This window comes from Haliaeetus leucocephalus, unplaced genomic scaffold, assembly GCF_000737465.1.
Source record: "Haliaeetus leucocephalus isolate CR32 unplaced genomic scaffold, Haliaeetus_leucocephalus-4.0 Scaffold473, whole genome shotgun sequence".
NCBI lineage: Eukaryota > Metazoa > Chordata > Aves > Accipitriformes > Accipitridae > Haliaeetus > Haliaeetus leucocephalus.
This window is the reverse complement of record NW_010972909.1, coordinates 5,973,395-6,044,492: the sequence shown is the minus strand read 5'-3', so window position 1 is coordinate 6,044,492 and position 71,098 is coordinate 5,973,395. Positions and strand designations below refer to the sequence as shown.

General features: G+C 43.8%; 2 protein-coding genes across 2 annotated transcripts in view; both read right to left on the bottom strand.

The window, feature by feature from the left end:
• Nucleotides 1-21,421, bottom strand: part of A2M (alpha-2-macroglobulin) — a 40,901-nt gene extending 19,480 nt beyond the window's left edge. Inside the window, exons 1-17 of the mRNA XM_010575369.1 lie at nt 21,218-21,421; nt 16,113-16,296; nt 15,124-15,280; nt 14,511-14,563; nt 13,783-13,803; nt 10,692-10,860; nt 8,677-8,761; nt 7,842-7,965; nt 7,015-7,129; nt 6,770-6,879; nt 5,730-5,891; nt 5,225-5,452; nt 3,453-3,516; nt 2,066-2,208; nt 1,560-1,709; nt 1,175-1,345; nt 356-455 (exon numbers count right to left, since the gene is read on the bottom strand). Of these exons, the coding sequence (XP_010573671.1) occupies nt 356-455; nt 1,175-1,345; nt 1,560-1,709; nt 2,066-2,208; nt 3,453-3,516; nt 5,225-5,452; nt 5,730-5,891; nt 6,770-6,879; nt 7,015-7,129; nt 7,842-7,965; nt 8,677-8,761; nt 10,692-10,860; nt 13,783-13,803; nt 14,511-14,563; nt 15,124-15,280; nt 16,113-16,296; nt 21,218-21,306 (2,125 nt within the window). The 5' untranslated portion in view covers nt 21,307-21,421. The remainder of the gene's footprint in view (nt 1-355; nt 456-1,174; nt 1,346-1,559; nt 1,710-2,065; nt 2,209-3,452; nt 3,517-5,224; nt 5,453-5,729; nt 5,892-6,769; nt 6,880-7,014; nt 7,130-7,841; nt 7,966-8,676; nt 8,762-10,691; nt 10,861-13,782; nt 13,804-14,510; nt 14,564-15,123; nt 15,281-16,112; nt 16,297-21,217) is intronic.
• Nucleotides 21,422-33,577: 12,156 nt separating this feature from the next.
• Nucleotides 33,578-59,575, bottom strand: LOC104836729 (ovostatin-like). Its single transcript, XM_010575451.1, has 35 exons — nt 59,454-59,575; nt 58,743-58,926; nt 58,258-58,414; nt 56,726-56,778; nt 55,800-55,820; nt 54,575-54,743; nt 53,930-54,014; nt 53,005-53,116; nt 52,511-52,625; nt 52,184-52,293; nt 50,322-50,480; nt 49,733-49,960; nt 49,160-49,217; nt 48,513-48,658; nt 47,251-47,400; nt 46,525-46,695; nt 46,088-46,220; nt 45,381-45,477; nt 44,651-44,879; nt 43,268-43,391; nt 42,804-42,922; nt 42,299-42,350; nt 41,428-41,511; nt 40,352-40,528; nt 39,771-39,852; nt 39,149-39,305; nt 38,663-38,737; nt 37,453-37,618; nt 36,961-37,181; nt 36,142-36,357; nt 35,598-35,722; nt 35,175-35,265; nt 34,525-34,593; nt 33,991-34,096; nt 33,578-33,639 (listed from the first exon to the last, which is right to left on the bottom strand). The coding sequence occupies exons 1-35, from the start codon at nt 59,573-59,575 to the stop codon at nt 33,578-33,580; spliced, it is 4,425 nt and encodes a 1,474-aa protein (XP_010573753.1).
• Nucleotides 59,576-71,098: the final 11,523 nt, after the last annotated feature.

Here is a 71,098-nt window from a genome sequence, read left to right as displayed (position 1 = left end):
TGTGACTACCTAGAAGTAGAGACTCCTTTTTAAGGTTTCCATAGCTGGACTCAGATCTGATGATAGAAAAAAGCCACTGCTTTCTGCTGGCAGACTCTTTTAGTGCCTACAGGATCCCTGCTGCACAGATGGTTTTAGCCAGGCACATCCGACTAGCTGGGGATAAGCAGGCAGAGGTGGATCAATTTCATATTTCAGGACTGAGTCCAGAAGGGAGTGATCCTGAATTAGACCAGCATATCTGAACAGAATCTGCTCTGCCCAGTGTAATTAATATTCAAAGAAGTAGAGGGAAGGAAAGAAGCAGGGTGGTAAATTTTAGATAGTTGTGTGGGAGGTAAAATGAAGCAGGTACTAGAACCACTGTAACTCCTTTCCATCATGTGTCCTGGGTAATGCTGGCAGATTTCAGGCTTATGGATCTTGCTGCTAGTGAAGACTTTTAAGCCCAATTCCTAGTAAACAAAGAGAAAGAAGAACAAAAAATATGCAAACACACTTTTGAAAATAAACTATTTCTAGTATGTCAAGAATAGATGTACTCAAGTCTGGGATCAATCAGAATAACAAATATTGTATATAAATGCCAGATAGACTGGTTCAACCCAGATGTTGAGGCTTTATCATGTTATACTCTTCCTAAGGCTAAATCCTGGCATGACCAGATGGAAAGCTAAGGTCACAGATCTACCTTGGGGACATCTGCCTGGGTGAAAATGACATGTGTGAAAAGCATTGGATTGAGGGTACCCAAAAAGTCTTGTGCAGGACTCTTTAGATGGGTATAGGTGGGTTTGTGGGTTATGAAAGTAACTGGCACTTTATTAAAGACCTATCTACACCAGGCAGAGGGAGAATGTGCATGACTGAGGAAGAGTTTCTAATGTTATGGCACCAGAGGTCACTTCTCAGGACTGTTTCCTTGAGCCCATTCGCAGATTTCTCTACTAGCAAGTGAGGAGACCTTTCAAAGTCTTAATTGTTCAGAAAAGCACTCAGGTACCAATGATAGGCTGCATAGATGCAGGGCCTGGGCCTGGTTATTGTCTTGCGTACAAAAGTTAGCAAGCTCACAGCAAAGTTCACTAAAAAGCCCTTCAGGGCAGGTGAGAAGAGGAGAGGAGACTGAATTCTGAAAAGGAATAACAAATTAAAATGAGAGGCTGGCGCTTACTTTGAGAACGTCATAGGCATCACCTTCACCGTCAGGAGAAATGGGTATGTAGACAAATCCATTTAATAATATGTTGTCAAGTGACACACAAGGGTTTACGTTGTCTTCTTCCAGGTAGTAGTCCTTGAAGCTATAACCCCGGATCTCCCTCAGTGGGAGAAGATTATACACCTGGGGAAATGCAAACAACCAGGGAAAAATGTGGCAGGTCAGCACTTAGAGGGACACAGACACTACCTAGCAGTCCAATGATAAAAGCCAGCCTCTAAAAAACAAGTGTAGTGAATGCAACTATAAAAATACATGGCCCCATGTCTATAGCGGTGTTAATAGGTACTTAGTTGGTTCTTGTACTTGCTTATTACCAGAAATAGCCAAGACTTACAGAGCTGGGGGAGAGCTCATCTTCAGGCTTCATAAGGAGAACGCTCTTGTCCACAGCACGGAGGGCACACAAGGACCTGGGTGAGGTATGGAGCTGCAGGCGTGTGTTGGAGGCAGGAAGACCTTCCTTGGGTACAAAACTCAGTCTGACCTGCAACCCCAGGAGGAAGTTAAAGCAGCCACTTTTCCAGATGCTGTTACATGCTATTATACTGAAGCATCTAGTCTTGTGAACTGAGCTCTGCTAGTGCCTTGCAGTTCTTCTAATGTATATTCAGCTTTGACCAATGCAATTAATAATGATGAGTGATTCTCTTTCTTATTCTGTCTTGCTCCACTTTTTATAGTTATGGCTTTGTAACTTATTCTGGAGTTTCAGTCACTAATCCTCAGTCGACATCTGATCAGACCATTTCATGAAGCTGTTGTGAATTCTGCCTCCATTCTGGAACTCATAACTGAACTACAAGACAAACAAGGGTTGCATAAACCCTGACTTATACTCACTTTATTGGGGAGGCAACTTTCAACCTGGAAATCTGCTGAACTGGCAATGACTTCCCCACTGGGTGAAGTGGTATACACAAGCATCCGTGCCAGGGGAGCAATTTTCGCCTCAACAGGGAAGGTCAACTGAAATGTCCCATAAGCTAACAGAGAGAAAAAAGGCTAAGCAACATACAAGAAGTTCCACTATACACATTTGCCTTCCCCAGATAAAAAGGTCAAGTTCATTCATGCTGAACATTTTTAGTTAGCAGGGGCAGGAATACTGATACACGACTGAAGTCTATGGCTGTTCCTGAAGACACCTGCATTCAAACAGTGATCGTGTAATAGCCAAATGAGATTGGTTTGGTGGGCCTCAACATGCCTTCTAGATTCTCCCCAGTTAACAGCTGGCATAATTTCTTGATGTTCCCAACCCCCTTTTTCCTCAAGCTCCAAGATCTTCTGCAGTCTACAAAAAATAGATGAGGGAAAAAATGCAGAAATGAGGGACTGTTGTAATGGGTGGCGGCAGTCAAGGTTGCAGGGTGGCTGAAAGAATAACTTTGCGAAGTTATGCTGAGCAAGCATTTAACTAAAACACCAAACTGTTGCTCCAACAGCAGTGGAAAATGCCCCTCTATGTTGAAAGACTCTTTCTAGCGGGGCCTGAGCTTCATGTCACAATCTCAACAAGGTGATAGAACATCTCTTGACATGAGCCAGCATGTTAGTTTAGTCACTGCTACTAGTGAGGATGCAGAACTTTCTATGAACACACAGCACTCAAAATCTTTTACTTCCGTATACTGTTTTACCCACTGCAGTGCAACTCCTTCTCATAGACTTCCAAAATGTCTCCCTGGTCTCATTGTTGAAAGACTTTTAAAGATGCATCATAACCAGTCTCAGTTACTCACATGTGTAACCCTTGGACATTTATATGAATAAAATCAAATGTATTGGTTAGAATATAAGTATGCATGTGTTTGCATGCTTATAAGGGAGAAACAATACTCCAAAAATCAAGGGAAGTGAGAAGAAGAAAGAAAAGGAGACACGATCTTCTTCATGCTCACTGTACATGAGTCTCGCAACACTGGTAAGCATCCACAACCTGGATAGGGTAGAGTGGTCAGCAGAAAGTGTTGGTTTGAGGAGAACATGACCAAAACATTATGCATATTTTTTGTTGAATTTTCTAAAATTTTCTCATTAAAAAAAATAGCACCTGGCAGAACTCAGAAAAAACAAAACTAACCCAAGCCACTTCATTTAAAAAGATTACATTTTGAAAATGTATTTCAATTAAAACATTAAATGTTTGAATTGAAATAATTTCTCTACATCTCCCCCTTCCCCCAAATTATCATCAGAGATGCTAAAAATGCATAGTTCTGCTCACCATCTCCAGGATTCACAGTCAGATCATGGGTGTCTGCTAATATAATGCCTCCCTTGGCCATCACCTGTGTGACAGAGAAACCTTCCTGTAATTGTTGCTACCAGTGTTGAAGGGAAGGAGAATGAACATTCACTGGGTTAACTGCAGAATGTGAGTACGAATAGCACTGCCAAAGGTGAGCAAACCCAAGAAGATACTAAGCAAGTGCCAGACTGGAATTTACTGGGTCTTTGGAGACAGAAATATTCACCGCTAAGAGGACCAATGTTTCCTCATTGGTCAGACCTGGCTTCCCTTTTGTACATATTGCATGTATAGATCAGGTTCAGATGCACTTTGCCTCTGAGCACACATAAGTTTGGGTGCCATGTGCACATTTCTAACAATTTAGAACAGACTGGAGATCAAAAGTTATCCTCATTCCACTCTCAGTTGCATTGTGAAACAGTGTGGAGAAAAAATTAATCAGGATTAGTTTCATAATTCACACAGAGCTGGAATAGAAGAGCACAGGCTGTAAGTAATAAAAGCTTGAATAAGGTATCTGAAGTCAGGCAGTAAGCAACAGCCTGAATGCTACCTCTAATTTCCTCATTTCTAGAAAAAGTTTCCCTTTTCACAGTCAAACCCACCTTTTATACAATTACTTTCCATGTAGGAAAGTAGGATACTTTCCATGTATCTATTCCATAGCACCATATTTTAATTTCAAGGTGTGGGATCCACACCTATAAAAATGTAAGTTCCTCAGTGTTTGGTTACCTGCTGTGTGTATACACTTAAGACCAGCTTTCCCAGGCTACTGGGATAAACAGGAATCTTGTGCTTCAATTTATTGTTATTAGACCTGAAAGTAAGCACATGGACATCTCTATCACAGGTTTCTATTCTCTTTTTCGTAATCTCAGTCCAAGTCCCCCCCGATGTTCTGTACAATCCATCAGAACAGAAGTGTCTGTTCCACTGATTTCTTCTGGCTCTCCAAGGCTACTCTCATCTCTTCTGCTAGTGTCATTAAGTGGGATAACCAGAAAAATAAATTTAGGGGGAAAGAAGTTCTATTTGAATATTCATCTGATTCTTCCTGTTCTCCCAAGCAAAACTGGTAGGTCATTGTTCGGTCACAGCTGAATTAGTGTCTCTTCTCTGCCCCCGCCCCCAAATGAACCAATTCATGGTTCTCAATGCCAGCATGTTATAGTCTGTTCCAATTACTGTGATATCCCAAACTTTCCATCATTGCCTAATATATGACCTAAGATCTAAGCTTACTGGGCTTTTCCGGTACTGTAGTTAGAGGTGTTGCTTTAGTTTCACTGGCCAGGTGACTACCAAAGGACAAAACTGAGTAGGAGACAGCTTTCCTCCTGATCTTTCATCTTCTTGTAGGGTGCTGGTTTCTGAGCTGTGACCATATATTAACCAGAATTTGGAATTGGGGAAACTGGGAGCGGAGCATTATGAAATGAGAGTCTTGGATGGCTGTGCCCAAGACAATGCTCTCTCCATCAATATTTTGTCTCTCTTTTGTTCTTAATAAAACATGTACACCCTACCCAAGTCTGCACATGGAAGACAACATGAGAAACATTACGGAAATGTGTTTAAACCCCACTGTCACAGGCAACACTTTCCATTTCAATCTCTCCTTATCATTACTGGCTAAGGACTGACCATACAGCAGTGCTGTGGTTGCTCGTGATGGAACGTAGCTGTATGTGCCACAGTGCTCTCTGTGGCCATGGATCAAAGTAACCACAAATAATTCTTACCAAATAGTAAATGACAATTTTCTTCTGCTCTCCTATGGCCTCTGGTGTGAAGATATAGTGCACCTGGATCTCCGTGGGGGAGCCACAACTTAATGTCTCAGGCTTTGGTTCAATTTTGAGGAAGCTCTTACTGGGGGAGTAGAACCGACTTATTCTGCGCATGGCATGCTCATATGAAGGTGTGATCCAGTCGCTGTCATAACAGTTCAGCTCAGGTTTATGATCAGCCTGATAAAGAAGAATAAAAAGTTCATAGCTGACCAAAACCAGGTAACAAGTCACATGAAAGTCCACAGAAAAACTCTGGGTATGTTCTATATTTCCCATTCTTAGAATAAGGTAGAGAACATGCACAGGAGACACAGAGAAGAGAGGTGACCTGCCAAGAAACTTGCTTTATCTTCCAGTTGGCAGAAAGACTGATAACCCATGGATAGATATTTCCCCTACTGATCAGAAAGACAGAAGCTTACCCCAGTCCCTCTGCCCTGTCTCTGCCACTCACTCGGATTTCCAGGGAGGCTTGTGTGAAGGTGGTAGTGTCTATGGAAAACCAGGATTGTCCCTGCTCATCTGTAGTGTAATTCCCTTTGTATTTGTCTCCATCCACAGAAATCGTGATGGTTTCATTGGCAATCGGAACATCAGTGCCATCTACCAGCTTCACCTAACAGAGCAAAAACAAACTTCAAGTTTTAGACTAGAAACAGAAAACAATTCCCAAGTCCTAAAACCTCTTCCCTCTTTTCCTCCTTGCCAGGGAGGATGTTTCTTTATGGAGAAGAACAAAAGACATGAATGTGGGAATGTGTGAGGTGAGTCCTGAGTTGTCTGAGGCAGCAACTGAGAAAATTCTTAGCAAAGCAATTTGAACAGCCTGGGGAAATTATCTGTCAGGGCCCTAAGTTCCTCAGTAAGTTTTAACTTCCCTGGCCAGCCTCCTTTGGGACCTCCACCACATATCATCTGCTTCTTGGTTCAGGAACTCTAAGTTCAGGCTTGTGCCTTGCCCAGTCCTTGACTAAAGGAGGTAGACCTACACCCAGCTTTTTTCCCAGCTGTTCCCATCTGGTTAACTGGACTTCCTTGGTTGAGCTCAGCCCTGACTCATCACCTCACATTGTCTGGTGGTCACTGGACTGTTGGTGGAACCTGCTACTGTCACCACCCCTGCTCTGCTCAGTCTGGTTGGGTACTGTGGGACTGTGCCCTTGTTGATGAAGTCACTACGCCTACCTATGCTGTGGTCACCCTTTGCACACAGATAACATTCCCTTGTGGAATAGCCCGTGCTTGCTACTCCCTGGTATTATTCTCATGTGTCAGAACAACGGGCCTTCTATTCTGTACTGGGCTGACTGCCAGGAGGTTCAGGGCCATGTGTCTGTGCCATCTGTGCCCCAACTATCAGTAATTCATTTGCCTGTGCAAAGGCAGAGGAAGGTGGACCATGTCATCTGCACACACTGCTATTCTATCTGATGGGATTGTGCACTTGTGAGTTTGCTACGTCATTTATTGTCCAGGGTCTCAGAAGTTCCCTACCCTCCCAAAGAGTGGGATCCCTGGTCTGTACTGAGAGTCCAGCAGGTCAAAGCTGATTTTGCTCATGATGGATGTGATCCCACAGGAGCCAGTTCCAGTCATCTCTATTCCTGAGAGAGAGCACAGTAAAGAGGGATTATTAATGAATAGCAGCATTTCTAGACATGCTACTCCACCTTCCTCATCTTTGCCAGGCCCTCCTGTTATGGCCTGCTGTCACTGTGCCATCTCCATGTGATACATACCTGTGCCATCTTCTGTGATCTTGCCTTGTACCTCAATGCTCATCTCATATCCCCTGCGCTGGAGCTGGAAGATCTTGGTCTTTACTACACCAGAAACACACCCACAAGCATCTGCCTAAGCAGGGGATTGGAGAGAAAATTGGAATTTTGTGAACAAATTTGGTGCCTTGTGGGACAAGAATAGATACCCCAAACCCAACATGCTTCTGTTCATGAAATCCCAGCCTTATGTTCTAGGGTTGTCTCCAAGACCAGAACTTGATTACAGCCTGTTTCCTAGTGTTTCATCCACACATGTTCTGTGTTCTGTGAGGTACTTGACACTCAGTTCTCCAAGGCATGCACAGGTTTCCTTGTTAACTCCCTCCTACCTTGGTTCTGGTTTTCTACCTGTTTCTACTGTAGTCTTCAGTCTTTTCCTTGTTGCCCTTTCTAATGTGTTTGACCCATATACAATACTGCCTTCTTGTTTTCTCCTCATCTTCTTTGCTCCTTGCTCCCTTCCAGTCCCTCCCACAGTTACAAAGTTCTTTCACAGCTTCTTTTCTCAGTTTGGGGATCAATAGCAGGGACCTCACAGCTGCTAACTGGAGATTTGTCACTAGTTTCAATGGGGTCAGGATTTCAGCTTCATCAGTTCTGTTTCCAGTTTAATGACTCACCTCTTAAGAATGCCTTCCTCTGAGAAAATCTGCTTCCCCTCCACCCCAACAGAGTGCTATCTCTGATGTCTTACTATCTCCCAACAGTTACAGATTTGGCCTCCCTTAGACAACAATGCCTATTACCCGTAAGAAAGACCCCTACATTTTAATCTCGGGACTCACCTCCCTACTGAATTCTTCACACACAGCTTCTGCTTCTTTTCCATAACAATTTGAAGAAGAATGGGAAAATTTCCGGCACACTTGGACATTCACCAAACCAGGAACAGGCTTCCCATAGGTGTACCTATAATTGCAAAGTGTTAAACAATATATTAGATGATGAGACAATCAGTCAGAGTCACACTCAGACACATCTCCTTAAAGACCTCTGTGGATGCCTTGCTAATATTTCTTCTTAAAGGCTGACTAATCTGATATTTTAATGATTCTAGTGATTACATTTCCATCATTTCCGTGGTGAGATTCTTCCATCATCCACTAGAACCTGTTCTAGGTGGGAGGTCTCTGCAGGAATGCAGAAAAAGATTGTAGAAAATTATTTAAGCCAGGAGTATCACAAACTGCCAAAGGGTCAGTGAAGAAGTAGAAAGGCAACCAAGGGCTCAGGAGGAGCAATTTATGAATTAAAAATGAGAACATTGGGTTTGCACCACGTGTCAGATATCTGATCTGACATCTCTGAGTATTTGAGGGTTCAGGATTGGCAGAGAAGCTTTAACTGAGGAAATGTAAAGACAAAAAAAGAAAATGTACAGTAAACTGGGAGGAGAGAGCTGCAGATTGGTTTGGCATAATCTTTTAAGGAACATAGAGAAGTCCCTTCACTTTGACCGTTCAGGCCAAGTAGCAGGCTTAGAATTGATTGGGTGGAACAAGCCTGTACTAGGTGTCTGGGAAAAGTATGAAAAGCCTTCCCCAGCTCTTCTTTCAGTCCTCAGCAGAAAGGAGGAGTGAAGGATAAGCATAAGAGATTTGCTCCAGCTCTATGACTCACAGACCACAGACGGACACTGGAATCTCATCGTCGTTAATAGTGATCATCTTGGGCAGCTTCACCAGGACCTCGTACTTGGGCAGCACTAGATGGGAGAGAGAAAGTCTGATATGAGAAAAGTGAAGGAGAGCTGTGTACTAACTACACAGCAACCCAAACACAGAGCCGGGATCATCTTCATAGGAACTATCACCTCTCTGTTGTCTTCAGTACAGCTCTGCTACCCCTTCCCTGGATTTTCTCAGCCTTCGCCACTGTTTGGGTTTAAAGGGAATTAAGGAGGGTTGTAGCCCTTACCTTCCCTCATTTGCAGCACATGCTCATGTGATCCCATTAGCACCAGACAGCTGTGTAGATCCCTTATATATGCCCATTCAGAAGGACATGCTGGTCCTGTGTGTTGTGTTCCATGTTTCACAACGCATAATTTTCAACTAAGACTTGGAGCAGCAGCACATTCACTGCCTTTGTAATTTACCACATTGAAACGGCTTGAATCATTGATTCTCTTGGCTGTTTCTTACTGTTCTGGAGATCCTGAGTTGCTGTTAGGCTCACTGATGCGTAGCATGTGAAACTGTCCTGCATGTCCTGACAGTTCTATTGAATCTAGCCACGGACTCTCAGGTCTATATTTTGAAGGGGGCAAGGCAGCAATAAAGCCCAATATAAAGGGTGGCAAGTAAAAGGCATATTTTGGTCCTGAGTATTAAATTACATCCCTCTTCCCATATTGCATCCTGCAACCCTAAGCCCCTGATTAGTCAAGCCTGGGACTGGACTAAAGCACGGAATGGCCTGCTTCCAGGTGGTGCACCTGAAGTTTTTTTCACAGTGCAAGGAAATAAGAGCAGGGAAGGTGCACACCCAGGCCCAGGAACTGGAAAGCAACCCTGGGTTATAGTCTAGACATAAATTTGCCTCTAGGATGGGAGGCAAAGCTCAAAGTTTCAACCCTAGAGCACATTTCCTCAAAAGGCTGTAAGAGAATTAGCAACAGGGGAGATTCATGGGAACAAATAAAAGAAAAACCAGTTTAGTATGAGGCTAAGAAAGGGACATACATCTTTGATTTTGGGTGGCAATCAGAATGATCTTTGTGGGAGGAGGCACAGCCCGTCTGTCACCATGGCAGGCCAAAGCCTATAACCAAAGCCTATAAAATTATTCACCGTGTTCATACTAGCCACCATGCCTGACTTTGAACCAAATAACCCAGCTCTCATGAACTTCAGTGACAATCATCTTCTTTGGGTCGCACCCTGCGTATTCCAGAAACAGCAGGTTCTGAGCAATGCACTGGGTCATTTGGGCTCCATGTACAGCCAGGGGGGAGCCTGGGAGTGCAGAGCACAAGGTGAGCAGCCTCCTCAAGGAGGCACAGAGCCTAGCCAGGGTACACGTCTACAAACACCTGAGAAGTTTTATTACAGAACTAGGGGTTAGAACACTCCCTGGGACAGCACATTTCTCCTTACTCAGTCTCTGCTACCACAGTGTTTGCATTGCTTGTAGCATTTGTGGAGTGTTCTTCCTCAAACTGAAGTTTTCTACCGAACATGTTTTCTAAGCTTTTGCAGAAACAAGGAAAAAGAGGAAAAAGAGAGGACTACAAGTGGAGAAACAGGACTGATGCAGATGATGAGAGAGGCAAAACAGAGTCACCAAAATATTGTCATCTTTTACTCCGTATCTAGTGCTACTTGCAACAAGCTGCTAGACAAAAAGCAACTAAAAGTCAGCTGAAATTGGTGCCACAAGCCATGCATAGGAAGCCTGTCAGACCCTGTACTCCCAAGAGCACTATGAGCAAATACAAGCTCAGACAAGTTGCAGATAAAGTGAGGAACTACCTCTGAAACACAGCACCTTCGGGGTCAGCCCCTCTGAACCCCATTGCCTAGGTATTCAGTCCCTCCCTCCTCCATGCCATTCCCAGGAAATCCCAAATTGAGAGGTCACAGTAAAAGGCACTGCTGTCAGCCCCACTTGCAGCCCACACCTCCTCTCCTTACCGTACTCCTCCACGCTGAAGGAGTGCTCCACATGGGACGAGAAGCTCTTCTGCACAACTATTTTGTAGGAGCCTTGGATGGGGTCTGTGGTGAGGGGGAAGGAGAGCTGCGTAAGGCCGGTCTCTAGTTCCACCTCTTGCCACTGGTACACACGGTTCCTCTGGGGATCCTGCGGGTTGGGATAACTCAAGGTCACAAGACTGCAGGAGGCTCCCAGGGACAGAGCAGTGGAGTGCCCAGTACATATACATCCCAGCTGGGAAATGTCTAGTTGTAATTCTTCAATAATCTGTGAGGTTCTGTGAGCACTTACCTGTCAACTCTGCATAACTAGCATGCAAGAAAGCTTTTTAACCCCGGAGGTCCTGTGTTGTCTCCCCCTCAGCTGTACCCACCTGCACAGCTACAAAGGATGGGGCCAGGAAGCTGGGAAAGAAAGACTGGCAAGGTGACAAGACAAAGAGATGGATAGCAGGAGTAAGCAGGGAGAAAGGAGGGAAGTTTCAGTCTCCTTCACTTGCTATAGAGCCTGCTAAAAGATTTTTTTCCGTGCCTGGAATAGAGACTGTCTGAATACCAGTGCATAATCTGCTGAGGAACGAGACACATGTTCTATCCATGGGACTGAGAAATGTACATGTGTGAGTCCACAGCTTGTGGTGGGGCAGGGGAGTGGGGACAGGAACAGAGGAAAGTATATCCCACATATGTGCATCCAGCTAGGAGCTCTCCCTTCTTGTCCCTCCCTGTTCCTAATGCTGGAGCTGAATTCTCATCAGTACTACAGCTGAGTATTGCTCATTATGAACTGACTATGAATAGGCTGTGCTCCAAATTCATCAGCTCAGCCCTAAATTTCTTGTAGAAGTCACTGAAGCAGCACAGTGGTGCTGTGTAGTTTGATGCACCCCTTCCAGGCTCCTCAGCAGGGTGGTTAATGTTTCCAGTCTTTCATTTTCTGTCTGCTCTTTGCATTGTACCTTGGCTGTCACCAAAAGTCTATTTACTTTAGATAGGTATGTGACTTCAGCTATGTGACTGTGTGCATTTACTTCACTGAGATTTTATCTCAGGGCTTAGGGAAAAGGGGATGTGAATGACATCCCCCAGTTGGAGGTCACTGGTCAGGAGGCAGAAGAGGGGGCCTTCCTCCCAAGAAGCGTGGTGGGAGGAAGGCACAGTCAGTAAAACGCATCCCACGGCTCTGACCAAATCCTCTTCACCACCACGTTTCAACCCTGCTGAAAAGCTCACCACTTATTGTGAGAGACACCACCGGGCTTCCCTGGAAGAGGAATTCAAGAAAATGTTTACAGCTGGGCTTGTGAACTTGTTGCCATTTCTGTGACGTATTTATAGGGAAGGCCTGAAAGTCAGTTTGTTTGTTTTTCTTCAGAAATGTTTTGGGTTTTTTTAAATGACAGAAGCAATAGGTCAGGATAAGAGTTCAGAAATAATAGGCTCATGCTAACTTCTGTCTTTGTGGCTGACTATGATCAATTAGTGACATTAAAGTGTGGACTGATGAATATTTATTTCCTTGTCACTGCTGATTTTAAGCCATCACCTTTCTTCATTCCTGCCACCCTTTCCTTTGGGCCAGTCCAAATTTCGTGCAAGCATGTGGTAAATAAACTGCACTGGCAGATCTGATCTGGACGAGAAAAATATCCTAGAGAAAAATGGTGAATTTGCTGCCAGGTGAGTTTCCCACTTTACAAGACGGCCTCGTAGACCTCTGTGAAAGCCAAACAAAGGGCAGTGCTGGACTGAGAAGGACAACTGAGGAAGGGAGATGTGATGGTGGGGGCGGAGGACAAGGCCTATATAGACTGGCTTAAACAGCACAGACAAACACTGTGGCTCACAGGCTGGAGCTGAAAACGCAGGATGGCCTTCCTAGTGATTTAAAATTGAAGCCGTTCATGGTACTGACACACACAAAAAAAAGGTTATGAAATTATTCAGCTTGTTAGGCAAAGGCATATAGGATTTCTGGAGGCAGTGGGTAGGATTTCATGAAATCCTTTAATGAAATTCCTGTATTTGGTCAAGTATCACCTCCTTGAAAGGGAAGGGACCTGTTCTACAACCTCATGGGAGAGCCTCAGCAGGAGGTAGTTTGGAGATACTCTCCTCCACCTGCTATCCCATACCACACACTCTCTTACTCTTCTTTCTCCAAATATTCACAGACTGTCAGTGGCCCACCAGCTCTGCAGCTCTGTTCTGGAAGTTTGATGGGGGGGAAGAGAGAGTGACAGCATTCTGACAGGAGAATAGAAAAGAGGAGCAGAGTCTGTTTCTGGCCCACCTTCTGCCTCCCCTGTTGTGAGAAGACCCCCAGCTCTAGAGAGAGATGGTGCAGAATGGAGACAGCAACCCCAAGCAGCAAGGAGCAATGACAGGACTGACTACATGGGACCCATAACCATGCAAAATGGCTTAAGATTTGTGCACACTAATTTCAGCACTGTTTGTGCTGCTGTCATGGCTTCAGGGTCCATTGCTGGGTCCTTCCCATCAGTTTTCCACCAGAAGATGTCCCAGATAATAATTGTAAATTCTGGTTTCTCAGCTGAAAAGGTGAGTACTTGAATCATTGACAGAAACATCATTCCTATTAACTTTTGTCCATTGCTGAAGTTCAACCATTTTAAAAAAACAGACAAAAAGGGCACGTTTGGGAAGATAGGCGACATCTACTTACATGATTTTGTTTCTTTAGTTTTGCTGGTTTGTTTAATGCAGTTCTGTGGTTTCAACTACACTTAACAGACAGAAAATCTTAGTTCTGCTTCGGAAGAGGAATAAGCCATTCTGATATGACCTCTAGGCAAGTATAATTCTGTTCACATCATGGCTTACACTGATTAACTCTTTTGTTCCTACGGCACATTCCCCAATCAAAGAACCATTGTCAGAACTTATTTTGATGCCCAACTACTCAGCCTTCCTTTACACAAAGGAGAAAGGTCATGCACCCATGTTTTTCCTTTTGCACCTCAGCCTGAAAACACCACTGCTGGAGACTAGTACCTCTGGGCCTGCATATTCTGCTGAAATAATAGACACGTAGTTATCCACTCACCTGAACATAGACAAATGGAAACTGTGGGGAAAGAACAAAGGAAAATCAGCGTTAGAGATATTAGTCATATATGGGTGGAAGTAATTTCCAGATTTGGACTGAAGGGCAGAAGAACAACCTTCTAAGAAGTCCTTTGAGTTCTTCCTTTTCTGTACTTGATCTGTTTCCTTAGTTCTTGATGGTTAAGGGATTCTCCTCTGTAATATTTTAGAGCCCCAACTTTTTGTCTTACCACGGTATGAAAATGTGATGAAGAGTTTTCAAAGAACTTGTCTGTATGAGGAACTGGTTGCCAAATAAGCTAGATGGTGGACTTACACCCCTGACCAGTTCCTTAAAACCAAGTCCTTGTCATGCTGCTCTCTCTGCCTCTAAGCATGTGGTTGCACCTACTGCCAGAAACAACTGCACATCTGTGACTTTCGATGGAAACTTGTCCCACCCATTTTTTCAGTAATGAGATCCCTGCCTGCATGCTTATCCACATACATTCCTTTGCAAATCTGGTTTTAAACACCTATAACTCTCTGAAAAAGGGGATATGTTTCTCAGTCAATAGAGACAGGTGGAGTGTGTCTGAGGACAGGGTATGGAATGGGTCAAGGATGGTGTGAGTAAGAAAGGATCATATGCTTTAAAGGCTGTCTTCAGTGGTTCTGGATGATGACAGTAACGGTGTTAATTGGGAATTAAGCTTCCTGGTTAACAACAAGGAATTATGGCTCTACCTTCTCATTCAGCGGGTAGAAGTCTTTGTCCAGAGAGATGATCCGAAACAGAACTGAAGGGTGTAACAGAAAAGAAGGAAATTCCACTGTTAAATTTGTAGCTGTTACCAGGAAATGCCAGTGTTTCAATAATTTATAACTCAGATTAATTCCATGGATCAACAGGCTCTGAATTAAGATCTCTAAGTTATGGAAGCAATTACTTCAGGCTCTTTCTCTTGCAAATGGTGAGAGGCAGACAAATTTAGAAGGATAATCAGGTCCTGGCTGAACTGAATTGTCCCTTGGGAGTGCCTGTCCTGCTTTGTTGATTCAGGTGCAGCCAAGGGAGACTATGCTTTGAAGTCATCCCAGATTTGTGCCTCTAGTTGAGTAGAGTGAATCTGAGCCTGTGCCTACATCTGGCTGAGATGCTGTGCCTGGAGGTTGGAGAACAGGAATGGTGAAGGTACCACATGCCCTAGATCTCAGCTGACAGAAATAAGATTTACTGAGCGCTTTAACTCCCCCCATGAAGGAGTCTGAAAACTTTAATAAAAGTGTGGAGCCTCTGGGGAATGAAGCCAGTAAGATTTTCTGCTGTCAGAGTCAACACCAACCCAATTCCCCATACCTGTCTGTCCGGGCTTGTAGATGGGTTTGTCTGTCTGGACGAAGACCAAGCTCTCAGAATTCTTGACCAGCACCGACTTGCGGCTCCTGAATTGCAGTGTTGCCCCCTTCACCATCACAGTGAGAAATGCCACTGATGTGCTATTGGATTTTGGAAGCTAAGGGAAATGAAGAGGATAACTGCTTTACTGATTCACCCCATTGCACTCAGCCTTTGAAGGACGGAGTATTAGCTACGTCTGACAGTTCCCTAAAGGGACACCAAAGACTCAGTGCTGGAAGCAAGAGAAAAACATGATTTTCTGATATGAACTTGGAGGGCTTGTCTCCTCTGTCTCAAGAAAATCTTCTTCCTTCAGGAATTGTTGCAATGACAGATCTTCTCCATTTCCTTGAGTTTTCTCCATGCTGCTTCTTCCTCTCCTTCCAATCCCTTCCTTTGTTTATACACTTTCCTTAGAGAGATATTGAATCTCATCTTGTTCCATCCTATGATTTATCAAAATGGAAATCAACCCAGATTAATTATTTAGGGGATGGGACCAGTTACTTACATTACTCACCAACCAGCCTTCTGCAGGAAACAATCATGAATAAGCTCCAGAAGGAGACAAATGACCTCATGGACCTCACTGTCTTTAACCATTCCCCAGCTTCTACAGTTCTCATTCTACTTTGCTATTATTCCTCTGGGGCTTACACAGATCAAACAAACATGGGGTATGTTCTGTCAGTCAAAGTTCTAGGAAGAAGGATCCCAAAAGTGTTCTCTAAGGTCTGCATGCATAGAAATATTATAGAATTTGATAATGGTGGAAAATTATTCCTCATAAGGCTACCACAGTCAATTTTTCACATAAAATTCATTTGTTGTTTGGTTTAGCTTAGAAGTCTCTGCAGTGTGTCTTATTTCTCATTTCTGGACTATTTAGATCTACTATGCCACATCAGTAAACACAAGGCATCATCCCACAAGGATGAGATACTCACCGAGAAAGGGATGCAGGTGAACACGTCGTTCTCCGATACCACATCATCAATCAAGCTCCTGTTTTCGCCTTGATACTCGAGTGTGGCACTCAGCGTCACAGATTCATTCAGGTGGGTCAGTTGAACACAGACTTTTTCAGGAGAATCAGTGTGTATCAGAAAGGGCAGTAGCACCATATACTGCCTAGGAAGAGAGGGAAGCAAGAATCGGATCAGAAATGTGAAATGGTTTTAAGGAAACACTATTAAGTGAAAGGAAATTAACAAATCAGCATGCCTAATCCATTACTGTCCCTGTGAATAGCAGTGCATATACACGAGCATTCATTTTATTTTAGGTTTATACATATTAAACTGCCTAACTAATTAGCCTAAAAGTAGGAAAATGCTTGCAGTGGAAGGAACAATTTCTATGCTAATAGAGAGTCCTTTACAAAGGATGTTTTGTTCCGCTTCACAGCAGGGAGCAAGGACGGTGTGAAAGGTTCCAGGCTGTTAATTGATTTTTGTATATCCCACAATCTCCTATTGAGACTCAAAGGCATTAGCTTAAAAAGGTTGAAAATTCAGCAGTTTTAGGGTTGAGAAAAACACCCACTTGTCTGGCTGCTCCTGCCTTTGCCTATCCAGGTTTCCAAATCCTTCTCATGCTGAGCAAAAATGTGAGTGCTTGCAGTTTGGGACCTTATTAAGATGAGCACACAAAAGATTTCCGAGGGTAGTGTTTTATTGCAACACAAGTGTACTTGCATCTTCAAAGAGCTTTTGACAAAGGTCCCTCACAAAAGACCCTTAAACTAAGCTGCCATCCAATAAAAGGGATCATTTTACTAATTTTTTCTAATAAATCAATTTATTAATTCTGACCTGGATTAATTGGTTAAAAGATAGGACACAAAGGGTAGGAACCAGTGAAAATCTCTGGAGTCTGATTTGGGACTCCTGTTGTTCAGTACACTTCTAAATGACCCGGGAAGTACAATTTTCTGGTAATTGTCCAGGGTAAGAAAAGACCTAAAAGTGACTTACATATTTGTGGAGAACTTTTGTCATATGGTGGGACTGTGTAGCAACAATAGCAAATGAACTGTTCAAAAAGGGAAAATAAAAGAGGAAGAAAAAATTACCCCAACAGTATATATGCTATCATGTATATGCTGTGTCATTAAGTGGGCTATTACCACTCAGACATGAGCGCTGTTGATCACTCTTGGAAAATTCTCATTCAGTGACAAGTGACAAATGGACTGGAGGGAAATGTTCAGAAAGGAACAGAGGACAAATCAGAACATATCATTTTGCCATTGTATAATTGCAAGGTACTTCCACATCACATATATGGCATGCATTTAAAAAATTGATTTAGCAGAAAAGATTCAGTGAAGGATGGCAGAGATGATCTGAAATCTGGAATGATTTCCATAGGAGGAGACACTACATAGATGAAGAAGACTGAAGACTCTTCAGCTTGGAAAAAGGCATGACAGAAAGCTATAAAGTCATGATGTGCACAAAAGAAAGTATGGTTTGTTCATCACCTGTGACAACAAGTATAGTAAACAACACCAGGTGAAAATATTAAGCAGCTGGCTTTAAAATAGAAGGGAGCAGAAACTTTTTCACTAATGTACAAAATCAAACTGAAGAACTTAATGTACCAAGTGCTGTAAAATACAAATGTATGATTCTGGTATGGCCAGCCTGTGGCTCTTGAGTCTTCTGGCACTCTCAAGCAGTCCAAGAAGGGCACGTATACGCTGTCACTCCCTGCCTGCCAGTAACTCTCCAAGGCATATGGTATCTGCCTTAAGGCACCAGCTATATAAAATTTGCTATGAGGCTCATAAGGGCAAGAAGATCAGCTGCTCCTGATATGAAGGTTATTTAAAATGTCCTGGGTAAATTCATTGCCCAGAAATGGCTAGAAAACATAGCAGCATAGGTGTAATCCCTGCCACAGTAAGACCTTGAACCTCTGATAGGAGCTCCATAAGGCTACAGCAGGCGGGAAACTCATTTCCACAGTGCTCACCTTGCTCTTCTACTCTGCCCCTTAGCACCTATGACTGACCATGAATGCAGATAGAATACAGAACCAATGTAGTCCTCTGGTCTGATGCTGGACCATTTTCATGGGCTTGGTATTCCTTTTTCCCTGTGCACATTCAAGCTATCCAAATGCAGCAGCAGGAGGCTCTGGTGGCAATTTAGTCTGCAGGGCATATTAATCATTGTGTGCATGGGACAAAACCTGTGGTCAGGACTGCTCATACCACTTTTCCATGGAACCTCCACTGGGGAAGGCTAATGTGCACCTTGCCAGATGGTGCCAGCCCTGGAGAAAGAGATAGCTGGGCCCATTCAGAGCTTTTTCGAAGCTTCTGAGCTTTTTCGAAGTCCTAAAGCTACTGTAGAGGCAGCGGGACCTCGGCATTGCCTCCGTTTCCCTCACCACCAGGCGACAGGATGAAGCATGGAGAGGAGCCAGCCGGCAACTCTGGTCAGCCCGTGCTGCTGCAGAAGCAATGAAAGGAGGGAGCTCCAGCCACCCAGGGAGTGACTTACAGCTTGTGGCTACCTGCTCGCCCCAGCGCTCCCCTTCCTCCACAGCCCTCTCACCACAGCTTCACCCTGTGCCTGGTTCTCATTTCCCCTGCCCGCTGTCAGTGTCACTGGCAGTCTGACTGTAACGTCCCATCTACTGAAGGGACAGCGTGACCTAGTTCATGGGGAATTTGGCCTCATTCCTCTTCCTGTTCACTGTTCTCCTGAAATTTTGGCCAACGCGCAGAACTTGCCCCTACACCGGCTTCCCCGCCTTTGAAACAAGGATATGAAATACGCTGACCTCCCTTTAGCTGTTTTGGGATGTGTTGGTGAGAAGAGCTAGATGAATTAAAATGCTATGAGACCTTTAAGTAACTGGGGTCACAAAGTCCGTGTATAGACGTTCCAGGACAAAAAGCATCTGGGTGGCCAAAAGAGACCTCAGCAGTCTCCCTGCGTGCAATGAACTGTTCTGACAACAGAGGCAGTGAGTCTGTCAGAAGCAGGCATCCAGGAGGGATAGGAGACCCTAGAGAAAGTGGCTGGGGCAAAAATAATGAGTTTGTCTGTATAGAGAAGGTAATACTCTAGCTTAAGATGCACTAATATCTGTGTATTGACTCTCAGCTACTTCCTAGAACAAACACGCAACCAAAGAAGACAGTGAATTTCATCAGCTCCATCAGTCCAAATCCATACCTGCCAATTCAAGTGCCATCAGGACCTTGCATTTCTGACCATACGCAGTGTATTCCCAAGCACGGCCACTGCATTGTAAAACAGCTTGCATGCACAACCACATACCAGAACAGGAGAACAATACCTCCTGTTGAATTCTTCCAGAACAGAGCCAGAGCAAGAAAAAAAAATCTTGCTGTCAGTATCTTACAGAATCCTAAAATTTTTGGATGCAAGGAACCTCTGGATGTCTCAAGCCCAACTTCTCCTGCAACAGACTGTTGCAAAGGACTCCACAGATGGAACTTCCACCATCTCTCTGGTTCACCTGTTCCAGTGCTGCACTGACTTGGTGAATACATTTTTTTTCTAATATATAGTCCGAATCTCAATTGCGTCTGCTATGCAGCTGGCCACATCTGAAACAGAAACAGCAGCAACTGCTTCTGCTCAAAGAAGCAATCTCCCTGCTTGGTTGGAAGCTTCATTTTGTCTTCAGTTCAAGGACGGCTTCCCTTCTATGTTGTGCACAGCATCTGATCTACCCTGCAGCACTTGAAATGGAACCACTACCCGCATAGTACCTAGCAATTCACTGCTCGGACTCTGCTGCCTCCCTACTGGGGTCCTATCTTCATTCTGTGGATCCCTACTACAGCCCACTCTCCCCCACCTCTCCCAGCCCTTCCTCCTTCTCCCCTCCCAAACTGGTGCTCAGGTCAGGGACAAGGAACAGCATGTTGCTCATAGGAGGAGAGGTCTGAGCAGTACTTACTCATTCCCCTTCCCCCTGATCTTGGTCAGGGATGAATTAAGATTACTTAATTACATCAGAATACTGTAGGGAGACCAGAGAGATCTGCCTGACCCCAAAGCAGACTTGGTTGGCTGATCTACCCCAGAAGCACCCAAACAGGGCAGGTCAATGAGGGTTTGATGGTACACCATGAGTCCAAGGTCCTTCCGTCTGAGCCGGTCACCACTTCACCTCTGACCACACAGTAAGTGGCAGCAGTAATGCTGCACCTTCTGCTACAGCTGCCAGCACTACTGCCGTGCTTGTGGGCACGAAATCTCTGCAGCAAGCGTTGAGATCCACGTCGGTGAGAACTGCGCTTCTGTCAGCACAGCGAGAGGCACGGCGTGTGACGGCAGCCGGGCTCTGGAGAGGGAGGCTGCTCCCGTCCAGGCTAGAGGCTCCGGAGCAACCCGCTCCAGTAGTCGAGGCTGGGGTGGGGATGGCAGACTCCAGTCTGCCCGTGCCATCCCGGGCTGCCCCTCTCCTCGGGACCCTCGGCAGAGTGGGTGCTGCAGCCGTGCTGCTGGTCTGCAGAGCCCTGGGGTGGATGCCCCAGGGGAGGGTGCCAGCGCCAGGCTCCACGCCAGAGGAAGAGAATCTAGGTCACAGATCCTCTTTGGGAACAAGTACATCTGATGCTGCCAAGGGAAACAAACTGGCTTGAAAGCAACAGGAGAACGGGGAGAAATAACTCGGTGGTTGAAGCAAGGATACCACGGGAAAGGCAAGTACATGGATTCTGGCATCACGCCCACAAAACCCCAGGCACCTGAAGGTTTCTAGGCAGGAATATACTTAGGCAAAGATGTTGTGAGGATCCAGGGCTGGACTAGCAGGCAGCTGCAGGGCAGGAGTGTGGGCAGTGGCAGAGCTGGGGGGACAGGGTGTCCCAGGGCTGTACAACCAGGGGGTTGCAGGGTGGGAGCACTTGCAGAGCTGTGCAGGAGGCTCAGGGCTTGGCTACTAGTGGGGCGCAGGGCAGGAGTGGAAGAAACTCGCACAGCTGTTTGACAGAAAGGAAGAAAACTGAAGGAAAAAAGGAGCACTGAGACCTCCCCCCCCCTCCACATGTGTAGCTTACGGTTCTGTGGTGGGAGAGGTATTTCCAGGAAGGAAGAAGAGGAGAAGGAGGAAGATGTTTGGTTTGCTGGGCAGCCCGTCCTTCCCCATGGTGCGGAGCAGGTCGTGGTGAGTCAAGCAGACACCCAGTCTGGTCCGGTGCTGCTGTTTTCCTGCACCTTGTAATTTCCCTCCACTCTCTGCTGGGTCAGCCTCTTTATAACTGCTCTCTGCAAACAGCCCAGGGGCTGGAGGAGATAAGGGCTGGGGGCCAGGACCCATCCGGAAACGGGGAGAGGCGGTACGGAGGAGCTGGAACAGAGGGACAGTATTTGGCCAGAGACTTTCCAAGTGGGGGAAGGGTATTTATTTATTTATTGCGTAGTGCTTATATTAGAAATCTTTGAATGATTCATGCCCTGCTTTCTTTAACCCATTAGAAATCCACACTGTTGGGGAAATGAACAGTGTTCAACACAGGGGAATATTCCCTGTGGGCACCATCCAGTCACAGCACTCTCAAGTGGGATACTGTGATCTTTTGAAACCAAAAGCCAGGTTTATAGGCATTTTAAGAACAAAAGGAAACCCACCGACAGAAACATTGCCCGCATTGTGTTAACAGAATACCGCAGGAGTTTGCTGACACAGTTGCTAACAGAGCTACTATGGGTTAGACAATCTGTCAGGATTACAACCCAAAATGAGGTGGGGTACTGGTCTAGATATGGAAATTAGTTCTGTTTCCACTGTGAACATGCACAAATATTACACAATGCCTTTGGGAGACATCTTTGCCTCCCCAGCATGGTGATCACCTCCTGTCATTCAGTGTCACCTGGAGTGCAGATGTTCCAGGTGTTCCAGGTGGCTCCTCGTTCCCTTTGCCACATTCAGATCTGTGCTTCTGTGAGTCACGTTTGTAATAAAAGTCACTCAGAAATAGTGCTGCTCACTTGACTCAGTCTTCTGCAAACCTCTGGTTGTAGCAGCTTATCCAGAAGTTGGATGTAGTAAGAAAAAAAGTTTGCTAAATTCCAGCAGGTCATTGAACAGAAATATTCAGTCCAAACTACAAGCACTGCCTGAGAAGCCTAACTAGGTGGGATGTTTGCACCAGTCCATGGAAAACCGCTAAATCACAGCTGTAGGACTGTCAGTATGCCCTCCTGTGCCTGCGCAGTGAAAGGATTCGGTAACACTCTTTATACAGATTCATGATTCCTGTGAAGATTTCTATTGTGCACGAATAACCAAGCAGAGAAAATGCTTCAGCATAAACCACCTTGAATGTGTCTATGTGAATCCACATTAATGGCAGAAGTTCTCTGTTCTGCTTATTAGATCACAACAGCACAGGCAGCCCTATTTGCTCTTTGCCTGAAGATTAAGCTTTGAAAAAGAGTGAATGTTAAGACTGAATGTTAGCTATACAGTGTGTCTTGACTCTGATGTAGTAGCCAGAAAACTGCAGGGAAGAGCGGTGCAAAGGACCAGGAGAAATATCTGAGGATGAAAGGAAGTTTAAGACTGGCTTTCAAAAATCAGGCACAGTCTTTTGCCGAATACAGTTTAACACCTTTTATAAATCACAAAATTTAGGAAAACGGTTGGGAGGCAGCCAGTGTCTGCTGGGGGGAAGTATTATATAAATGTCATAGGGAGAAGGAATGAACGCATACTCACACAAACCAAAAGATTTAGCGGATTATCAGTTCGAGATGGAAATACTGATTAAAAAGTGGTTGCATAACTACCAAGTAATAAAAACCATACAGATCTTTCTCCAGAAATGCCCCCTATTGTCTGTCCTCTCACTCCCATCTTCAACTTCTCCAGTAAATAACTCATGCAAAATAGCAGTTTTCAAAGCAATAGTGTCCTGGGCATTTGCTGGAAAACATGACTCATCCCAAGTTGCCTGTTGTCATTCAGGCTTCTGTAAACCGAAACCAAAAAGAAATCCGAATGGACACATGCAAAGTACACTTTAAGGGTAGGCACGTAAAACTAAAATTCATAGATCTATAGGGCCTTCAAAACCAGTGATTCAATGGAGATCCTATTCGCTATCGTCTTCTTCCTTCTGCTAACCGGTTTACCATCCACAAGGTATAAAATACGTGCTTCTCAGTCTCCCAGGAACCACTTACCAGCTCCCTGACACCCTAATGCCCTCTTTGCTCCACAAGCCCTAACCTCCCCTTAGCTCAGGCAGTTGGTTCTTCAGCTGGTTCCTGTCTGAGAAAGTTCAGAACAAGGGGTCTGAACTTGTACTTAGCTTGAAAGCTGTGCTTTTGCACTCCTGAAGGAGAGATTGTGCGACTGAAAGACTGGCTACTTCTTCCAACAAGGCTAGCTGCTCTAATAAAAGATAGCACTGCTGAAAAAGGCATGCAACATCTTTACCATACACAGTGATGACTTCATGATTTTAACCACAGGGAAGATATATTTCCTCTTATGATAATACTTCATACGTGTCTGAGGTCACTGTGCACCTGGCAGGTCAAGAGACAACCTGTACGTATCTAATAGCTTCAGTGACTAGTCCCCATATTAAGCTGGTACAAAACTTAAGTGAATCATTGTACCTAAATGTTGATCACAAAGAATTTAAATAAGGCCACATCACAGTAAACGGTTGATATAACCAAGATGCCTAAATCTAATTTCTTATAACCCTCCAAGCAGAGTGGATTTCTATACTAAATGATAGCAATTAATTTTGGTTCATCCTGCGTGAAAATGAATGATTACATATGTTTACTCTCACTTTTAAAGGTAGCACATATTTTGGCTGTTCCACAGGAGGTTTTAGAAACTTATTTATTTCCAGCGCTAAATCAAAACTAGAACTTTATTCTAAAATTTTATTTTGTTCCAACGAACACTTGGGAAAATTAGCTTAATTCTAGATAATTCTCAGAGACGTTACAGTGATACACTGATAAGTTACATGTGCTGATGCATTGGATTTCCTTTCCAGGTATTATTGTACTGAAATGGAGCAAGACACCAGGTCAGTAAGAAATGGACACCATGGGAGCACTTCTACTTTGCCTGAATGTATCATTATGACTATTTTTTTATTTTCTGGAGCATTTCATTCTCCACAATATTTCCTTCTCAGGTTCCTTTCCACCATAAATAAAATACATTATTTTGACCAACTCACACAAAAGATGCAATTAATAAGTTAATACAGGCCATCATAAATATTGATAAATTCCAGTCACAGCAAACCTTATTCTGCAAAGTTTCTTATAAGCCATACAGTCTTCACTGCATTGGCTAGCAAAGATGACAGAAAAATGTGAAGTGTCCTACACATCCCAGTTTATGACCACTATAGAAAACATATTTTCCCATGAAAATAAAGTCAGATATCGAGCCGTGCAATTCTAATCACTTTAACCCATTTCTGGTATATTTTCCTCTGAGTTCTTTTCAGTTTCTACTGTTCAGCTTTGTAGATGACTACCAATTGTCCGGTAACAGAGTGGCTCACTGGTCACTGCAATTGCAGGAAGAAAAGGTGTGTGTGGGTGGGTGTAAATACCCTTAGTACTATCACAACACTATTATGTGCAGGAATCCTTGTTTGCCCCAGCAGTATTAGGCAATTTTGGAACCACTGTCAGCAAAGGTAAATAATCCCAAGACGGACACCTGCTTCTTTATTGTGTTCCTGTTGTGCCTCCTCAAGGACCGTAGCACAACGCTCAGCCCTCAAAGCCAAACCAAAGCAATAAACTGAACTTCAACCTTTGGCTTTTAAGAAGACGCATGTGTTAAAAGAAAAAGCTGAGGAAACAGCTCATGGTGACACTGGTATCATGCCTAAGGTGGTCAATGCACTTTCACACAAGAATTCCTGGTGGAAACCAGCAGCTCTAGCAAGGGAACGTCTCTCTTCAGTGCCTACAGCAGCTTTGCATGGTGTCGTGGTTTAACCCCAGCCAGCAACTAAGCACCACGCAGCCGCTCACTCACTCCCCCCGCATCCAGTGGGATGGGGGAGAAAATCAGGAAAAGAAGTAAAACTCGTGGGTTGAGATAAGAACGATTTAATAGAACAGAAAAGAAGAAACTAATAATGATAATGATAACACTAATAAAATGACAACAGTAGTAATAAAAGGATTGAAATGTACAAATGATGCGCAGGGCAATTGCTCACCACCCGCCGACCGACACCCAGCCAGTCCCCGAGCGGCGAATCCCTGCCCCCCCACTTCCCAGTTCCTAAACTGGATGGGACGTCCCATGGTATGGAATACACTGTTGGCCAGTTTGGGTCAGGTGCCCTGGCTGGGCATGAGAAGCTGAAAAATCCTTGACTATAGTCTAAACACTACTGAGCAACAACTGAAAACATCAGTGTGTTATCAACATTCTTCTCATACTGAACTCAAAACATAGCACTGTACCAGCTACTAGGAAGACAGTTAACTCTATCCCAGCTGAAACCAGGACACATGGGGACAGGTGAGAAAACAGTCACCCTGAGACTTACATTAACAGGTCCAGTTAATGAAACTGTGTTAGCTGTTCAGCTAAAGGCTGAAAAAAAATCTTTCAGGAGAACAAAGAAAAATGAATTCAGTATTTTTATACTAAAGGAAATCCAAATAATGATATTACTTTCCACCGCCTATGTAGCTCAAGCAAAGAAACCCAACCCAATTTATTTCAAATGACAAAAAAACATTACAAGAAAAAGTACTTGTATAAATTAATAGGAGTAACACCAATACCCAGAGAGATAAAAGAGGGTTTATTATTGTGTGGGAGACAAAATATTTCACAGGCCATAGTGAAGAGAAGGTCCTCTATCAGAAAACCTCAGACAATATGAGCATTATACAAGTTGTAACATGCAGATAAAAGAAGATATGCAATGAAATGAAACACCACAAAAAGGCTTTATCAGCTAAATTTCAAATGAAACTGAAAATATCAGAGCAAATAAAGGTTGTCCACTTTAGTGGGTTGTTGAGTATCTTAACTTGAGAGAAGGACCTGGTGGCAGATTAACTGCCTTTCCCAGGCACGGGCATCTGGGCTGCCAAATACAACTCATATTTCTGTCATGTCATATGAACAAATGAGTAAATTCAGGCATGGCAAAGGCATCAATGAATTACTCTCATTTTAATGCACTTTGTAGATTAAATTGCAAACCAAATTGGTAGCTGGGTTTTATAAATAGTCCTGTGACTATACTTTGTGTGATGTAAGGCTAACCCATTTGTAGGGTAAGCCCTATACAAAGTAGGGTTTATCCACCTTTCCCAGCTGTGTTATAACAAACATCACCTATATGTATAAACTTTGTCTTGCCTTAAAATAAATCTATACAGTATGTTGCAAAAAAGGCTGCAACCAACGTTGTTAACCCTCTGGCAAAAGAAATCAGCAGTGTGTCTGTCTGGTACTTAGAGTGCAGAGTTATACACAGAGTTGGCTCAGTTGCTGAAATCCCACTGTTAAATCCATTAAAGGTAATCAGTGAATGATATCTAATAATTTTAAAATATATAAACAAGAAACTAGCTGTTTGCATGTTCACAGATATTTTTTTGGATATTACAGAGAAATTAAGATAATCCCTGACATAGTAAAGAATGAAAAGCTATTTTCATTTATACATTTGTATTACTCAGACCCTTGCCAAGGAAGGGGAGAGAAAAAGCCAAAGCATTTACAACTGTGTCTGAAAACAACACTTGGGACAGTTAACTACACTCTTTTTGAGTCATATGCCTCCTCTTTTCAGGTAAAACCTTACCATATAAAAAGACATACAAAATGCATATAGACTTTGTGTTTATCTTTCGGTTTAGCTGTGATGTTATTGCCTGGGCTCCCTCTCTCCTCGGATTGGGTACAGGCATCTCATGAAGGTCCTTCTGCTGGCCCTGAGGTTGATGTTCAAGGCAGGTGGAATGAGTTGGAGCCAGGCTCTTCTCAGAGGTGCACAGGGGCAGGACCGGAGGCAATGGGGCAAGCTGCATACAAAGAAACGCTGAGAAAGCAGAAGGAAAAATGCTTTCCCTGAGGGTGATGCAACAACAGAAGAGGTGCCATGGGCTAGCCATCCCCAGAGACCATCCAAACTTCATGGCGTAAGGCCGTGAGCAAGAGTGCCGGCAGAGAAAAAGACCGTACTTACATGGCATAGGCATTTCAAATATTTTTCCCATTTAGATCTGGCATTCATTTAGCTACAGAAAAGTGAAACCCCAGATCACTGCCGCCCTCTGAACAGCTTTGCTAGAAGGCGGCAGCAGCGGGCTGTGCCGATGCCAGCTGCTGGATGGACCACGCTTGCTGCGCCGGCTGTGCAAGGGGGTTTGCAAATCCAGCTGTGCTGGGGTGGGGGGACCTGGCCTCGCATCATGGGGGTCTTGGGCCCAGAGCCTGCTGGCTTTGTGCTTAGCTCAGTTACTGACTTGCTGGGGAACATCGGGCAAGTCCAGGCCTCTCTCCATGCCTGAGATGTCATTTGGTTCTCAAGACACAGGTCTTTCCCCAGTGCAGAGAGGGGCTGCGATGCAGCTGGTAAGTGTTTGTCCGGATCTTTGAGGTGGAGGATGGTACAGGGAAGCAAGACAAGAAGTCCTAATGGAGTACCAGGCAAGGAAATCAGACAGTCTCATGTTTAACCCTTTCCCCTGCACCTCAGCTTCGTTCTGTTGCACCTTGTTAGGCAGGGCAGGGCTGGTCAGGTTTGGCCCTTCAGGTCAGGGAAGGGGGTACGAGCCGTGATGCTGTAACGCAGCTGGAGAACACGCCATTTATCAGGACCTTTTTGAACACAGTGTCTTCCTACAGAGCCTGCCCTGGCTGCATTACACCACTGCACTTCCCTCTCGTTTTGGGATTCCCTGCACTGGACACAAGTGGTTGGAAGGGAACAGGACAAGACCTCGCCTAAGCAGGCAGGGGCTGTGAGGAGACATCCAGCTGCGCACCCCACACTCGGCACACAGGACTCACCCCGGCACAGACCCCGGGTCACGGAGTATAAGTGCGGACACCCCTTGCCTTGACAGGAGGGACAGCAAGGGGAGCCAGCGCTAGTCACTTCCAGTAAAGTGAAGTAGAAAACATGTGGCACAGTTATGCAACTGCCTGTGGTAATCACCCAGCCTTCACTTCCCCGTGGGTAGTGAGCCAAAGAGTGGGAGGCTGAAAAAAATGTGCGAGGTTAGCACTTTAGTAGTATACACGCAGAGCCCTGTCAATACACAGTATGGTGATTTTTACTCCCTGCCCCATAATGCCTGCCCCATTCATATTTACCCTCCCTTCACTCTCAAATAGGATTTTTTAAACCTCCCAGCTGTCAGGTTATGTACACAGTGTGACAACATGGGGTCCAGAGGCCTTCTGAAATCACGTTCTTAAGGGACGTCCTGGATTGCCCAGCAGGAACACTGGTATGGCACTGGGGGGAGCAGAGGACTCCAGGGCAGGTTCACAAGGCATCAGGAGATCAGTGTGCTGAGCTTGCAGGAGGATCACAAAAGGGAAGTGCGAGAAGTTTCCTTGAAGGAGGCTTGTAGGTCCTGTATTCAATGTAATGCCTTGCTTTTAGGATTTTCTTGACCCTCAAAAGGTGACCCTTTAGGAGGTCGAGCAGAAAGCAGCTTTCTCTTGCTGTTGGAGTGCAAGACTAGCTGACACAATGTTGCTTCTTCACTTGAAAAATTTGTGAGAAAACTTTTCATTTTTACTCTGAAAAAAAAAAATTAAAATGTACGCGAGTGCTGTTCCTCAGGAAGCCCTTCTATGATGCTACACGTTTCATAGCCAGTAGTGCCAGGGATGTGACCATGTTTCTATGTCACCTGTCTGATGAATCAGATGGTGGGGGTCGTTTGACTGCAGACAGGGCCCTACCTCCGTAATTGCCTAGCAGGTAGGTGGCAAATGAACTCAAAGAAATAATCATAGAGTGAGGCTGAGTTGTTTCCTCAGAGCATTTAGACAGATCATCCTTTCTTGACTGAAGGTTCCTCAGGCACATTTCTGGTCTTCTCTGATCAGTGAATTGGTTGGTCATCACTCACACTTCATATTTGACAGAGGGAGGGTGGTGATGAGAAGACATGAACATCAACAAGTAGGTAACAAGATCTGGAAAATAAAAGAAGTCATACAGCTGAGGTCTTGCTGTGCCATTGTTGAACAGCTTGGCACTATTACCTGTGACACTGCAGGGATCACAGAGGATTTGAGCCAGAAGGTGGAGCAACCAAATTCCCTGGACCAAGGACTCCTTTGTCTAACGAGAGTGCTGGGTAAGCAACTGAGGGGCCTAAGCAAGAGAATGCTGCTATACTGGAGCTCATCTTTCTGGGGAGATCCATTTGTTTTTTCTCTAGATTTTGCATCCTGCTGCCCACATTGTGGATGAGACTCATCATCTACAGTAAAAAAGCTTATTTTCAGTTTCCAGAACAAGTGTGGTCATTAAGGGTCCTCTTCTTCTAACTAGGCCATGGCATCAGTCTTTAGCAGATCCTTCAGTGTGAACTCCACACGAGCAGCAAAGCAATTCCCATGGCACAAATAAACTTTACAAAGAAGGATTTAACACAAAGGGAAGTAAGATTGTCAGAGCATTTTAGTCAAAGACATTCTTGTGATTATACTTGTTGTTATCTCTTTTTTTATTCATAAGAACCTGTATTTCAGAATAGCTTTTAATGTACTTCTAACAGAGCCAAAGCCAGACCCATAGGAGATCCAGAAGCTGCAGAGCAGGCACGAGGGCACTGGCAGACAACCATAGTGAAGTTTTGAATTTCCCATTTCTCCTAGTGTTGCTGACTCAGTCCAAGGACCTGCACAACGGTTTCAGTGGATACTTATATCTGTCTTTATTCTATGGTAGCTTTTTTAAACTGAGATGTGCAAAACCAAGCACAGTAAACCAGAGTCTGTGCCTTTAATGGGACAGGACCATGGTATCTCAGAGCACCTCTTGGGCCAGTGACCCTGATTTTCTCACATTTGGGGAAATAGAGTTTGCTTAGCCTGTGTGTCTTGCCAAAATTAAAGTAGTTTGACCTTCTGAGACTTAGAACATTCCCCATGTCTCTGGGATTGAATGATATGATGCCTCAGGATTATTGGATTACAGAGGAAGAAATGACATTCAGTCTAGTGGGTGTCCCTGTCTTGCTTAGTTAACAATTAATATACTTGCTTCAGCTTCAGGTGTGTGGCACAAAACAGATAGCTGAAACAAACACCCAGTTTCCAGAAATCTGGGAGGTGTTGGAATGCATTTTAAAGAATATAGCTGTTCCCTGTGGGAGCAGGAGCCAGGGACAACATGGTCTACATGTAAAAATCTGGAGGCAGAGTATGAGTATGGGATGTCTATTAGATCTGACTGAAACTGGCAATTAGCTGTTTGAGTCACAGGATAAAAATCAGGTAATAAACATTACATTTTCAGCATGCAGAGGAGGAGTCTGCAGTGGGAAATAATGCTCTTGATGTTTTAATAGTTCAGGTTTGGCCTGAGAGGAAAAGAAGGCTCCAAAAGAATGATAAAAATGCAGCTTTTTTTTTTTTTTCCAGGACCTTGTTTCTTCCCAGAAAATGATGTTTGGCTGAACAGAATAACATTTGGCCAGACCTGAGGGGGATTTTTATGAGTTCCATGTGGGATGCTGAAGCCTTGGCTTAACTGGCCTCAAATCCCCCAGAAAGATGCACATCCTGTATCCACATCCACTCAGCCTGCTCTCCTTTTCAACCTTGTTGCTGTAACTATTGATTTCTCTTGCTTTAGTCCAGTCTGATGCTTGTGTAAATCAAGTTGGTTTCTACAGTTTGGTGTGTGTCAGGAAAGTAAAATTCACAGCCTTTCTTGCTTCCCTCCTACTGCCAGTGAAGTTTTAATTTTGGAACTTAGCATGGAAATCTGCACTCTACCCAAAGCAATTTCATGCCCCACAAATTCCTCGTCTGTGAAACTTAATGAAATGGCTTTTTATAACATCAATATCATGCATATCCCGGATGGCCAGCCCTGTGCAATTCTGAAACTCACACATGGCTGATGGATCCTGTGAGTATTTGGGTACCGTGTTGCCTGTGGAGACTCAGACATCTGGTTTGTTGAGGAGCCAGGCCTGAGTAACTTAGAAGCACAAATCCCACTTACTCAAATTATTTAGTACCTTTTGCAAAAAAAAAATTGATTTGGGAAGAGGGATATTCTGTGTTGACATGTTGATTAATTTTCACTGAAAAGAAATGCAAGTCCACACACAACTTTAGCAAATTGCCTGGTGAAATGGATCCTTTCAAAACACATACTAGTCCTCAGCGCTTGAACAGTTCGCATCTTTGCTTAAATTCTTGTTCATGCCCTTGCATGGCAGGTCCTTCCCCCCCCCAAACCCCCCACTCCATGACAGATCCATCCTTTTTTTCTCCCCGCTCCTGCATGGCAGATGGTCAGCCCCTGGTACACTGCAGATAAGGCGGCGTGGGGCTACATCCCACCAGCTCTGAGCTGCAGCAGGACCAACCTGGGACCGTCCCGGTTCCCACCGCCCTGCCTGGCCACAGCCATGGTGGCCTGGTGGGGGGTGGGCAAAGGCTGCTGGTGCGGTGGTTGCTCCTGGGTAAGAGGATCCACATCCATGTTACCTTCCCCAGCCCTCTCGATGCTGCTCTGCTTCCCTGCCTCCATCCATGCCTCTCTGTCCCTTTGGGGCTCCATTAGTGCCTGGATCCCGCTCTTCCCACCCATCCACCGACTCTAGCATGCTGCAGCCCAAGAGCGTTTGTGTTTGCAGAAACCACCATGACTCCAAGTGTAATGAAGTGGGGGATGACAAGGGGTGCAGGAAAACAGGAAGGGTTTTTGCCGGTGGCTAGGACAGGGCATCATGATCCAGGCTCGTCATCTCTTTTGGACAAAGTCTGGCCAGTCTGGTGGACTGAAGCGCCTGGCAGGGGGAGACCCAGGATGTGGGACCAGACACTTACCAGGCCTGGGCTGAAACCTGCCCCTTTCTTCACCCTCTCCTCTACTAAGCATAATGCAGAGTCACTCCATGATGTCCATACATAAAACGCTATTTTTATGTCACAGGGACAGAGGCAGCACCCTGGCAGGGCTGGGGAAAGGTGGGGGGCTGTTCAGCAGCCATGGGCAATGGGTCCTGCACTCTGGAGGTGGGAGGGACTGGTCATGCTGCATATTACAGTAGCTGCCAGTCGTTATCAGCTGTAGCTGGGAAAGGAGGCTGGATGCTGCAGGCAGGACAGATAGATATGTTTCTCTCTTCATCCTCCCTCAGCCAGCAACCATAACATGTGGACTGTCATTAAAATGTCTGTTCTGTGACACTGAAAAAAATTGACACTGCCAATGCACAGTGTAAAAGGGAGGTTTACTGACGGAAAAGCATACATGATTATGATACAGGTCTGGAGAGATGTACCGTGAAAGACAACAGAGAATCAGATACTAGCTCAAACGATGTCACAGACTCCCACTGTGATTAGTAAGGTGAAATGGCCCTTTCCAGGACTTAATGACAGCAGAAAATAGGATGCTTGACCACTTGTTCAACATTTATGATGGTCCTGCAGGGGAAAATCCAAAAGAAAATAACCTCGGTGAGAACAAACCAACAGCTGCAGAATATAAAATACGGTTTCAGGATACAGGGTAGTCAGCCCCTTCTGTGCAAAACAGAGAAAAGCTGGACCAAGGGCTGGCAGAAAGCTGTGCCTGTACCTCTTGGGAACTGCTCAGCAGATAACAGCCAGCATATCTGCTGTGCTGAGCAGGACACAGACCTGTACCTCCCCTACAGCAAGACAGCATTGTACCTCTGACTAGTCAACACACTGCCTCCATGATTCATGTCACCTCAAGTGTTCTCCTCAGATAATGTATTAACTTTCCAGGAAAGGGTTTCTGTAAGTCCACGTGAAGCCCCTTGCCTGTGAAGCATAGGCTTCAGAGGGGAGGCTTTCAGGGGTGGCTGTAGGTAGATTATTCCTTGATAAGTGTCGATGCTTTTGAGGGAACTCTGAAGGTATTTCCCAGTCTCTCCATTATTCTGCACGTTGGCTTTCATCCTAGAGGCTGAGCTCTTCCCATGAACAGCAACGTGATCTCCGCTTGGAGTCCACTGAGCATGTGTCATGGGACAGGATCTGGCCAGTGTCTCTGGCTGCTCCCTGAGAAGCCTGGCGGAGACCGAAAACTCCATTTCTGTGAGAATAGTTATTGCTCTACTCACCCTGCCAATCCCTCTGCTCATGCTGCTTTATACTTCACCTTCTTACTTGCTTGGGGGTTTTTCTGGCTTTCACTTACCTTTTCTAATCATTAGTCCATTTCTGCAACAGCCTCTTTGCAAGGTGACGTATACTGACCAACAGCATACTCTTCTGGAGCAGAAGGAAAGAAATGTTCCCATTAGCCTGGAGACTAATTCCTGTGCCTTTCCCTGCAGGTGGATATACCCTACACACTCTTAAGCTGGAGTTCCTTGAAATCTCCTTCATTCTGGCACATGCATTTTTGTAACTTTCTAGTCATGCCCACTTGTCACCTTGGGCATGAGACCAAGCTCACTAAAGTGAAATAAGTCTCTCCCCTGGCACTAGATCCAGATCCTGATAGAGTTCAGAGGAGTGCTGGTCCCAGGAGGGCTGGTTCTGGGTCTTCCTTAATGCACACAGTGATTCTGCTGTCCCTGTCCCTCTCCTAAACTTCATACTGGTTAAAATCAGACCTACCTGTTTCATAGTAATCATAGATTTGCACAGGAGCTGGCTTGGGATGGGTCACTACAAAGTCTTGCTCAACTGAGAAAGTGATTTCTTCCCTTTTCTTCTGCGAGATCTGGGAATGGAGGGACAGGGATCACATGAGTCTTTCTATTTGTCCAACACCATCTGGAGCAGACCAGGGTGGTAACTGATAGGCTGTATATTCCAAATCCCACTGAGGGCACACATACAGATGTGGGTCTTCCATTATCTGAAATATGTTTGGACAGTCCAAAGTGAAACTGAAGACTTGGAGGTTTCCTATCCTGCTTGTATTACCTGATTCTGCACTTATTACGCATCCTATTGCCAGAGAGGGAAAAAATGTCCCAAAGGACTGAGCTTAATTCTCCAGGATGTCCCAGTGGTCAGGATGAAAAAGTCTGGTATTCCAACCCCTCCCATTTCAGACATGAACATTATGTACCACACTGTAGGTGCATCTATTATATGCTGCTTGCATCCTTTGTGAAAATCAAATAGACAGTGATCAGAACTTACATTTTCCAAATACAGGAGAACGTGGTTTTTCTTGTTTTCTACTTGCATCACTCTATGACTGTCAATGAGCTATAAAACAAGGAAATGGAGATAAATATATTTATAAACCATTAAAAAACAAGTGCTACCTCAGACCCTACCACTGCATGGCTGTGGCATTCATTCTGTTCCTAGCCAGGTATCAAGGGCTGGCAGCTGATTCTTAGAGTCCAAATGTTGCTGAATAGATGGAGAGGACCGAGGAAAACCTGCCACCTGACTTAGTAGGGGGTGCGAGCACTTCCCAAGCACAGAAGAGGCACTGCGGTTCATTTGGGGAATGCTGTCTGACTCCGGTGTTGTATAGTTTTCAGAACTAGTCTGGCAGATTTCCCATCCGTTCCCTACCCAGGCAGTGCCAGCTCCCAGTTGCAGCTGCCAGCTGGTCAGGCTCAGCTGGAACCCTTCCTAGTTTTTGATGTGGGAAGGTCTGTGTGCTCGCAGCTTCCTGCGGGCCGTTCCCTCCACCCAGTAATGAGAACAGTGCAGCCGTGCAAACACCTTGCAGGGTTTGTGGGTGAATGATGCTTAACCGAGCCTCTGTTTTCATCATGACCTGTCTTCTCCTTTGTCCCTGGGGTGACTCGTTTAATCTTGCTCCTATAGTTTACCTTATCCAGGGAAGGCTTAACAGGAACAAAGCCAGAGAGCATCTTCACATCAATAATGACCATGTTGGAGCTGCTGCGCTTCCCTGTGTAACTGAAACGACAGAGGCCCCTGTCAGTCTGGAGCATGCTTGGGGAAGCAAACCTCAGCTCTTTGCTCCTGGCCTCATACAGCATGGGGAGGTTGGCGTGAATCACATGCACTTACTGACTGGCTCAGATGGGAGACACTGGGGAGGCCCCTAGCATGAAGGGGCCAAGTATGTGCTACCACCACCCGTTACTGTCACGAAGTCTTTTGGGATATCATCAACACATTGATCAGCTCATGTTTCTTGACTTTATAAGCAGAACTGAACACACAGAGCAATCATCTTCCCTGCGTGTCTTGTCATCTGTGCATCTGGTTTGTTGATGGCACGTTACCTGCTTATGAGGACAATATCAAATTTTGCTGGTTGATCTGATGGGCAGGAAGCATTTGATGTCTGTATTGAGAGCGAAAATCCAAAGGCCCCCTCTGGAAGGTGAATGTTGTATCTTAGTGCTGTCTGGAAGAGGAAGAAAACCCTTTTGTTCAAGCATGCCAAGGGGTTTTTTTTGCATTCCAAAAACCAAGTGTCAGACTTGGTGAAGTTTCCTGGCAGTATTGCTCTTGATTTTATGTGGAAGATCCTTGCTTACAGCAATGATGGACACATCAGATGACTTCTACTCTTTAACAATGAAGGTGCTTGTACCCAGAGTCACCTCCCAGAGAGAAACCAGCTGCTGATCAGAAAGGACTCTTTTTTCCCATGCTGTGACTCCACAGGAGTCAGAACGTGGGATGGGGAAAAGAGTGTTTAAATAGTTCAGGGAAATCAAATAATTAGGAAAACCAAAAAGAAGTCGGATAGAGAATCACCAAAAACATGGCTGTATTGTATGCAGAATGTGAGACCCAATGAAGAGGAGAGCAGACGCTTACCTGCATAAGTACGCATCCACTGCCATTCACTGTTAGGCTGTATTTCCCAGGTACCTCAGGAAGGGGAGTCTGTTGCAGCAGGAGCCTGTTCACATTGTTGACAATAAATACCTTCTCAAAAGGCTTTTTGGAAGTGATTTTGACTACATTTTGTGTAACAGAGTTGTAGGTGGCCTCACCATAAGCAGCGAGGGCTTGAAGAGCAATGACTGTGTCCTGAAGGAAAAGAAAATAATAAAAGAAAGACAATTAGCTACACAGCATGACCAGTGCGGAGCAGATCAAAGTGATGGTTCCAATATGAAGCACAGTTGCTTCATCCTGGCTAAAGAAACACTGAATTTGTGCATAATTCCAGGGTTCCCATATGTAAGGAGCCATTTCATTCTGGCATGTAAGTTTTAGGGTGAAAGAAATCTCTCTACTCATATGAAAGTCTCAGAACATAAAATCTAAGCACTAGAGCACACTTGTAGAGTTTTTCATAGTGGTGAAGCATGTGTTTTTTATGGAACTGCAGAGCACTTCTTGGTCATATAACACCTGTGACTTGGTGTTTTCTAGGCTTGTCCCTGACACAAGTATCTGTATTTGTTGCTAGTAAAATTAGTTTCATATGGCTTTAACCTTTCCACAGTTAAGAAGAAGAGGGGAAAAGAAAAGTATTTTGATGTCTCTAAGAGAAAGGCTTGGTCTGTGTGTGTTTGAGACGGCAGATACAAAAGAGAAATGAGACTAGGTAGTCAAAGGCCCACTGAGACCCTGAACCAGTGCCCCAATTCCTAGCACTGGCTGGGGAGCGGAAGGGAGTTTTGGCACCTGGGTGGAAGAGAAACCTCCATAGGGATTCTGCTGCCTGATGATCCACTGCACAATTCCCGAGGCCTTTGTGAGATCCTCTTGATTCCGGTTGGGTTTATAGAGCAATGCCAACAGCACGTAACTGGTGATCTCAACTTCAGCTGATGGGGCATGGTCAAGGAAGGAGGGAGATTCTTCTGATGGAGACCTCCCCTCCTGCTCCCAGTGCTGTGAGCCACCTGAATAAACAAATAGAGGGTGAGGAGCAACCAAAATGGGTTATGGGTGTCACTGCTATATGATGCCTCAGAGATGCAATGTGTCCTGGCCTCTTTCTCACAAGTACTCTCTACAGAGCAACATATGTGCTGTGTATTAACTCCATAGATTATTTGTGGAGGTTGGTTCATGTGCCTGTACTCTCAATATTGTCAAGGTTAGACCGCGTACCATCAGTAAGATCTGTTCCCTCTTCCCACTTCTCAAATTCCCCAAATGGCTGAAACTCACCAACGTCCTTTGCTGATTTCTGTAACTCTCTAAGGGATGATTCACATTTTTCTGCCTTGCCAGCTAAGCAGAAAGCATAGGCCATGAGTGCCCGAGTGTAAACATCACTGATATTCTTCTCAGTTGCAGTCTCCAGACAAAAAAAGGCATTTCGCACTACAGGATACTTTAAAAAAAGAAAAAAACCCAAACATGGGTCTAATTAAGGACAGTAGTCTTCACCTGGCCAAACATTTATTTCCTTTAAACCTGTTCTTCATCCTGTCACTACCACAGCAATGAGAATGGGACTTCAGTTCGTATAGTGGAGAGAGACAACACAGAATTCTTTAAGGAGGGACTTCAGAGGAAACATCAGACAAATCAAGTCGTTTTTCAGTGTGTTCTTGAAGACGTCAGTCTATAAACAGAAGGCTGTTTTGTTTATTTCACAGCTAATTCCTTCTGCTTACCTCCATGATAATAAATTCACACTACACTTCTATAGTCAAAAGTCTGTTTTCTAGAACAAATCCAACCTAGTAGTCTCTATCACCAGTGACTCTGGTGTAATTTTAATTTAATTCTGTGGTGTTGTACTAGGTTTACACCAAGTAAAAAAATGTTCACAGTTTCACTCTGTGTCCTCACTAATGCACTAATCAGGAAGGTCCTCAGAAAGGATATGACAAATGGGAGGCAGAGAAACTCATATGTTGAAGTCTAACATCTCCTCTATTGCCTTCTTTGTACTAGCCACTTTTTAAAAAGGACAGATTGGCTTTTCACTCTGATGGACCTTTGTTTTTCCAACATAGCTTTCAGTTCCATTTGTAGACTTTATGGATTTACCTGCAACAACTTACTTTCTTGAGTGAGCCATGTTTGAGGCTAAGCCATAGTGTGGGGGTTACTACCTGTCAAGTTTCCTTATCAGAAACTAAAATCTGTCACTAAAAGTCTTGGGTCTCTCAAATAGAAGATCTAATCCCACTGAGGTCTGTACAATTTCTACTTGAACACTAGTGGTTTAAGAGGTACAGAGATGGGGAACTTCTGTATCAATCACAGCAACTAGTGCAGGTACAGAGCAGGGTGGTGTTCCCTGGGAGCTCTCTCTCCCTCTCTTTCTCTCTCTTTACTACCTAGACAATTTGTAGCAAACACTGGAGCCATGTCAACAACTGGGGACCAATTCCAGCTGAATACCGGCAGCTGAAAGTCTCCTTACTGAGCTGGAGTGCCGAGCTTCTAGCATGGCAATGGTGATGTAGGCAGAAAGTGACAGCTCGTCATCTACTCCTCCCTGAAAAGGACACGGAGAGAGGAATAATCAGTGAATGCCATGGGTAAGAAGTCTTTAAATAGAAATTGCCATATCCCAGCTGGGAGACTGTGAGCAGTTCTGGAGGCAGTCCAAAAGGAAGGAGAGCATACACGTAGCTCTTAAATAGCTCTTAAATCAAAAGAAGCCCATTGCTATCACCTCAAAAAAACATCACTCCTTCAAGGTTACAAGGTCCTGTAACCCTACCTCAGGTGCTCGTAAGATGTAAAGTACAGTGTGGGGAAGCTGACTGAGCTGAAAATAGTCATTGTAAGGTGTGGAGAGTTAGTCCTTGGCAGAGGACAGGCATTTGGAGTACAGTTTTTGACAGTAATGGGAAAGCATGTTCTTAATGAAAAGAAATTTGACCATGAAGTAATTCTCTACCACCTTCAAAGCATTGTTGAAGAGTGTCCCAACACTTTGGAAACAGCCATCTGGCTTCTGTTTGCTTGCCAGCCACATCAGGGTTTGAGCCTGGACATTGTCATCAATATAGATGAAGTGACTAGCTTGTGCAAACGATTTGTACACAAAGGCAGTGAGCCTGCAAGGGAAAGATGAAGCTGTGAGACGAGCATTGAAAGCAGGAATAGAAAAAGTCATCCCTCCCATTCATGCTATGCATAAGGATGAAGAGTTACAGCCAACATGTTGGTGGCTTGCTTTCTTCTTGTGTGCTCCTCCAGGAGAGGGGACTTAAAGGAATAGTAGCTAGATGGGACACAGGAAAAGTGTCCCGGGCACTCTGGGGCTGATCCTGGCTACAGAGCACTGCAGTGCATTGGGTTTCATGGGAGACAGCAGAAGTGTGAATCAAAAAGTCAGCTGGGTCTTTAGGGATCATCTTCTCTCTTCGCACCCCGCCTGGCAGGGGGAGGAGAGTCGTTTTTCTTAGTACTTACAGAATCCCAGTCCTAGCCAGCTCTGTACATCTGAGATGCCTCTTACCTGCATCATGTGAATTCAATGCAAATTCATCTGTGAGCCCTTTCAGCTCCCAGTCACTCACCAGGTGTTCCCTTCTTTATCTCTGGTGCCAAAGATGCTGTAAGACCCATCGGGATGTTTGTATGACAGCTGCTTCTGGTAGCCTGCAAAAACATGGAAGAGGAACTGTTCCCTAATTTAAAACCTTATTCTGTTTGCTATCAGATTTATCTGAAACCACAGTGGGAAAGAGTGGAAAGGCAATGTATATCTATCAAGCAGCAGGGGAGACCTGAGGGAGCTTAGATGGAAACACGGGACATCTCGTCCTGCAGAAACACTGAGTCACAGAATACGCAGAGCTCTATCAGCTCTGTGCTCCAACTAAGCTAACGGGATTAGGATACATGCTGTGCCTGAGCAGAAAAGGAGAAAGGGACTGAAAGACAGAACTTCAGAGGAAACATGACAGGTGAGTCTCAGCAAAATAGGTTAAGGAAAGAAAGAAGATAAAGTAAAAAGATAACAAAATGTCTTGATCAGGGCAGACCCTGGGGTCACTGAGCTGTGCCGTACTGCTGGGATAGCCATGCTGCTGCTTCTGCTCACTGGGCCTCAATGGGAATTTCAGCATACATGGCAAGGGAAGCTGAAAGCTCTCACCGCTCACTAAGTATCCGATGGCCTTGGATTTGACCTCCTCGCTCAGCTGCCCTGTCTTGTTCAGATAGTCCAGGACGTAGATGTTGGGTGCAAACAGGACCATGTTCTGCTCTCCACAGCCGAACGGCATCTGCAGGAGCTGGTGCAGGTTCTGCATGGCAGTGCCCATGATGTCGCCTGGGGAAGAAGAGATGCCGGGGGGATTAGCACAACTCATGGCCACTGAAATAAACTGTAATTTATGTTTTGTAGGCAGAGTCATGGAAAGCCTAGCTGGGGTTGCAAGCCTTTCCAACAAGCATGAAGCTCTCAGTGCCAAGTGGTTTGTTCTGTTCTGCTTTGCAGTCAACAAAGAAATCCCTTCCCTGCCTCTCCTTACTTAGTCTAAATTGCCCATACCAGAAACACTACCTATTTTAGTGCCACTTCAAGCAGATACTTCTTATTAGAAATGAAAAGAAGAACTTGCAGGAAACTTTTGTTTCCAGAGGAGGGAAGGGGAACAGCCCAGGGAGCTACAGTGAACCCTGTATTGCAGAATTAACAACTAATGCTGAAAAGAGACATTGGTTATGCAGATGTATCATACACCACCTCTAAATTGTTATTTTTAGGAAAGATAGCACAGACCCAGCAAGGGATTTCTGGAATGAGCTGAAATCACCATCATTACAAAGCAAAGATTTTATGACTAGTGAGTCTTGTAACCAAGTCCAGGTCCTTTTCAGGAAAAGACTGAAAAGATTCCACTAGCATCTCTGATTTGCAGGTAGGTGGGTGGAAAAAAGCCGTACTGGCTTCAGTCTGCCTGAGGTCGTAAATCAGAACTGTGCTACTTCAGAGCAAAACATTCAAATGCAATAAGGTTAAACAGAAAAGTGAAGATGGATGTGACCAATATTTAAACTTCATTTTTCTGATGCAGCAAAGAACATTGCTGGACAATATGAGAATCAGCCTCTGGGCAAAACTTTCCCACACAAGCAATGGAAACTCACATTCTGAATCCTGAAAAAGCTTTCATGTTATATTTTTACATTTTCTTTCTTTTTATGTCTTATTAATTATATATTTACCAACAACAGAAAAGGAAGCTCTGGCTGATCCTTCCACCACAATCGTAGGTAGATCTAGAGCAACATCTTGACTAATCACATCATCTGTGGAGAAAAATATTAAGTGTGTTGCGGTCATTTGTATAGGAACACTGGTTATAGCAGTGAGATGCTCCTGGTAGAAATTGCACAGTGCAAAATTGCACGAGAGACAGCAATGGGCAGAAACTCACAGCTGTCACCAAGAACACCAAGAGAGAAGGGGGCACAGCAAAATCAAAATTGTGAAAAAATAGACCAAATGGTGCAGTAACTGTCATTGCTCAACAGAAATCAGTTGAACAGGGTAAGGCTGGTGCCTACAGTGTCTGTGAACCTTGGGGATTTCTTCAATGAGACAGTGGGGAGAGCTGGTTGGTGAGGGTCAGGGCTGCTTTTGTGCCTCTTTTAGGCAGAGCTTCCAGGAAACCTTGGAAACTGCTGTCAGCACTGAGACGGTGCGGAAGGGAACATTACATTCCTTCTCCCATTCCCACTGGAAGTGGAAAACTGCAAGCTGGTGTTATCCTTGGAACAGAGGACAGCAGTCAACATGAGTGCCTGAAACGCAGGACAGATTTTGCACAAGAAGGTCGTGTCCCTTTGATTGCTTCATAGCAGTCTTCCTTCAGCATCTGAGCACTGTTGACAGCAGCACAAACACTGCCTAAGTGACATGCACCAGATCACACAGGAACTTCATAGCAGGGAATTGAACTGTAACACACTAGCTGCCGTTTGGGCAACTCCGGAGAAAAGGGGAGGGACAGTTTCAATGAGCAGTGCAGGAAAAAGTGCAAACTCCAACCTTCTTTTCAGTTCCTCTCAGGACAGCAGTATATAAGACCCTTACCTTTTGTGCAGATTAGGGAGTTTTGGGTCTTCTCCCTCCTGATGCCTTCAGGCTGCATGGCGATGGGAAGAAGAGACACGTGCAGTGGATGAGAACAAAGCATGCAGAAGAAATGCAATTACAGAAGAGCCACCCCCCCGCCCCATCCTCCCGTGTCATAAGACAGCTGGATTGAAGCAACAGTTTACAGGTTCATACTTAATGTGGCTGCTACTAAAAGGGAGTTCCCATCAGATGGAATCCCTCCTTCCCAGTTTCTCGTCTGCATGAGGGAGACGTGCACTTACCAGCACCCACTGATCCTCATGGAAGAGGACATCAGGTGGGAGGGGACTTGGTCTTAGATTGAACAGCCAAACCCTGTCCCAGCCAGATGAAGGTGGAGCCAAACCAGGAGTTCTTTAGGGAACCTGAAAAACTTTTACTTGCTTTTGGTACTTTTGCTGCGTTTTTCTTTCCTCACGGAAAGTAGTACAGGGCAAAGAGTAAGAGCTGTCAGCAGTACCTCAACCAAGAGTGTTCTGATCTGGGTGTCCCTGTAGTCAATACTGATGTTCCTGGGTGCTTTGTCTCCACAAGCTTCATCATCCTTGGTCTCTGCAGTAATGCTGAATACTACATTACCTTAAATAGTAGCAGAAAAGGAGAAAAAAATGGACCTCTATCATGCAGAATGATAGCTAAAGTAAGAAATTTCATCTGATAATGAATATCTACAGATTTTAAGTAGTGCAACATAATGAATGGTCAGTCACTCTAGGTGAGACATATGGGAAGACAACTGATCTCTGAAAATGGGAGTGATAAACACGCTGCAGTTGTGGAGGAGCTCTTTAGCCCAGACAGCTGGAAAGACCAGTGGTAGACCAAGTTCTCCAGGTTGGAAGAGGATTAGGTTTTCCAGGTGAGGTATGAATTGATTAGTATCAATCTCAGGGCAGAAGATCACTTAGAGTCAAAGGCACTTACCAATTTCTTTGGGGAAAATATTCCAGACATAGGTCTTTCTTTCTTTGGCACATACACATACATCATCCTCTGGAGAGATGAGTTTGGCCTGATAATCAAGGGAATCTGACAGTGAAACATTGATCTGAGAACAGAAAAAGAAGTGTGATGGGGTGAAGATTTTGTACCATAGGCAAATGGTGCTTTATTGTTAGAGGGGGGTGAGATAGTCTCTGTTTATGTCCAGTGTTAACAGCGTAGAGCAGATTTAAGGCCTGGGATGATGGTGTTAGATGAATCATCCCTCAGATGTAACCTTAACAGTATTCCCTCTTGCTTCTCATGACATTCTCCATTGAGATGTTAAATATCCTATGCATACATCTGATTCCTGATCAGGATATTGAGTTATCTTCAGCTGACCTGGTGCTAATGGCTTTGAACTAACTTGCAAAGGAAACCACTGATGAGTGTTTGCTCTGTTGCTGTAGGAACACTTGAAAAACAAGGTTAAGAGACAAAAGCCTCAATAACAGAGATCTTTTTTTCTGGGATCTTAAAACCCTAGGCCTTTTCGTTTTGTTAGGTCAAACTGTTAACAGAGTTTGGAAAAAACCATTCCTAAATTGTGTCTTGATTTTTCTTCCTTGGTGGTGATCTCCTTGTGAGACTGGAGAGCTGACTTTCAGCATTTAAATCAAGCAGAAGAAATCTAGACTCTACACCTGCCTCTTTTTTCAGGATTCCTAGATATAGCATAAGAAACAAGAAACCAAACAGAAGATCCCTGTTTTTCTTTCTTTCTTTAAGTATCCTTTAAACCATGTGTAAGCTCCCACCATGCAGAGGTGCAGTGCAGCTGTGGTCTGGAGCCATTTTGCCCAGAAAGTACTGACTATTGAGAGTACAGTCCCCCAGTGCCTGGGAGCGATAGAGCCTCTAGCTGGACAGATACTCTGTAGAGCAAGTACTAGACTTTTGTGCTCCCTGTTTTGGTACTTTTGGGAACTTTCACCCCAGAGAAGAAGGGTTTGTCTGCTCTCCACTTCTTGCTCTTCCCACTTTCTTGTTTGGCAAGCACAAGCCCTTGACTTCTTCACACTTTCACATCTATCCCTAAAGAAAAGACCCCACTAAAACCATCAATGGCTTGTATGACTGTGAATACTCTGCACTTGTTTCCTTCCTCTATGTATCTCGAGACAGTTGCTTATACACCCATACTAGTCACAGTTTGCACAGATCTCCCTCTGCTTTGTAGTGGTTTAGGAGGACAAATCCAGTCAGTATAACCTGTCCTCAGATAGAATGAGCAGGGACAGATCCAATCATCCACACCAACAATTTTGCTGCAGCTTCTTTGGAGATGGGATGAGGTCTAAGAATGTGGGCAGAAGTACCCACCTTAATGCAGTGGCCAAGGTAGTTGAAGACATTGGCTTTAAGCAGGAAATCTTCTCCTCGGATGATAGAGTATGGCAAGGTCAAGTCCACAAAGAAAGGCTGGAAGGCTGTCAGGGTGGCAGGCACAGACATACCAAATCCAACCAACTGTTCCACACAGAAGGCACTGGCTTTCCAGTCAGTGATGGTGTCAGGGATGGTGTATGAAATACTGGCTTTTCCAGTAGAGCTGATAGGAATGGATAAAGGATGAGTTTAGAAAGGGTAAGTTTCATATACCTTGCTTCTCAGTAGAGGCAATGGGTTTTGAAAATCAGCACTACCCCTATTCTGTCTGCAGAAATCCCACATCAAAGTCCCCCTGGAACTTATCACCCCAATCTTCTGAGAAAAGCCCATTTAAAAGTTCTGCCCATCATTTCCCTGAGTTTAGAAAGAAACCTCAGAATTCTTGTTTTGCAGACCCATATTTTAAATAGAGGTGTCCGTCTTCCTAGGGAGGGAATATGACTTATGGTACACACATTGTGGGAATAGATGTCTTTGGGGACAGGGTAATTTTATCATGGAAAAGAGAAGGGCAGGTGGTCAGGTGATGATTGAAAAAGCTAGGTCTTCCAGGCCAAAAGGTAAGAAGAGGTGGCAAAGTATTGTCACCTTGCAGGACATCAGGGGACATATTTAGTAACTCTTAAAAGCAAGGCAAAGAGGGGGAAGAAGCAGTACTCACTTAATTAGGACTATATCCCAAATCCAAGTTTCAGGGAAGAATTCCCGAATAGTCTCAAGGATGAGTCTCTTCCCACGTTCCTCTCTAGCAACTTCAGCTGGTAAGAGATAATGGGAACTTAGTCAAACTTTGTTCATACAATGAAGACTCCTGGAAAGGACAGGTTTTAATATACATGGGCCAGTATGAAGGGCGATCAGTGTTTACCCATTTATTTCTAACTGAGACTATTGGCAATGCCACACAATATTAATTAATGCTACTAATGTATCTCTGAGTTAGGTATGACCTGGTATCACAGAGAAAGAAAACATTACTTGAAGTGCTTTGGTCTCCAGATATGAGCACTAGACCTAGGGCTAGAACTCAGGTCACTTGGCTCTTAGATCAGTTTGCTGTCCACACTGTAGCACTGTCTTTTCAAAGAAGCTTTGGTCAGAAAGGAATCAGTGTCAGCAGTGTTAGTTTTGTGTGACACTCTACTGATTGCCAACACTTCCCAGCATGAAAGTGGACATGGATCAGAAGTGTAGACCTGAAAGGCTTTTTTGGGCATTGGCTGTTATCCTAAGCCATCTCATTCTGTGCCAGACCAATCTTCAGTATCAATACCAACGTGACTCATGAGTATTGTCCATGTCCATGTCCCATGAATACCACTTCATTTAAGGAGAAGAATAAAATCTCTTTCCTGTCCCCTGTATTACCTGATGATTTGACATGATGTGTAGAAGCCATGAATCCTGCATTCAAGAAATGTGGTGGAGGTCTTACAGTCTCACTAGTACACACAACTGGTTGCCGAACCTTTGAGTTAGTAAAAAATTTCATGCCCATGTCCTGTAAAAAAAACATTTCGGTGTTAGCTATAAACATACTGTAGCTGAGGTTTATTCCATTCCTCCCTCTTTCCCATTACTGCCTTTCCACCACAGAGATGCCTGGAGACATCTATGCGGAGACTCGTGGGAGCTTTGTGCATGCTGGAAAATCTCGGTAGGTACCAGAATCAATTAAGAATAGATGTCCATGAGGAGATTTTGTTGTGTATGAGTTTTATTAACAGTGTCATTTGCAGCAATATCTAAAGCTACATAAGAGGAAACTCACTTCAACAGATTTAAGTAATGTACAGGACATTTACCCTGAGGAACTGATATACATCTGGGCCGAATCCAGACATTACAGGTGTGTAATACAAGCCTTTGTGAAAGATGTTTTCAGATGAGACACAAGGGTCTTGGGGGTCATCTTCTAGATTGAGCCCATTGAAGATGTAGCCTTGAAAGTCTTGCAGGGGATGCAGGCTGTATATCTGTGAGGGGGAAGGAAACACAAAACGTGTGTGTCTAAAGATCAATTCTGATTACACCGTCATGTGCTGCAAATCTCCAGAGCTGAGATGTTGGCCTGTTTGAAACAATGCTCTGTTTCCCGGATTGAAAACTGGCTGAACGGCTGGACCCAGAGGGTGGTGATCAGTTGGAGGGCAGTAACTAGTGCTCTGCCTCAGAGGTCAATACTGGGTCCAGTCCTGCCCAACATCCTCATTAATGACCTGGATGAGGTCATTAATGATCATGAGGCAGAGCGTACCCTCAGCAAGTTTGCTGATGACACAAACCAGGAGGAGCGGCTGCCAGGCCAGAGGGTCGTGCTGCCAGAGACGAGTCACTGGTTAAACCAAATCCCACGTGAAAGAGGACTTCCAGCTGCCAAGAAACAAGAGCTGTGTATTGCCTATTATAGACAGTTTATGACCAGCACATGTAAAAACCAGAGGAAGTCTAACAAACTCAAGTGGAGAGACACTGCAATGGAGGAGGAGGACTCAGTGGAAGGAGACAAAGCATTTGTTTGGGCAGCTTACCGCTTCTGCAGACAGCTCCGTCTCGGACTTGAGGAGCAGCACACTCTGATCCACCGCTCTCACAGCACAGAAGGAGTTGGCAGCAGCTTCAATGACTAAAGTGACATTGGAAGCTGAGCGCATCTGCTTTTGAGGGAATTGCAACCGGACCTGAAATGTATCAGACAGATGTTGATATGGCTAATCCCTACTGCTAGGGGGTTCCCTGGATCTTTGTGTGAATGGAGGGCAAAAAGGAGAGTAGAAGGCTGTTCTGTAAAAGCACAGATATTCTGCTGGAGAGGGATGTCTGGTCTCCATTGCCTCTGTTGAGCAGGCACCCGCTATAATGGGGGCTTAGGCAATAAGCACACTTAGACTCCTGTGATAGCTTAAAAGAAGCCTACCTCCAGTGATTTAAAATAAAGTGTGATTCTGTTGCTGTTATTATCAAATCAAATCTTATTATGACACAGACTATATGTAATAAGCATTACAGTGAGCAAGTCATAATTTTATTAGCTCCATGGCCCATCTCAGCAAATATTTAAAACAGATTCTGTTTTGAATCTATTCAGAGGAAAATCTATCTCACATTTGTGTTAGATAAGAGGAAAAAAATACAAGGGGAGGACCACATCAGGTAACTGGAAACATTTTGTTTAATCATCTCACTTGTTAATGTTTCATGCTTTTTAGCTTTCAGGAGCTGAAGATTAGAAAAATCTTAATGGTGAAATCTGATTTCGAAATGACAAATGAAAAATGAAAATGTACCAGTGGAAAAAATATGGAAGGAAAACTTAAATACCAGATTGCTATTTTTGCTTTCTTTTCTGTATCTATTTAGTTCTGGTAAACCCAAATTTTTCAACAAAAAAGTGTAAATAGTAAATAAATAGTGAAGTGGAATAAGGTTAAAGTGTGTTCACTATGCTAAAAAACAGACTCCAGTTTAAACTAAACTAGTCTAAACTCCAGTCTAAACTAAATGGGACACTAGTATACTTCAAGGGAGGCAGGAACCATCTGGGAGTAGTGTGGGTTTCCTGAAAAGTAGTTTTTAATGTTAAAAGAAGATTTACCTTCTGACAATAAGGCCAGGAGGTGGTAGTAGAGGAGAGAGATAAGGCCAAAGAGAAGAAAGGAGAATGAAGAGAGTAGTGTTGAAAGAAGTGGAGGTAAACAAGAAATAAAACTGGAAGTGTGTTGTGAATGTGTGCACAGAGAATTTGTATTTATCTGACAGCAGGTAAGATTTGCTGTATCTTAGTGCCTCTCACCTTGTTTTTGAAACACTTCTCAACTGGAAATCGGACACTGTCTGCCACCAGCTCCTTGGCAGGGTGTAAGGTATATACCAGCAACCGAAGGGCTGGAGCCATTTTCTCATTGACCACAAGTGGGATGGTGAAAGTGCCATTTTGGTCTGTTAGAAGAGAGAAAGGGACCAATGAGGAGAGAAGCACGAAGATCTGCTGTAGTAGTAACCATCCTCAACTGGCATCTATCTATACCAGTCAGGGGAGCAATCTGTACTTAGGCAATAAACTGAAAAATCCTGGATTTGCCAGGAGGTGACATGCCTGGGTTTAGGTCCAGATGCTCTCAGATTTATTGTGGGTTTGAACATGTGGCCAGGTTCAGATAAACCCCTAAGCCAGGCACTCTGAATTCCCTGCATTATTCTTTGGGAAGATCTTTACAGGACACTACTTCTTGACTCATACCAAATGAACTAGTTGCTGGACTAAATCTGACTTTATAGTGACCTTAGTGGTAGTGCTAGGACCATGCACACGTGCATGGACAGAGAGAGGTACAGCCCTCCCAATAACTGCTGTATACACCCAGGAAGTCTTGCCTTGGTCCTCAGTTCAATCCTTCTTTTTTTTTTAATGCAGAAACATGGATTGGCAACTTAACTTACCAGCTTGGATATTAACTTTAATTTCCCCTGTAAGGACAATCTTGCCTTTTGCCATGCCCTGTGCAGAGAAGAGCAATACATTTATGGGTTGGTAGAGGCTGGAGGGAGGAAGCAGCAATCAAGTTCAATATACATGACAAGGCAATAAAGGCATGTACATTGAGATGGCTTCAAATGCTTAAACATCAGCCTTAGGGCATGCTGGATGCTGCCACTGCTGCTGCTGCTGCTGCTGGGGCCCTTGTCACTGGTCAGGAAGCAGAAGGAAAAGGAAGGGAAGGGGGAGGCAGAGAATACCACAAAGAGTTTCTTGGAGGGAAGGGACAAGAACCCTGGCTTGAGACATTATGAAGGTGGTTCCTTACTATGAAATAGAGTAACATGGCCAGAAGCGGGGTCATTTTTCCTGAGCAGGTAGTTTTGCCAAACCACGTCAGTGCTGTTTCTGTCCTTGGGTTGCTGCCCATTGTGCTGGCTGGTAATCCAAAAGCTGCCAGAATTGCTGTGAATGGACTCCCAGAGAGCTGCCTGGTCAAGCCCTTTCAGCAAACCATGCAACAACCCCACACTCACCACATAGTAGAAGTTCATGGTCTTGATGCTCTTGTATCCTTCTGTGTTCAAGACATAGTGCACAGTGATCATCCTCTTCTTCCCACAGCTCAGATCTTGCCACAAAGGCTCAATCCTCACAAAACTGCTAGTCCAGGAGTAGAAGCGCTGGATGGAGAGAAACGCATCAGGGTAGGAAGGCTCTATCCAACCTTCCAAGTGGCACTGGTCACTGGGTTTATAAGTTGCCTGATCAGGAGAGGGAGTGGGGAAGAAAAGGAAAACAAACATATGTCACTAGGGAAATCATTATCACATACTGACATCAGAATGATTAGTTCACACAATGCATATATTTAAGAATTGAATCTAAAGCCAAACTGGTAAGGAAAAAGCAGCACAATGGTCTTGCAGTCTTGCAGCAAGCCATTGCATTGCAACAGCTCAGGTGTTTCTTTTATAGTAATTTTTGAGAGCTGTAGAACATGAAATAAACCAGAAAAAGCACATTTTTATTACCAGAATTCAAACCCCATCCCATCTTTTTGGGGTTCAGTTTGAGAGCAGCCATCTCTCTCTCTGTCTCTATTCAGCCTTGTTTTGTACTCACTTTCAGACTGATGTCAGGATCAAACATTTCTGATGTGTCAATGCTAAACTCTGCAATGCCATTATCATCAGTGGTGAAGTTGTCTGTGTTCTTGTTATTGACAAATAGCTGAATAACCTCATTGGAAATAGGAGAGTTGTCTTTGTCTACCAGCTTGATCTGTGGAAGAGAATGTGAGACACGTTCAGCATGTTATCTTTCTCTATGTAGATACTAATGTTTTGCACCCTTTTGCTCTTCACACAGCAGAATTGCTTTTTCTTCTCCCTTCAAAGCAATACTTAAGAACTGAAATGTCCCTCTTCACTTTCTGGCAGCTATCTCAGCTATCTTAAGAGGTTTGGAGCAGGAGCTTCCTCAGCATTTGCCATATTATCGATAACATCCTTTTGTGGAGCAGGAACTTCTTATGTCTCATCTCTTCCCTGGTCAGTCCCTTCTGACTACACATTTCTCGTTTAAAGACATACTTCCTTTCCTCCATTTTTTCCTTTTTAGCCTTGAGAGTCTGCTGCTGACATTTTCAGTGTTGGAAAGCCTTTCTTCCAGATCTTTGTTTTGAACAGTTTTCTGAATCTGTTCCCACTGTCTCTGCTGTTTATGTGTTAAATGAACAAATAAAAAATAACAGGCACCATTAGGTAAATTCTAGGTTGCTAGAACAGAGCATTCATTTTGAGTTTTTTTTCAGAAAAAGATGGCAGAAGTAGTAATATATTAAATACAAGCTTAAGAGACTGACTATCCTCACTGTCCAGAAACAGCATGGAGACAAATGAATGATCTTTGAAACATTTTTGTGAACTAAAAGTATTCAGGTGGGTGTTGACTTCAGTGGGACTGAATACAACAAGAGTGAAGGCATACAACATATGGCCAGCAACAGATGTTTCACAGTGCAGGGAAGGACTGTGAATAGCATGTGATGGCACTGGGACAGGGACTGGGATCTGCTGCATTTTGAGAAAGTATGAGTATCAGTGCCTTCCAGGCAATAGTTCCCCTGATATGACCCTCGAGGGGTTTTTTTTGCACAAAAGCAAAGAAGCTGCCTGAAGCCAGCAGCAGCAGCTTTCTCTCTGAGATATGACCTCCCAGCCTCCTACCACGTGTCTTCCAGCATGTTTAACCTCTAGCGTGTGTGGGAATGTGTGTGTTTGAGGAATTCACTGTGGCACATCATCCCAGGGAGCCTGTTGACCCCCATCCTCCAGTTAGGGGTGGTAAGGTGCACAGCAGTCTGAACAGTGGAGCGGGAGTGGGGACCAGGTGAGAAAGTTATACAGACCTCTTCCAGAAGGGAAAAAAAATCCTTGAAAGACAATCTCTTCTCTCCTTTCAATGCTACTGATAAGACATCCCCTTATCCTTTCCTCACTGAAAAAAGGTGAACTGAAGGAAAGAGAGAGATTTATCCCTGCCCTTTAAACCACTGACAGAGTTATGTCATGAAACATAAAATAATGAAAAAGCTTTTGGGGACCATTGTTATTTCCTTGATTTTTTCCTTACTTCCTTTCACTCTTTCTTCCCTCATCCCCCAGTATTTTTATTCATCTCTGGCTGGCATATGATTGTCAGTTCTGAAGGGAGAGGCAGTGATTTATATCAAGCTTAAAATGCAAGTTAGAAAAATGCTAGTTAATGGATTGTTTTGATTCAAAGTATTTCTGGCACAATCAAACTCAGAATAAACTAATACTCTTCAGTATTCAGAATTACCAATAGGGCACTGTACGTAAAGAAAGAAGCTTGGGGAGAACACCCCTCGCCCCAAACAGTCCCCCAAATGTTCCCATCACTGTTGTCATCTGATTACCTGTCAGTCATCTTCAATACAAGCTCTCTATGCCCTTGCTTACCTGTCCAAAGTAAGGAATTCCTCTTTTGTAGTGGCGATCCATGTTCTCAAACTGTATACTGCTCATCACCCGAGTTATGGAAATAGACTGAGTAGCTGTAAGTTGCAGGCCTGTAAGACATGTCCAGAGTCAAGAGAAGATATTCTTTGTCTTGCATATAGCTTCATCAGAATTAACATTTGCCTGGAGGTGGTCACTGTGCTTATAAAAATGGATCTTCTTCCTCAGGAAAACATCGTTGTACTCAGCAGGCAGAGGCTGAATATTTCCTACTCTCCTTTTTGACCACACCAGTGTTGCTGTTTCTGACTGTCTAGAAGGGATTACCTGTTCCCTTCTCTGTGACGATGGCTTTCACATCAAGATTCCTCATGTAACCAATGCGATTTAGCTCAAAGATGTTGGAACTGAAAACGTGGGAGAGGCAGCCCTCTGTCTCCAGCTGGAAAGGGAAGAAGACAAATCCTTTTACCAAGGATCACAGCTTTCAAAGGACGCTGGCAATACAAGGAACCCTTCTTTAGTGAGTGAAGTCTTTTCCCACTCCTTTTAACATGATTTGTACAGGGCTGATGGAGACATCACTGTCTACATTTTTCACATGGAAAACTGAGTCATGAAAAAGGAACGTGTCAGTCCTTCTTCAGGCCTGTAGGAAACTGAGAAGAGAAATGAAGTGGCCTGAGTTCCTAGCTAGTGATCTAAGCAAATAGATGAGTAGAGTGAAGTGAAGCATCAAAGAGAGAAAGAAAAGTGTGAAGAGAAGCAAGAACACAGGAGAGAGGACAAGCACAAAGGGGAATATTAATTATGTATCATACATCTTTGGTAAATGATTGACAAACTGGGCTTTTCTTGCACCTCCCATATGTATCAAAATCCCTGCACACGCTGAGCTGGACTTTTCCTTCAACAGGCTGGCCATAGGTGTACCTAGGGCAAGAGGAAATAGGTCCATGAGCTAACACTTGAAAAACTGACTTAAGCTAATATATGCAGGAATAGATCCAGGAGGAGCAGTGAGCTGGGAAGCCAGAGAATGGAATAGTTTCGCAGGCTTTTTCCTAACTCTCCTGCTGTTACAAAAAGAGAATATAACTCAGAAGTTGAAATATTAATCAGTTCTATTTCACCCGTAAACCCACGAACAAAAAAACGCACCTTAAACATAAAAATAAACACCTCTATAAGCATGAGGGACAGACATGGCTACCAACCAAATTATGACCGTTGTCTCCACTCTTCAGCTTAGACTGGAGTTCTAGACTCACTGAAATCAAAGCAAAACTCCTCATATCTTCAAGGGGACTAGGATTTCAACCCCGGATTCTAAATTACAAGATCTTGGTGTCAGAGTAAGCAAGGTCATTCTGAAGGACTAAGCTTGAAGGGGGAGTTAAAGACAGCTGGAACCCCAAGACCCCTGCTAGAATTTAACAGTGCTCTGTTTTATGAAGGTCTCCCTCTGAAGTGGGTTGTTGGGAGTGGACACATCCTACTTTAGCAGGCAACCGCTCAAAAGATTTATTCAACCCACCGAACACCAGCTGGAAGAGAATAATCATACAATAAAATGAGAGGAGCACACAAGCAAATGAAAGCTCCAACCACCAAGTCAATCTTCACCAACCTCTTCTGAGGCTCTATTTATTTTGGTCTCTTCTCTAAGCCCTGTCTCTTTCCCCAGTCCTTAGGAAGTTCTTGTTCTTCAGCATATTTTCTAACCACTCTGCACCTAGTACTTACACTCCGCAGACTTTCACTGTGAACTCTGAATCCAGGACTGTAAGGCTTTCTGGTGCAGTGACTGTGACATCAAATTTTGGCAACACTAGGACAAAGAATGAAAAGGAAAAAACCAACAGTGGCACATTGTAAATTTGCAGGCCCTGCTGAGAGGAAAGAGAAAATGAGGATATATCATCAGTATTAGTCACAGATGGAATGGGATCTCAGAAGTGGGGTGCCACAATGGTTGAGAAGTGGCCTGACCTGCAAAGGCTTACTAAAGAATTTCTACAAAGCTTTGAAGAGAAGTCAGGACTTCTGAGGTGAATCCTGAGATGTCTAGATGCCTTGCAGAGCTTTGGCCAAGAAAGTTTGTAGATGTGGCTGGGAGAAGGTTAGTTTGTCACAGTGAAATTTGCAATCAACTTATTGATTTGTTATGCAGATTATTTTCCTGGCTGAATCTGTGCAAAATAGTTAATTTCTCTTCTTTGGCTTTTTACTGTTCTTTTTTTTTTTCCTCTCCAGTTCGTAATGACAACGAATTGAAGTTGAATTTGCTAGGAAGCTGTCTAAAGTTTTAACAGTCAAAAGGGTTGATTGATAGGGGTTCATTTCTAATAGTGTTTTCTACTCTGAATAAAATCAATGGGTAGCATTTACCATATTCCTCCACAAGGAATGAGTGATTTGTTTTATCTCCTGACTTCTTTGCTACAATAATTTTGTAGTTCCCCAGGATAGGCTCTTCAGTTAGTGGGAATTCAATCTGGATAATGTTCATCTCCGACGTCACATTTTGCCACTGAAAGATCCTGTTGCCCCGTGGATCCTGAAGAAAAAAAGAATATGGACTCACAGTTTGTCTTGGAAATCTTTTGCTACTAGCACACAAAACCAGAAACAAAGAAGAAAATAGGGCAAGTTGCTTTAACTCATTGGGGAAGTTGCTTAATGCAAGTGCATTGAGATAAATTATGCCTTTGTACTCTGATTATTAATGTTGCTAGATTCTCATCTGTTGATTTCAGGTTTAGGCATCCTCTGCCAGCCTTGGTATTGGTCTCAGTCATGAGGGGAAGTTGCACAATACTGCTCTTCCCTTCTCCTTGCTATATGTTGCTCTTATTTTTTGTCAAGACAGATGAGAAAGAAAATCTTCTTCTTTGTGCTTCCCCTTCAGCTGAGCTTATCCCACACAAATCTTGGCCTATAGCAACCCCAGCTTTTTTTCAGCTGCCAGAAGAAGGAAGGAAGCATTTCTTCTGCATTCACTGAGGTGTCATTTGCCTCTCAGTATATGTTATACCGGTTAAACTAAAGAAAACTCATTCACACCATTTCCTTGAACCGTTTAAAGTACTGACTGCAGAAAACACACGTAGAGCTCAAAATATATATATTTCACTGCAAACAAAACAAAGTCACCTGACTTCACAGTATAACATGAAAACTTGCAAGAATGCTATCTAGACATGGACTGTGATTGCTATTTTAAAAATCACCACAAAATGCCATGGAAGTGCTAACATAGCTAGTAATTGTATCCATGGCCTAGAGTTGTTCATAGTTTTCAGCAGCACTTGAGTTATGAAAGGATATACCTCCAAATAAGTTGAGCAAACTGGAGGAGGTGGAGGGGATTCAAAGGCAGGCATAAGAACAGTACAACTTTTGACTGCTGAAATGAATATAGATATGCTTTCCATGTTAGTAAGGCTCAAACAGCATCCTAGGATTTTATGAAGTCTCTATTAATTTCTGCCAGTGTACTCAAGAACAAGATTTGGCTGTGTGTAGACATATACAAACTGATGTAAGCACATCAGTTTGTTTTTAGATTTTATTTTTAGATGTGTAATACAGTACAGAGAGAAAAAATTCTTACCTGAATTGCAATCAAGGGGTACTGAAAGAGGAAAAAACAAAGTGGGAGAAGAGATTAGGTGGCTGAACAAACATGAATTATTTTTCCCCAGGACTGTGAGAAATGTATAACCAATAATTAATATACTACCAGTAATCAGAGATCCTCATCTCTTATTTTAATCAGTTTAATGGCAGTTTTACTTCAATAAGAAGATTACATAAAGGGAAGACATTAAATAAGAATGTTGGGACAGTTTCCGATCATACTGAATTTAGTGCAGTCCCAGAGCAGCTGAGTAAATAGAGTTACAGACGTGCACGTAAACTGTGATTTGGGTTTCTTTGATCTTATATCCTCACTCTGCTTATTAGCACCAGCTCTTTTGGTAACACTGTGCTGTCTTCTGGATTACAGTCACATGAGAGGAGGCCAGTAAAGACCCTTCAGCCTCTTGGCTTATGTACTATAAGCATGAAGACAGCTTGCTGGCAATGAAAGGAGTGCCTCTGATGAGATAAACAATTGTGGTACCAACTTTCATTTTCATTTCCCCATTTCTAAAATGGGCAAAGTACCAGGTGGATGACTTACCAATTTTTGCAAGCAACAATTGCTGAATAGTAATAGCAGGAGACTGAACCGTGGGCTTTCTGGTCAGAGCTAAAATAATGTCTGCAGCAACAAAGTGGAGGGTTTTTTGAGCCTCTTTCCCAGCAATAGCAGGAGGTGTTGTGTCAGGAATCCAACCAGCTACACACTTGCACTCTTCCTTGTGACTCTAACATAAGGGTGGATTATAGCATGACCTTAGGAAATCATGTTAATTCTTTGGCATTTAGTCTCTGCAATATCTCGTTTTATCCACAGCAACTGTTTATTTAAAATTTGAGAAGAGGTTGTCTCCCAGCTATTTTAAATACAGGGGAATATTACTCGTCACTCACCATTTCCTGAACAGGTTTAAAATTGAAATCCAGGGCAACAACACGAAACATCACTGGAAAGACAAGGAACAGTGTCTTAGCATTAGCTGTAGTTTATTTGGCTGACCATGCTGTTTTGCCTTCATTAGTACTCCCAGTTTCACTGGGTCTTCTAACAGTCCCCCTTGCACAGGATGCAGGTAACAAAATGCATCCGAAGGTAAAAGAATCCTACACAGACTTTGCTGAGGGGACTGTTCCCCAGCACCAAGTTCTCACGCTCTTTCATGAAAGTTTCCTTAACCTGAGAGAAAGGGGATGACTGAATGAGTAAGAACTGCTGTGCAGGTCAGACACTCTCAAGTGACAGCCATAACTCTTTCAGCGGCTGTCTGCATGATGTAGGCAAATTTGCTCCTTTTCATTTCCCCATCTCTAAAGCAGGGTTTGTTGCTTTGAACATATGAAAGTTCCAAATATTACTGGAACCAGGTGAAGTGTCACTTTTTCCTAATGCAGTGTAATTCCTCTTAGTTTAGTTTGTTCTCATCTTGTACAGATTTTTGCCTTTTTTTTTTTTTCTTACAAGCAAAAAACTGAAAGGAGAACAATGAGTTACTGCACAAGTAAAAACATTTTTCAAAAATGTCCTTACAAAGCATTATCTTTTCATCATTTAATTTAGTCTACTGCTTTCCCAACCTCAAAACTAAACCATGTAACAAATAATCAAGCCCTGTTTGGTGGACACCTTTGTGGCACTAAATTCTGATTGGTAAGCTTTCCTTCATGCTATGTATCTATGTAGATAGAACTCATCCCTAATTAAATTATAGCTGATGCAGTTTAACAGCTATACTATTTGGCTGGCCTCTGGAGGAGAGAAGTATTCTTGTAGTGTTTCCTACAGTGTTCTAGCTGCGTGCTAGAAGCCTTAAGGCCTACAAGTGAATTAAGGAATGGATCTATATAAATGGTTCTTTGCATACATGGGAACTCTGTTCGATGGCCAGATGAGAAGTATGGATAGGGGAATAGCATAAGTGTAGGAAAAACACCAACATGAAAATATAAAGTTCAAACCCATCAGAACCCAGAAGGTAAATAGCATTATTTTGTCTTTTAAAACTTATAATTCATTTTAAAATCATGGATTTCACTCTTGGTCTTGAGACTGTCTTTGATGCTGACCAGCATCACAGACAGAAGACTGTGGGAGCATTGTTTTATGGCAGACACTTAAGTTGTGATCTAATCACCTCTTTCCACTCTCTCGACCTGTCACCAGTAATGAAACAGCAGCAGTAAAAGCTTCCCTCTTCTGTCGGCTGGGAGGAAGGGACAAAGGAAATAATAGAGACCATGGGATGACAGTCTCCTGCCATCCTGAAGATGACTCTCTGAGCTCCACAGTAAATACTTGTAATGGTTTTAACAGAAGCTCTGAAGAAACTGCCTAGACTGTAGCTCAGTCTGAAAAACACCCAGCAGAGAAATTGTATCTGAAGAAACTGCTTCCTAAGGGAGATGTTATAAACTAAATAGATATTCACCACTCTGTCCTGGTTTGTAGATGGGTTTGTCTGTCTGCACGAAGACAATGCTCTCTGTGTTCCAGATCATCACTGACCGCCGCTCTTCTAGGCTGACTGTGATACCCCTGGCAGAGAAGGAGATGAAAGCCAGTGGGGCAGAACTGACAGGAGGAATCTGTGAGGAAACAGAAAAACAAGGGGAGGTTGCTAGTCTTGAAGTAATTTGCTCCAGACCCTGTTGAACAGCTATACCTGTGGCCTGGGCTCCTACAGACACCCATCTTACTTCTACCACCTTCATCGCCTTCCATAACGTTTCTTATTTCTTACGTCTATTAAAAATTCCTCCTTGTCTGTTAGCACATATCTCTCCTCTGCTTCGTTTTTCTTTCAACAAGTCTTATTTCCTCCTTTGTTTGTTCCTTTCCCGTGCTCTCTGCTCTAATTTTCTTGTCCATCCTTACATTCTTTTTCCAGTGGGACATAAATTAAAATTAATTTACCGTGAAGTTGAAGCACTGTAGACCATCGCTTGCTGTCATGGTTTTCTCAAAAATAGTGGTGTTAACAGTACGATGTTCTAGGATGACTCTGACGGATATTGTCTCATTGAGGTTAAGGAACTGTAGGCAAACCTGACCTGGCGAGTCAGTTTGGAGGACAGCAGGCACCATCAGGACATACTGCCTGTGAGATCCAAACACCAAAGTGATCACATCATAGAGAAAGGAGAAACAGCCTCAACAGGATGAAACAAATACAAAGCATTGTTATTATTCAGTCCCAGTGATTAGTTTAGATTAAATATAGGACACTCTGCTAGTGCCCCTCAGTCCTGCCCTGCAGCTCCCAACTAGCCCAGCCCCGGGTTCCCCAAACAGCTCTGCCAGTGCCCCCAACTCTTGCCCTTTTGCCCTTTATCTGAGTCCTGGACTCACCTGCTTTTAGCAAAGCACCTGCTGTTACTACTGCTATTGTCTTTTCTGAACACACACACCAACTTCTGTGGAAGCTCTGCAATAGGCAGAAGGTCTGCTTCATAGTAAATGAGAACCATTCACTTGCCATCCACATTCCAGTTTAACTTAGCTCTCCAGATATAAAAGATGAGTCACGGCAGTATTTAATATTTAAAGTAAAATTAGTGGCACTAATTAGCACTGTCTTTAAAGCCTTATCATGAATACTATTAGTAATAATAGTGTAGTTCTTACAGCTCAGGTTCCTTTGCAGCTGTTACATGAAGGAGAAGAATAGCCAAAAGAAACTTCAGCCACATTTTTCTCACTGGGAGATAGAAGAAACAGATAAGGTCTCTTCCCAAGAAACAGTCCATTGCCTACTAGTTTAACAGCTCTGCAACATTCCTCACCGAGCGCTCCAGAGGGAAGGAGTTGGCCCTTGGACTCCTCCCTGGCTCCTTCCTTAGATGTTAGTGCCTTTATAATTGCAGCAGGGGGTGGAGATCCCAGTCTATCCTACTGCTTGCAAGAACCTCCCCTAATCCTACTGCAACCTAAACCCACCCACTGTCTTCAGATTGTAGCACTTTACTGCAGTTTTCTGAATGTCTGCGCAAAATGTCTTTAGTGGTCTTGCAGGGCGAGGGGCTTTGCTTTTTACAGTGAGGCTGGGCACAGCACAGAAAAGCACAAAATTCCCTAAACTGGAATAAGCCTGTCAAACAAGATTAACATCTGAGGGCTTTCCCCATCATTATTGGAATTTACCATCTGGATTGATAGTCTGGGTGAAGTAGACTAACTTTCTATCCTTTGACACCTGATTCTGGTTAAAATAATGTATTGGCCTCTCTTTTCCCTTGCTTCATAGGTATTCTGAATATTGATGAAATGGAATAATAGAGAAGCCAGAAATAGGAAAAGATCTAAAAGGTCTTAGTTATTTCTACCTTAGCCATTGAGCGCTTCACAGTGTGGTTGAAGTTTGATTCATTTCAGCTTGAAATTAGCCAGTCAATGGGTCCGTGTCAATTTGTTAGTGCCCCAGGTTTCTAGTTTTCACACCTGTGTGGAAGCTAATTGTTTTTTTTAGGGAGAAAAGGATCGGCTTTCATCCAAAGACCTTATTTTAGGATAAAGAAGGATTACCTCCTTCTTTTGTTCTCTTGTGCTCTCAAGAGAAAATAAAACCCTCTGTGTACTGCTCCCCACAAGAAAAGCAATGCTGGAAAGCAGTTGTTTGACAACTGTAATTAATTTTTTTCCATTCATATTGGTACTGGGTCTGGCTGGGGTGAAGTTATGAAGTCAACTTTCTTCATAGTAGCCTGTATGCTGCTGCACTTTGCATTTGTGACTAGAACAGTGTTCATAACTCACCAGAGTCTTGGCTACTGCTGAACGGTGCTCGCACAGTGCCAAGGCTTCCTATCTCCCCCACCTCCCATCCGAAACCCAGTAGGCTGGGGGTGGGCAAGAGATTGGGAGGGGACACAGCCGGGACAGCTGACCCAGACTGACCAAAGGGATATCCCAGACCATATGACATCATGCTTAGCAATAAAAGGTGGGGGAAAGGAGGAGGAGGGGGGACATTTGTGGTTATGGAGTTTGTCTTCAGAAGGAACCACCACCTGTACTGAGGCCCTACTTCTTAGTAAGTGGCTGGAGATCTGCCTGCCAATGGGGAGGAGTGAATAATTTCCTCTTTTTGCTTCTCTTTCACTTTTCTTCTCTTTTTGCTTTCCTTATTAAACTGTCTTTACCTCAACCCACCAGCCTTTTCACCTTCCTTCTATCCCCCCATCCCCTGGAAAAGGGAAGTGAGTGATGGGTACGGCGGGTGCTTGGCTGCTGGCTGGTGTCAACTCACCACTCTGTGTTATCAACATGGTTAAATTCTGTAGACCTGAAGCCAGGGAGATATGGCTTCAAATGCAGAGTACCTGCATGAGAGCATGCTTTAATCTTCTGATACGTTGTAGGACTGTCTCTTCTTGTTTCTTGCTGGTGTGTGATGCAGGGAATGGTAGCACCTGCTACATAAGGCAGCTATGAAATTTTCTTCACTTATGCCTTCAAATTTTTCACAGAAGCATCAAACCATATGGAACTGGGACAGGACAGCAGCAACAGGTGGTCCCCCTGAGGTCTCTCTGTGGCATGCTGTGGTTGCTTAAACCACAGACAACAGTCCAATGTTCTGGTCTGAAAGCCCAGCTCCCTGTCATTTCTATTAAAGAGGTTCTCTGCCAGCTTCTACAGTTCAGGAGCTTCACTAGGGATCAGGCTTGATTTTCTCTGCAATGGGATAACCACACCAGGAGCTGTCAAGAACAGAAATTCACTGAGCAAAGCTTGAACTTGAGTTGGCATTGTAAAAAAAGTAGATGATCAGTATTGCATGTTCTTGCTCTTCCTGGCTTTCTCAGGTGGTTATGAATTTATTGCAACATAATATTCACCCCGAACAAGCCAATTTGATAATCATCACAGTGCACATCCTTATGCAGCAAGGAGTTTTCTGAGGCTACTTTTGAAAGTTTAATCAAAAGATGAAATGGGTTAGGTGACATTCAAAGGCTGTATAGATAGAGGAGGGTAGCTGTGTATAACTTACTGTTATAATGAGCAGGTTTTTTGCCCCAATTTGCTTTGGTTAGAAAGTCCACACTCATATCTCCAAGAACTGGCACTAGTCATGATGTCTTCTTGCATATATGCCTTCTGAATGGCAACAAAATGCAGAATAAAAATGATCCATTCATCCTATATCCAAATAACTCACTGCACTGGTTTAAACTCTCCACTGACTGGAATGGAGAAGGTGCATCTAGAAATGAAATAAGCAAACAAGAAATGCAATTATCTGGAGTAGAGAAGTTATTGAACTAATGCATTTGCAATCAAACAAACACCCTGCATGAAAAAAAGCCACTATACCTTATCACAATAAAGGAAACTAGAGATCATCCCATCTTCTTGTCTATAACATATAATCATTTGTCTTTCACAGCAAAATCAAACAACATTCCACTTGGTAAAACTGAAGGGTTGTTTTCACTACACGTATTTACAAAGCCATCAACATTTGTTTTCTCTGGTTTTTTTTTTTTTTTCTGACTGCATCTCCTTGCTCTTCAAATCATACCCATTTCATTTAACTCATTTGTATATGTGCAAGAAACTTATGGAGATTACTCTATATGGATATAAGGTATGCTACTTCATCACCAGGTCAAGAGACTGTATTTGGGGTTCTGTTCTTTCCTCATAGAAGAATTAATTCAGGTGACTGGCACCTAAGTTAACCTAAACCTCCTCCCCACACATGCTCACATAGAAGGCATGTAAGATTCTCTCCTTAGTCCTCTGTCACTGAGATTTCTTGGAGATGTGTCTCAAGGCTGCTGTGCTTTGTAACAACACCATGATTCCTTCCCAGGAGATTTTGGAAGAACGTGTTGATCTTTCTGGGCATATATGAGGAACTGTGAAGCAATGTTGGAGAAATAGCTGTATACAGATGCATTATCTTGCATTCTTGACTCAAAATGAATTGTTTGACAGCCTAACTTTGAGAGTCACCTAAGCCATAACTCCAGACCTCAGCCAGTCTTGTTTAGTAGTAACATCACACTTGGCTAGATCTGTGTGTTTGCAGGTGGAGAGCAACGAGAGGGAGCCTTGGAAATAGAATAAGCCAATTGATTTAGTTAACTTTGTTAAGAAATGACCCACCAGCTGAGTATAGATCGCTTTCTGCCACTTATACAGCCCTGCTGCAGGCCGTTAGACTGTAAAAATTGTGCCTTATGGCTGTGGTTTGGGTTTTTTGAGGCACTAATATGTTCTATCAGTAAAAGTTTTTCTTTAAGAATAAAAGCTGTCACATTATGATAGATTATAGTAATACTACTCAACTGCAAATTTTTTTTCAAAGATAACTGGTCACAGTGATTTCTGTGTCAAGGAATGACCTGACCTCAAATTTCACTATTATTGCAAAGAGCCCTATTTCTTTCCTGTGGGAGTCATAAAATGGCTCTAGGAAAATTCCAGTAGTCTCTGGAGCTCCTTGTTTTTTTCCTGTTTTTGCAGTATTTGTAGCTGTTCACATTTCATTTCGTTATGGTACTCCTTCTTATTCTTGCAGATTATTGCCATCACCCAACCATTCTTTGTGCTTGACTGGAGCAGTGGAGGAGAGGACAGTGGTATTTCTGTGGGAGTTTGCACAGCCTAGCAGAGCAACTTTGAACTAGCTCGCTGAGCACTGCCGTAGGTAGTGGCACGACCTCTGGCAAAACCCCTTTGAGGAGTTCCACGATTGCCTTCCTAGCAGCACCCCAGCCGGCAGCCTGAAGCCAACTTGGATGTGTCTGCAAGACCTGTAGCCATATCTTTGTGGTGTAGACACTGACACCTTTCTTGTAAATGTGTTAATTGCTGCATTCAAAGGAGAATCGACACAAAGCAACTTGGTTATTACAGCTACGAAAATTAATTGAAAAGCACTGAAGCGATCTGTGACTTTGATTATGACTGCTTCCTATAAAACCTTTAAGCAGATTAGATTGTAACAATTTGTTTAGGCATAGTGAAGGTCGAAATGCTTGGTTTGACCCAGGTGGTTGGGGAACAATGCTGAAACATGGTAACTACAGGTAAAGTCCTGCTTGGTCAATAGGGTCTCCAGTCACGCATGCAAGATTTCTTTCATTGTTCTAAGACATGTGGGCCCTGGCAAAGTTCTCTAGCAGCTCTGCAAGCTAGGAGGATGGTGAGCTCATTAAAGAAAATAAGTATATCCCTAGAGGAATAGTCACAGCTTGCAGTGATTTTGATGAGTGATGGAATTTCTTTCAATAAAATGGGTGGGTGGGGAGGGCGGCAATTTGTCTCAGTGGTTATGATGTTTTCACTCCTGGATAAGGCAGTAGTGTAAAAGATGAAGGTATGTGAAGGTCAGCCAGTTGCAAGGATTCTGTTATGCCAGCGACTCATGTGAGTGTGGATGGGTCATTCAGAACCTATTTTCAAAACTGGGACCTTTATACTCCCCTGTGAATAGGCTAAGGTCTGAGCAGGAATAGGTCCGTGTGAGCTAAAGTATTAAGACTGTCTTTGCTGTGCAGTTTTGGTGGCAAATGTGCCAGTCAGAGGTGAGTGAAGCTGGAATCTGACTACTGGCACTGCACCTGCACAAGTCTGGGAGTGGATATTGGTATACTAATGAAATTATCTTTCCTAGTTATATGCAGTTTACCTCGCAGAGCTCAGGCTAAGCTGTAAATGCAATGATACAGTTAGGCTATCAAGTTAGTCCACGCTTCTTTTGGGAGTGCTTTGCAGTTTTACTTTCCTTGTATGGACAGGACCAAGGGTTATTCAACCCACTTTTCTTCGTGGTCTTGATAGGCAGCAGCAAGGGGTGCGTTCAAATGTAAAGACGTCACTAATAAAATATCTGAATAAGTCCCACAAAACATCTCTGGTACTTAGTAAGTTCATTCTTCATACTTGCAAATGTAAATCAAATTTTTAATAGAGGGGAAAAATAAAATACTTAGCAAGAAGTATCAAAAGGGGAACGTTTGACATGTAATTCCATAAATATAGCTAGTTAAGCCCTCTCCTCTGGTGGGACAACTAGGCTGGCTGCATGCTCCCTCCCTAAACCTGCCATGCCAGCAATCAGCTTGTGGCTGGTACTGAGAAATCATCCTCTCTACCAAAAGCTGACACAAGCTGCACATGATGTTGCCATGTATTTCCTCTCCTGGCTCCCAGGAAGGGCTAAACCAGCCATCTCTAGCATGCTGAAGACTGCCAAACCCATTCTCTGACCTTTCAGCCTCTAAGAAAAATCCTAGTCCTTTGTTTCTTTTTCACAGCTATGCACAGCTCTCATCTCTTCCGAGCTGTGATTTCTGCACTCCATAGGTAGAAGTGTTTGCTTTAAGTTCAGGTGACAACTTGTACCAGTCACATGTAGACAGAAGTAGCTGTCTGAGGCTTTCGTATTGCAATGGCTTTTCTCTGCTTTATGGAAAGCCTGCTTTTTAATTTCATCCTGCAGAAATGCCCCAACAACAGATTTATAAGTGTTCAAGACTCCGTTAGTCCCTCATTTTCCTCTCCTTCCCTCCACTAGTTTACAGTGGAGTAGCCTTCCCTGGCTGATTGCCCGTCTCTGGAATGATCTGAGAGGGGTCATCCAGGAATTTTGCTTCCCCTTGGGATCTTAGCCATCAGACTACAGAGCCTACAAGGGCTTTACTGACATAATTGCACCCCTAAAGTCCTTTCATGGAGTTGCAGGCACTGTTGACAAAACAGATCTGAATTGTCTCTCTGAACAGCAGGTTGGGCTGTCTGTGAGAAGGGAACTGTGGAGGAGTGATGCCTTTACATGCTGCTTTGGATGTGGTTACATGAATGCAGCTTTATGGTATGGACCTGGGCCAAATGAAATTTCTCAGACATGTTTTTGGGGGAAATGCTGTATGGCTGTTCCAGCTGCTCTGAGAAGGGAAGTGTGGATCTTGGTGTAGTCACTTTAAGGTTGTAAAATGATGTTTTCAGAACCAAGAGTTCACAGAAGATGAATCTGAGAAATGAGACTTACATCCTTAAGAGCAGGTGCTACCTCTTCTCATCTCTTTCAAGTCTGTCTTCTGTGTAGGCATGATATTGCTAGGGCTCAAATGTGAGAAAGAGCATGGACTTAGGAGTCTCTTGCACCTGGTTGATAACACCAAATGTTGGAGGCTACTGTAGTCCCTCTGTGAGTACGAGGGCATCACCTTGAGCTTTTTGGCATTGACCAACATCTAGCTTCTAAATCCATTTTTTTGTTGTTGCAAAGGCTTTTTCTTTCCACCATGACATACCAGAAACTGAACTTGTTCCAGGCACATTATGGAAGGCATGCAAATGCTATTCAGAGCCTGCAGCTCTCTCTCCCTTTATCTGTTATTATTATCTACTTGGCAGCACAAACAATACTCTTGTGTTACCCAGTATATTAATTGCACTACTTTAAGGATGCCTCCCAGGGAGAGCCTGTTTGTGCCTTCAACCCTTGACCTTATGCCTGAAAAGTTTTTTTGGATTCATTCCCCACACATAAAAGCTATTTCTGCTTCATCTCCAGTGACAATATATTCTGCAGCTGTATATTGAACTGCTGACCACTGTACAGAACAAGCTGGAGGATGTGTCCTTGATGAAGATCTGTCGTTCTTTATTATCTTCTATTCTTTCTAAACAGTCGAGGCTTCCAAGCTGGCTCAGGGCAAACAAGCCGGCCTCAGGCAAATGGGGAGTCAAAGTCCTTGTTGCCTAGTTCTCACTTTTAAAGAACTAGGTGTTTTTTAAGGCTACTGCCTCATAAATGATCCGTGCTAGGCAAAACTGCCTGCTGGAGAGTGGGGATGAGGGACTGACTGGAGCATCACTTCCCTGTCTGATGTCACCCCTAGCTGGTAGCCTGAGGGGAGTTTTGCTGTTACAAGGAGCAGTTGCAGAGTCCTGGCTGTTCACACCTCCGAGGAAAGCCTCCAGAGCCTCTCCTGTCACTTTCCCATGGGCTGCCGAAGCAGATGGGTGACCTTTTCTCACACTGAAAATTAAAGGGAAGATTGATTCACGGCAGTTTTAAGGTTCTCGAGCATCTTTCTAACTATAGCAATTAGAGTAAGGAACCGTGACTCAGCTGACTTCTTTTTAAGACAGAGCGTGTCAGTTGGGCGCAAAACCTGACAGCACATTTGGCTGTGACAGCAGAGCCACGGGTCCTACCAGTCCTGTGTAGGGGCTCAGCAGACTCTGAATCCTGCCAAAACCCGGGGAGGTGGAAAGGAAGATTCACACTGGCTTTGGTAGGATCCAGACTCTAGAAACAGATGGGCACAGCAAGACCGAAGCCCATGAGAGGCAGTTCCCTGGAGCTGTGCTGAATAAACAGAGCCTGGGTGGTTTGCACTCTGGCTGCATCGGCGGCTGTACCCCAGGAACTGCTCCGAGTTCAAAATGCTCTAATGTTACTTCGTTAAAGATACAGTGAGGATAAAAAAGTAAAGTCACGGTGAATCTTCTTGCTTTATCTGACAAAAATAAAATGCAGGAGCAGCTGGGCACTGTCGGATCCCTCATCTGTGCACCCTTTACAGCCTCCAGCATGCAAGGCCTCAGCCTCAACATAATGCTTTGCTCACTTCTTGGACACTGTGCTGGCTTCTTGTTTCTTCTGGCTCCCCTTTGCTCTGGCTTTTAGTCATTCTTTTTTCTTGCCTCTTTTCAGGCTTATAGTTCTTTAAGCTATTTTGTGAGCCCTCCACTGACACTGGCAGACTTTATATTCCTGGAAGAGACAGAAAAAGTCTGGGTAACCCCATCACACCAGAAAAGGTCTGGAATTAGTTTGAAAAGAATTATTTAGCAAGCCTGCTAGTCATAACTTGTGTCCAAGACTGACTACAAATCATGAAACATGTTTTCAGAAATGCACCTAATGTCAGAAGAGAGTGACCAGTTTATTACTGAAATGGTTGAAGTTTTTCTGAATACCTTTGGCAATTCATTTCATCACTTTATGTAGGGGCTGGCCTCTTCTGATAATCAGATAAGAGTTACATACACCCAAGAAGCAAGCAAGAATCTACTCCAGATCATTTTATTTAGTTTCGGTGCTCTATGTCTTCTTCCTAAGTTTCGCCTAGTCTTCCTGGGCTACATAACTATGAAAGCTAGGGGCATATATAGTTTCACTATTTCCACTGTTTACAGGATCACGTCTCAGATATTGTGCTAGTCTGTGTCTTCACTGTTTGTTTGAGGTAAAAACAGTAGGAGCGTAACTTGAACAATGGTAAGGCACTGAATCCCCTCCAAGCATTCACATTCAACCAAACCAAGTGTCAACAAGAATGAAAAAAATCATGAGACAACAATGAAAAAAGTCATGATAGATGACTACAGCAAGCAATAAAGGTTAAAGGAAAGAAAAACTGCAACTTAATTGTTGGAGACAAGTTGCAGAAATCAAGAAGAGTGAAACAGAGCAAGTAATGCTGCATATGTTTGCTCTAGGACAGGCTATTGAGCAAAATTAATCTGTTGGCCATGAGTTCAGAAGAGCCTCCGGCACTGATCAAGAGCTTCCACAAAGTGCTTAAGGTTTAATGCTGCTGGTCACTGAGTTGGAGGCATTTCTTACCTGGCAACCAGACGTTGCTGCTAAAAGGATCAGACTATCATTTGGGCTTTTAAACAGGCAGACCATTTCAAGGACTCTTTTTATAGGAAAATATACATACACAGATGACTAGTGCCTGTGTTCAAACTAAAGAACTGAGCATAAGCATATTGTATTTGGCACCTAATAAGAAAATACTTGGCATTTCTGGAGATGGGAGGTGACCCTTACCATTTTGTCTGATTGATTCACGTGATCCTAAAAACCCAGTATCTGAAGTTTCTGTCAATTGTTACATCTTTTCATCTGGAATTTTAATAAGAAAATCCTTTGGCTCAGGTTTTCATGGATTTATTGCAGTCTCAAAGAGCAGTGAGGACTACTGCACCTTCCCAGTGCTTTAGGTGGAAAAAAAGTCTTCACAGGTGTCCTTGCAGGACACAGACTGCAAAGAATGTGGAAACAAGCTTTTTTATTGACTGGTTGAGATAGGACCCAAAAGCTGCATCCTTTGCTTGTGGAAAAGGATGACATTAACATGGCTTCTACTGACTTGTCTGAAACATGGAGAGTGAGAACCCTCCTGCACTCCCAAATTGATCTCTCAGGCTTATGTGTCTTTTCTAGAGATTTCTTCTGTACCTGCTCTGCATCTCTTGTCTATTCTTTACTTCACCACTTCAATCAAGATTTTCATCAGTTCTTTCCACAGGAAGGAGTTCCCCTTTGGTAAGGCAATGCTAAGGGTTGGGTGACTCAGTCGTGTGGAGAAGACATGAAACACATAAGTAAAGAAATTGTAGTGAACAACTGACTGAACAATAGCAAGGTGTGATGCTTCTTACTGTACATGATAGGTTTCTGCTGTGCAACAACTAATTTTTTGCATCATTTAAAAATCAAGACTTTCTTATGGAGCTCATAAATCAATTCTGAGTATAATTTCTTAGTGACATGTAAAGAGGAAGAACATGAAACAGCATAACATGGAAGTAGCCATATTTCTCAAATTTACTTCATGAGTTAGTTAGAGAAATATATACAGATATATCACAGTGAACCCAGGCCAAACAGCCTCAAAGCTCTATTTTTACCTCTGGCAAACAAACAAAATTAAAAATCTCAATGCAGTGAGGGTGTGGGACATAGTTCAACTTCTCTGACTTGCATTGAGGTTAAGCAAGCTCCTGAGTTCCTGCATCAGCAACTTCACATGATGCAAGCTCCATGAGAAAAAATTTGGGTCACTAGTTGTGCTGGAGGTAAAAGAGTTATAGAGGTAAAAGAAGGCTATAAAATGCAGATTTTGCTAGATACTGCTGGCATTGCCCCAGCCACTCCCTCTTAGCCTAGTGTTTTGGAAATTTGTAGCAAAATTTAAATGCTGTGCTTTTGAAAGAATCTGCTTTTCATATCAGTTTTCATCTGAGCAGGCTTGCAGTTGGCCATTCACTGGAATGGCATTAAACAAAGGCTTTTGTTTAGCAGCGGGCTGAGTGTACACAGCTGAAGAAGGTGGATTGAACTAGCCTAACTGACCCCTCTTGAAGCTCATGCAATCTGTTCTGCTGACAGGATGGTAGAGCGAGGGGGAGTTTGGGGTCAATGAAAAGTGGCTTGGCACCTTAACATCTTCACAATCATAGCTAATTCCTCAGCATGTGTCCATCTGTAGCAAAAGTCACCCACAGGTCTCATGCAAACACAAAAACATTGATTTCAGTGTGACTTTTGGGGTTAAGCATTGTGCTCAGGGGGTGCTTCTGATGGGAACAGAAATGGTGGGGATAGGACCTCTGGGTTTTGAGCAGAATTGGAAGAGGTGAAAGCCACTCACCTCATGACATCCTTTTCTCAAAATGTCATTCTTTTTTTTCAAAAGGTAGAAACTCATCAATCGCACTGCATGGAATTCCACCAGAATTTTCAGGGAAGAAACTACTCCTGTCCTTCAATAAAACAAAGCTTAAATTCAACACAAAGAAAGCAGAGAGCTCCATTCCCATATTTCTGTCCATCCTAAGGAGAGTACCCAAGAATATTGATGGCATGACATGTGCTCATAAATGTTGTTTTATGCATCAAAGTGCCCCTTCAGGCTTGCCTGCATGAACAGTGCTACCACATGAAAAGTTGCTACGTGCCTGATTATTTCAAATGCCAGCCAGTGTATTTAGAAAGCTGAGAGAGATGTCAGAGCATGGGGTCAGGTTCTCTAGGGTGTTAAGCCACTTAGCTCACATCAGCCAGGATCTAAATTCACAAAGAGCCGTAGGGTCCTACACCGATTCTCTTATACCCAACTGTCCAGCTGCTTCCCAAGGTTTCCTAGGTCCTGGTGCTGCTGAATTGCTGGTTTGCTTTTTTGCCTGGACCCCAGTGCTGCTCTCAAGCTGAACACCCTCCTGCTAGCTGATCTGCAGAAAGTCTTCCCCTGTCTCAGGCCTTCCCCAAATGCACACAAAAGGCACCCAGCAAGAGACTTCTGAGGGTTGTTATGTGTGCTTGTGCCTCCACCTGGCTATCCAGGGGTAAGGGTGTTCGTCTGTGGTAGAAATTACTTGTGAAGTCACCTGTTTTTTTGGACGGAAGACCCGAGTCTGTGGGTGACTTGATACGAGAGTCAGAGTAGCCGGTGGTGAAGCAGACTATGGCCGTGTCTAAATAGGCCAGTTAACCTCCAGATTTCAGCTTG

Excerpts from the sequence above, each read along its gene's own strand:
- LOC104836729 (XM_010575451.1), bottom strand. The coding sequence starts at position 59,575 with ATGGACTGTTTCTTGGGAAGAGACCTTATCTGTTTCTTCTATCTCCCA. Across the intron at positions 58,927-59,453 it reads GCTGCAAAGGAACCTGAGCT|GCAGTATGTCCTGATGGTGC; the intron begins GTAAGAACTACA and ends TGGATCTCACAG. Across the intron at positions 44,880-45,380 it reads TGGGATATAGTCCTAATTAA|CTCTACTGGAAAAGCCAGTA; the intron begins GTGAGTACTGCT and ends CATTCCTATCAG.